This window comes from Marmota monax, unplaced genomic scaffold (genome assembly GCF_021218885.2).
Source record: "Marmota monax isolate L192 unplaced genomic scaffold, Marmota_monax_Labrador192_F-V1.1 WCK01_AAM20220418_F8-fsc00105, whole genome shotgun sequence".
In the NCBI taxonomy this organism is placed as follows: Eukaryota; Metazoa; Chordata; class Mammalia; order Rodentia; family Sciuridae; genus Marmota; species Marmota monax.
Window position 1 is genome coordinate 3634238 of NW_026692947.1, and position 72089 is coordinate 3706326.

Genomic DNA, 72089 nt, shown 5'->3' on the forward strand with positions numbered 1-72089 from the left:
TTCCATAATTGCCTCCCCCTTCTTCCACCAACATTTACTACCCCAATCCTAATTTTCTGTCTGCCACAGAGCTGTTCGACTCCTACAAACACCAATGCTAAGTAGTTCAGGGGTTTTGGGGAGCCCACCTCAAGTTGTGCTAATGCCTGACATTTGGTGGTTTGTGACATGTTATAGTCGGCTACAAAAAGCCTCAATCTCTTATCCCAGGACTGGCAAATGTTGAATGTTTCAGCACACAGAGTGTATGACATTGAATTGGTAAAGGTCACCAGTAGAGACAAAATGAATCATCCCCTTGCCTTTAAGACATACTTTCCAGCTCATTATGATAAGATGTCTGTTAAATTTTCTGTCCCCCTCCACAGAGATTAAACTCATGTGTGTTAGCAGCACTAATGAACCACTTGCTCTTGTATCTTTCTTCTAGATGGTTTGTCAGTGGGGCTGTCCTGTCCTGTAAAGCCCCGGTGACAGTGAGCTGTTGACAGAGTATTAGAAAGAGCTGAGATCTTTAAAGCCAGGGATGTGACAGAGAATTTTTCAGTTTCCCAATCTCTGCAGTCTCTGTGCTCTAACACGATTCCATTAAATCATAAAGATTAGAGCTTGTCAGGCCCTTAGCATCTTCCCTCTGATTTGCAAAAAACGAGTGGGGGATTTGTTATTAATTCTTGTTGTTGCAGATACAGAGCAGGCACCATTAACTATAGCTAAGATATTAACCTGATTGGTATTAATCAGAAGTGTCCCATGAGTCATATTGGTTCGAAAGGCCTGGATGTTTTTTAGTAAAGGGGCTTTGTGGAATCAAATGAGAATTGATTGATGATCCCAGAGGGGATGTATCCAACTACAGGATGAGCCACATTCTGGGTGCCTCACTTTAATGAAAGCACGGTCCTTTCTGCATGCAAAGAATGCAAGTAGTTTTAACGGACCCATCACAAAGACAGACTCTGCTTTGAGGTACTTCTCCAGCAGTGGAACTGGACTACATGTGAACTGCATGGGGTGATTTGTAGTTTCATCCAGTTCTTCCTGAGGCCAATCTTGTGCATTTTGGAGGTGGATAAACAGGACATGGAGCTTATCAAATATTGTATATATACATGAACATATATGTAAGTGTGAGTGTGTATATGTATATGTGTGTATATATACATATATATGCCTGTGTATATATTATATATGTGTATATATGTTTGCATAAGACTATACTATATATCTATACATATACACACTCCCATATACATGTACGTACACATATACATAGTAACAGAGAGAGAGAGACAGAATATGAACTAGCTCATAGATGGAGGATAAGTGATAATCTTAGCATCCTGTTCACTTTAAAGGGTATTTTCTGGAAGACTTTGCCCAGAGATGCTATTAAGCTCTATTCCTTTCAGAGATACTCCAATGGCTCCCACAGAGCACACCGTCCACATGTTTGAACATAGTCATCAGCCAAGGCACAGAAGCAAAGTCAAGGAGTCACGAGGGGATTAAGCCCATGACCTTGGTGTTATGGCACTATGCTCTAATTAACTGAGCTAACCAGACACAGATGCTGTGGACAGCTGAGCTAACTCTCTATAGAAAATGCCAAAACAAAAAAGCATTCCTCACAGTTTTCAAATTCTATTATTTCCAAGGCAACCTTCTTAATCACTTTTGCTGAATGGTTGCCATCAGAAACTATTATCATGTCCCTAACACCAAAAGAACACAGATATCTGGGCAACTACCTAGATTATTAAACCACATTTCTACTGACAAGCATAACACAAAAATTTATTTTGTATAAGTGTTATTTTTCAGTTGGAAAAATGGAATTATATTAGCAAAGGAGTTTCTAGTAACTTAATCCCAATTAATTTGTCCTTTTCCATATTGCCCAAATACAAATGCTAAAAAATGAAAGGGATCAAGGCAAAACATGGTTATAAAGCCTCTTCTGGCTCTGTTTCTTAGAACTCCACAAGAACAGAGTTTAGGGCTTTTTTGTTTGTTTTTTTGTTTGTTTTTGGTTTTGGTTGGTTATAACCTGTTTCAGAAAAGGACTTGAGAAAATATACAGAAATATACAGTACATAGAAATATTATGCACTGACATTACATCATAAAAACTTGAATAACTATGGAAACGTAGTGGCATAATAAATAAATAATACACGAGGAGTAGAGTTATGTGTATGATACAAACCAGGAGGTCCTGGTTTTAAAGTTATTTTCAGAATTTGGTTGTTCATTAAAATTAATAATCACAATATTCCATAAAATAAAAATACCCATGATTATGAAGCTGCATAGTGGATACAGGCTAAAAAGTCGGGTTCTATAATTAACCGCCCCTGTGCCAGGCAAAGAGAGTCATCAGCGATTCCCAGTGTTGTACTCTGAAGCATGTATAAGCAAACCAGCAAGTTACTACCTAAATGCTTACTTCCCCTTGACTGCTTTTGGGGACCAGCTGGGTTCTTGTCAAGCCTGAGTGATTGACCCCAGGTCATTCATTTGACTCTCCTCCAGGATGCAAAGTCCCTCTTGCCTTATCCAAAGACATTAAAGAAAGCTGCTTGACTCTGGACATCAAATTGATTTCTTGCCAAGTTTTCACTCAACCACGGGTGACAACCATTGACGTGTCAAAGCCCTACAAGAAAAATAAACACGTTCTGATGCAAAGAGTCCTTTGTTTCAGATGCCATGTTGCATTATACACCTCTTCTCAGATCTGACACTGGCTGTGACTATTTGCTCGGACACAGAGTGGAGGCATGTAGGGTCTCACAGTGGAATGGCAGAGAAAGTCAAAGAATGGTGGATTCAGAGGTGACTGCTAATTTCGAGCTGGGGGAGAATTCTCCGTAGCTCTTGTCTTCCTTTGCTTATTCAGTCTTCTGGAACTCAACTCATCTCTGGCTCCTTTTTTGAAGACTTGAAGCCTCTGATTTGTCTATCTTCCCCAGGGAGCCAGCCTGCTGCTTAGGAATGGCTTCACACTGCCTGCACTACTCCTCTCTCAGTTGTGTCTGTTCAAGGTGACATATGTCTTAGGACAAGCATTCTTAGCAGGCATCCCAGCTGTTTTGGCTTGGCTACAAGTAGGAGCTGCCCACAGTTAAGACCTCCTCTGTGGCTATTTCCTCTCCTCCCACGCAGCCTGAGGGCTGCATAATCACTTCTCTGATGAGTTTCCTAGCTTCTGGATTCCCTGAAATCTTTTCATCCAGCTGTGTTTACTCTTTTTTTTTTTTTTTTTTTTTTTTGTATTCCGTCTGAAGAAGACGAAGAATTTGCATAATTAAGAATGACCTGAGCAATCTCTGCTAATGCTTCCACTAAAACCTCTGACTATCCCTGTTAACTAATTACATCTATCATTGTGTCAGACAGGTAAAAGACTCCTTCAGTCTGTTGAGACAACATTATTCACCTGGGATTATCAAAGGTTTCAATTCTGGCCATTAGCTGAAATTGCTCAGGTCATTCATTATGGCAAATTCTGCATTCTTTCCAGACAGAGCAGAGTAAATGCAGAATCAGGAATACATTAAATAGCCATGCATCAGATGCCTAATTCAGAACTTCAGCCCCTTCTTTTCGTTGGAGCTTAAGGATGAAACATGAACAGAAAAATCTTGTGGTTTCCTCTTCTTCAAGCAGTAAATATTTGAGTTTTTCCCTCAAGAAGTTGGAGGTGACTCGCCTTTCCCCAATTTCAATCAGCTTTTTAAATATCCATATTAACAACTCAATAACGAAAACTAAATCCTTAGATTTGAAATTAAATCCCAAAGTGGGCTGACTCCCAATTCTCAGACTGCCCCCCATTAACCACAGAATGTAGACAGGGACTTGCATCAATATTGGGGCAGGGAAGTATGTGTTGTAGGCAGTCTTACTGGTCAAATTACTTGATCTGCACTGAAAATAGAACAAAGAGAGGTAGATTAAAGTTTAGATTTAGACATAAACAATGAGTAGGAGATGCCGAGACCCTCTCTGAAGGACTTGAAATATAGACATGATTATTATTGGGTTGAGTAGCTGTAACAAGGCCAGGCAATGTAATCAATTCCTTCTGTGTATACCTTTCATTTTCCAGGCACATGGTTTCATCTGTCCTGCTCTCTATAGAATTCAGCATCCTTGTCACAAGTCAATGAATATGTCTTTTTATTGATCAGAGTCCATTATGTATGGAAAGTCTTATGGGCTTGGTAAAAGGATGTCAAATACTACATTAAAATATAAATAGTTTATGTTCAAATTGGAAAGATGAGTCATATAAAAATAAATATTGCTAGCAATTAAATAATATTGTTCACTAATAGTGTGATACTATTTCTTGAAAGAAAGCTATCCAATCATATTCTCTAATTTATCTTTTTTAGACAGGTTTTCATGGGGGGATGCACATAGGTATTGTACTCATTAAATGTATGCTTGCCCTGCAGAAAGAGCAAGTTGAGAGATCATAGACCAAATCATTAGAGAACCCAAAACATGGGCTGGAATGAAACATCTGTATAAGTGACTAAAGTCTATTTTTCCCTTCAGTTTTTGAAAATCTAAGAGTTTACTTTTGTTTGTTTGTTTTTTCTATTGCTCCAAGAAGTCACCAGTCAGAAGGAGAAGAGAAGACAGAAATTTGTAATGAGTAGGATGCTTCCTTAAAATCATTCATGTGACAAATCTGCATTGAATTCCTATTATGAGTCATGTAGCAAACATCATGCTCAGGATATATCAGAGAAGAAAGCATGCAACAATCCCTACTCTTGGGGAACTTGTTTTTCTATTGTGAAAAGACAGACATCAAACCCTCGACATGATAAATTAAGAAACTGAGGTAGTTCATGGGAAGGTGAATGGTCCTCTGGAAGCAATAGAATAGAGTCTAGGCCCTTGAGAGGACCTGGAGGTACAAACACCGTCATGAAGAACAGTCTCGCCGATGTGATAGCACTCAATCAGACATGAATGAAAACTAGAAATTGGGGCATGTGGCTATTTGGAGGAAGAGTTCCCCATGACAAAATTCCTCAGGTAGCAGTGTGTCAGCCTGTTAGAGAACTACCAAGTAGGCCTATGATGTCCCAGATGAGGAAGGGCGAGGGAGGGCTGTGGTCAGACATGAAGTCAAGAGGCAGCTGGAAGAGGCAGATCATAGGATCCCTTTAAGGCATTGTAAGAACTCTGGATTTTAAGTAAGATGGGAAGACATTGAGAATGCTGGAGCAAAAGAGTAAAATGCTCTGTTTATTCTTTTTAAAGGCTTACTCTGGCTACTGTCAATGAGAGTGTCCTGCATGGAGTCTACGAGGAGATAAGAAGAAAAGGGAAGTGACTGCTTTGGGCAGGAGAGAGAAGACTGGTCTGAATGGAGGTGGGAGCTGTAGCAGTGGGAAGAAATGGTTGGATCATGGATACCCATATGTCTCCAATAGGGCTTGCTTTTATATTGGATGAGGAGTATGAAAGAAAGGAGAAAGAAGTGTAATTGATGACTCTAAAATGTATTTCTTGAGCAGCTGGGAGTAGGGAGATGTCATCCATTAATGGAGGCAGGGAAAACATTGTTTGCAGCTAATTTGAAGAGGAGAATAAGAAGTTAATTTGGGGATCTGTTAAATGAGATTCTAGGAGATACCAAAGTAAAGATGTTCAGTAGGCACTTGGATATTTTAGTCTGAACTCCTACCTGAAAATATATAAAGTTGGGAACTGTCAGTAGACAGATGCTATTTAAAGTCATTGTGCTGGATGGAATCACCAAGGAAGTAGGTGGCAATAGAGAAGAGAAGGGGCCTAGAACTGAGGCATTGGGTAGTCCAACTTCACACAGTAACAAAAAAGAAAGCAAATCCAACATGGAGACTAAGAAAGCCAATGAGTAGGGTATTGCACTTGTCTAGTGAGCAAAGTGGTTTAAGCAGGAGGAACTAGGCAAATAACATGAGGCTTGAGACTTGACTACAGTTTTAGTAATTGGAAGCAGTTGGTGATTTTGATGAGAGAAATTTCAGTGCAGTGATGAGGGAAAATGCCTGGTTGGATTTACTTTAACAGAGAAGAGGCATTGTGAAATTAGAGACAGGACAGAAGTCTTCTTACTATAAAATAAAAGAGACATAAAGAAATCCCACAAAACAAACCCATAATCTAATGGGTTCTTATAAGGTGAATGCCACATTAGCCACAACCCAGAACAAGAAATAGAACTCTGCCAGCCACCCCAGAAACCCCTCCATGTGTCACATTCCTCTTCTAATCTCTGTCCTATATACAGTATCCTGATTTTTATAGCATTCACCCCTTGTGTTTCTTTATGATTTTATCAGTTAATTGTGCACCACTAGACACCATAGGTCAGCCTTGTCTACTTAAATATATTTGTGTCTTTCAAATCTCTTCTAATCTATAGTGTTTTCCTCCATCTCTGTGCTAACAAATTCATGCATCCGGACTTTAAAAATCAGTAGTTGCTAACATCATCAAAAACAATGCAAATACACATTATGTGGCTCTTGTGAAAGAATACACCACCATCTATAGTCCTGCTCAAGGGATCAGACATAAACTAGATCAAGCTGTCAATTTGCAAGGAAAAGCAAAGAACAAAGATAATGTTAAATTTCACTGTAAATGTGCTGTCGACCAAATCCAGCCTGTTGGAAAACTGCAAGTCAAATGCCCTGGATTTTTTAACAAGATATATTGCACAGAAAAAAAGGAAGTTTCATTTTATTAGGAAGAGATAGTAATAGCTTGTTTGTAAGCTGATAGCCGTGATCAAGTACAGAGAGAAAAACTAATGATGCAGGTGGAATAGGGAAATTGCTGAGCCTTGTTCTTATGTATGCAAGAGAAAGAATCAGAAGGTGGTACTGGATTAGCAATGAGGATAGATACACAAATAGAGAAAGCATATACATGGAGGCAGATGGGCTTAGGAGATGGGAAGTGGTGGTGGGAGTCTGGGATGTTCAGAATGCTTCAATTTCCTCAGTGAAGTAGGAAACACCCTGCAGTTGATGATGGGCAGGAGACCTACAGGAGAATCAATGAAATGAGCTTCCTAGAAAGTGGAGGAGAAAATAGACTAGGGAAATACTGCATAATTTTTAAAATAATTATTTCTCTTATTTTCACTGTATTTTATTTTTAAAATATTTTTATTAAAGTTTCTTGTTTCTAGATAATTCTGGATATCTTATGATCTTTACTGAAATAAAAGTTCTTTCAGCCTAAATTCTCCCAGCAGTTCTCAAGGATTGGATCCTCATGAGGTGCCACCTCTCATCTGCCCTTTATTTGTACAACAGAGATCACCCCTGGCATCAAGTCACCCAAATTAATGTGCATTACTTAGGACTGGCTGTGTGTCTCTGTGCTGTGTCAAATTAGCTACACTGGGTCATTTCCCAGAATTCCCATCTCTGGATGGCTCTTGGCTAGTGTTAGCCATTGAGAATTTTGAGATGGGAAGGCAGAAATGAAGGGGTGACTGTGTTTGCTCTAGAAAGTTCAATGTTGGGCCTCAGCACTGGGGCAGCTCCTCAGCATTGCTGCTGATCAGTTGACATCTTAGAGTGTGGCAGCACCTGGTCCTCAGCTCTTTGAGAGGCAGCTGATCACCTTCTTCAGTTTCTCTAAGTCTCAGGCAAATGTATACACACCTCCATGGCAAAGGGCCTAGCCATCTTTGCTGGTCATCTGGCATCAAGATTAGAGGTAGTAAGAAACAGAGAGGGATTCCAGTTTGTGCTGATACATTCCAGTTGGTCTGGGCTCTCGGGCATATATATCCAGCTTTTCATACTGACTGCTGGTCTGGCTGCCGTATAGCAACTTCAGGTAGAATATAAGATATAGCACAGCAACGTGCTTCACCAGCTCCAATGATGGCATATAGTCTAATCATTATAAACACTCTTATTCTCTTTCCCTCATGCCAGTTTTGCATCTCTGCTCAAACCCTGACACATACCTGGATGTTGCCTACCATAAGGCAGCTATCTTTGTAGTATAACAGCTCAGCTGGAATCCAATGAGATAGCCACAGTCCGAATGTGGAGGGTTCTCTACTGCAGTCAGCAAAACGTGAGAGACAGCTGGTCTTGCTAATGCTCTCATCCTGTGACAGCAAGAAGCGAGGGCCTTTGTCCCTGCGGATGTCTCTTTCCTCAAGTGAATCAAACTTGCAATTCCTAATATCAGAACAATGTGCTTGCTTGCCATGCCTGGGCCTGAGATGAAATGCTTTTTATAAGAGCTAATCAGATTCTACATTAATGAGAGAAATATGAAGCTAATCAACACCACAGAAGGTCTCTAGGCTCAGGCCTATTAAACTTCATAAAAAATTAATGACTGAAAGAGCAGACTCTTTTGTAAGGGGTCTCTTGAGGTTGGGGCCTGAAGTCCCATTCACCTCTCATTACATTGAATTAGCCTCACTTTCCAACCCAAAATATAATCCATCAAGTGGCGTTTTCCACTGGGTGTTAGAGGGCCAGTGTTTGAAAACACTTGTAAAATATTTATTACTTTTTCTCTTTTGCTTTCTTCCCTCCATTCCCCCTCCCTCCCACTCTCACTCAGCCTCCTCTCGCCTTGTTCACTCTGGCTTTTCCCATTTTAATTAAAGAGATTTGTACTCCTAAAGCCTTCTGGGAAATGTCTTCAATGATTGTGGTTTGCAGATGCCTCTGGAGCTGCTTGGCAGGAAACCCCTAGCCCTTTGCTCAGAGCATGTACAGCATCTGCTTGCAGTAGCCAGGGAGCGGGAAGCGAGGATTTAGACCAACAGGGTTGAGAAATAATCCCAGCACTCCCCTTTCTGAACCCAGGTGCACTTTTCTTTGTGCGAACCTTGACTGTAATTATTGAATAGATTCAGAATTAAAAAAAAAAAACAAAAAAAACCCATTTATCTACAAAACTGGTGGCCTCAACTCCAATTAAATCCAAATGCCCACCACCCTCTCCTACTACCTTTGCCCCAAGCTATAACTTACCTTCATTGTGTGGTGGTCCTGGATTAGAGACTCTCAACTCCATTATTCACCCAGTAGGATATAACAGGTGGCACTTTGTTGGGGGAAAGAACTGAATGGCTCCATAGAGTGGGGTGAGGAGGGGGGTTTCTATGTGAATTCTAAGCAGAACACTAGCCATTAAAGTTAACGCCTTTAAATACTGAAATCCTGACCATGTTTAAGGGGCTCCGCATCTCACCCTAAGAGTTATTGGGTTCTAGCACCCTGGGCTGCTACCGGAGGGCTAACTGAGGACAGAGCCCCAGGGAAACAATCTGGAAATTCTGGAGAGAAGCATGTTGGCCAGAGAAACTGGAAAAGGTAGAAGAGAAATAAAGGGAAATTGGAAGCAAATCAAATGAAATCTTCTCACACATGTTGGCAGGAAAACCAAACTTGGATCTATAACTTCCTAAAGCTTCCTGCATTTGTCTGCCTTATTCCTAACTCAAGGACTTTCAGGACATACACAGCCACGCTGCCCAGAACCCCTATACATGTTTAAATCTTGTTTCTTCTTCTGTAGATTCTAAACTTGGACACAACCCAGGGGATTCTTGTAATACAAGCTATTAACAGGTCCCTGCGGCATGTGCCGCCGGAAGAGGTGTGAAAAGGGAGGTCAGGCTACCCTGGCAGAAGTTTTGTGTGGGGGTGTGTGTTTCCCTGATTGCAATGTCAGCTCATATTTCTGATTCTCTGCTGACATGTACAGGAGGTCACAAGCAAGGGTAGTTCAACACATGAGTTCAAACCCATGACTGAGGAAGTGCTGGCTTATACTGGCGTTCAGTGTGTCTCTTAAATGGCTCTGGGAAGAAGCTGAACACAGATGGCCTGCTATGACAGTCCCTAACACAATGCTTAGATTTCTGTTTGCCATGTGAGTAGTTTGATAATCATCGTTACTTGTGAAGTACAAAAATTTCCTATTTACCTAATGATCAGCCTTCTAACAATGAAAATCCACCAAAATATATCTGCTAACCTGGTCACAATGGAAAACACACCAGAGTATCATAAGTCCATGCATTTTGTGGAAGAGACAGGAGGCTACCTCCAGGAGGGTTTTCAGAATCATGACAAGCTTTTAAAATCTGATTTCCTCCAAAAATGTTTAACTTCTTTTAAGCTGTAATCTATGACAAATGTAAAGTAGTTACGTATAGAGAAGGGAAGACTCCTAGAAGCCAATATATGATGAACTACTATCTGAAAATAGGAAGGTGGATTCTGGAAGAATTTCTAAGAACTACTGAATGTACAAGTGAATGGAAGGGATTGGTGAAGATGATAAATGATGCTCTCTGTCACTAAAACATTCCCAAGAGATCTCCATACCAAAGCACCATACATTAACTTGTGCATGTTTATGAAAAGTTCAAATTATTTTTTGCCTACTTTGCTCAGTAAGCCAAAGGACTTTGGTAGAGCTGTCCATAAATTGTGTCCACGCACACACAATAGCACTTTGAAATTACAGTCATATACATAAACACTACTGGAACCCAGGTGCAGGTTATTCTTTTTCAACCCTAGTTTTTGTCCACTATTTTCTGATACATTCTCCAACCTAACCTTACCTCCACACAGTCTTTGCATGAAGACTTTACCATTTTGGGGTATAAAGTTAAATTACATTTAAGCATTTTACAAAATCATGATGACTTAACCAAACTTTATGTCATCTTTTGGGGTCTCCCTTCTCCAGTCTCTCGGAGAGTTCACTGGGCAGTGGTGATGTTGTAGGGACGAATGAGGCAAGGCACCGAAGACAGCAGGAAACAGTTTAATTTGGCTGCAGCCAGGTTCAGAGGGCACAACTTTTGCTGTAATCAATCAATCCCCTGAGCCCCAAGTTCAGGGAATTTCAGAGTTTTATACCTAGCATCTAAGGGGAGGGGCTCAGAAGTTCACAGTCTGCAGAAGTTCACATAAAATCAGCTTTTTCTTTCACTGTTTTGGGCAAGTTAACTCTTCAAGGACAACACCTGAGAAGGGGAGAGGTTCTTCTCCCCTTCTTTCCTCCCCCTGCCAGTTGTTACCATGGAGCCCAGTTAGTAACTTATCTTAAAAATGTAGACATCTCTGTGAAGCCCAGCTCAAGGCCAGAGGCCTTGTTTGCACATTTCTACAAACTACTATACTAGATACATTTGTGAAAAACTAGTAAGGGGGTGTCCAGCACCTGAAGTGCTGATATCTTCCCGGCCAGTGGCCAAGTAAAAGAGGGCAACATGAAAATAGGAAGTTTATCTACATGGAACTCTTTTGCAGAGACTCTTTTGCTGACAGTCCCAGAATCAGCCATGGTGAAGATTTCTGGAGAAGTCCAGTTAAGACTTTTCTGTGGAGAAAGGGGGTACCACTACAGTGACTCACACCCACCACCGCATCAATGACACTGTCTCTGCCATGGCCAGGGGGGGTTCAGTGTGGAGACCACTGTTCTTACAAGAGTGTGCCTGTCATGAAGCAGGAGAAGGGTGGAGTGCTGAACCCTAGGAGAGCAGCAGAGATATTGCCCTCAAGTCCCACAGCAAAGCAAAGCTTGAGCTATCCCTTTAACATTTCTAAAGACTTGGGAGGTGATGGAAGAAAATCACTGCGTGATGTAGAGTGACAGACTGGCTATTTGACTGACTACTGGACTTGAAGAAATGCAGACCTGCTCACAGGTTGCTCATGTTCCTGGATGCTTCCAACCAGTGCAAGATTTTCTTCCTCCTCTGCTAATTGGATTGCCCTTGTACCAAGATGATGGTCTAACCTTCCTTTAAGAGAAGTTCTAGTCTTTGCCCAGATAAATAAGTTCATCTGCTTCAGAACACCATGGTCTAATAACTGCACTTCTCCAAACCTATGTTATTTGGCCTCATACACACACACACACACACACACACAATAATACATATGTAATATATATAATTTATCTATTTATTTGGTATCAGGTATATATATATATATATATATATATATATATATATATATATATATATATAATTTATCTATCTATTTATTTATTTATTTGGTATCAGGGATTGAACTCAGGTATACTTTATTACTGAGCTACATCCTGGCCCTTTTTATTTTTTTATTTTGAAACAGGGTCTTGTTAAGCTGCTTGCAACCTCACTACATTGCTGAGGCATGTGATCCTCCTAGTGATCCTCCTGTCTCAGCCTCCCAAACAGGTGCATGCCTGGGATTATAGGCATGTACCACCGTGCCTGACTGGCCTCTGCTTTATATTTACTATGAATGCCACACTGAATCTGAGCACAGAGCTTCAGTCCATTTCTGAAATCCTCCTATCTCAGCCTATGTCTTGTAAACAGTATTTTTTTTATTAAAGTACCATTTGTAGAACCTGGACAAAATGACCTTCTCTGGGCTAAAAATTTGTCATACATCAGCTTACTTCATCCTCACGATAACCACATGAACCATATAGTATATATTCTCTTTACATTGATTAGGATAACAATGCCTCAAGGGACTAAGTGACTTATTAAAGGTCCCACTTTTAAAAGTAGTATAATTTAAGAGAAACTCAGATTTTTCACTTCTCAAAATTGAGCAATTAGCCTCAATAACATTTTGATGTTTTTAGGCCAGTAAAGATAGAAATTCATATATATATATATATATATATATATATATATATATATATATATATATAGTTTTTTCCTCTCTTGTTCTTAAAGTAGCAATAGACACATATATGTCTGAGTATGCTGTGAGAGACAGTTTATATCACTGTCATAGCTTTTCTCTAAGATGCCCAATGAATCAGCCTCATATTTAAGCTCTCATTTATCTTTTTTCTTACTGAATCAGTGATGGCTGTTTAACTCACTGTAATCAATAGAAGGCAGAACCAAGTGCCATGGATCCACTCCCATGGAGCAAGATAACACTCTGATCAAGGAACTAGCAATGTATCCAGCCGTAGATCTGGCACTATCATGTGCTGACTGCCCTTCTCTACTTTTTGATAGGAAATATCTATTACACCTGTCCCATCCTTTGTCACCACTGGATATGGGCTAGAGGTGAGAGTAGGGAGTAGGGAGCAGGGAACAGATAAGTTGTCTCTTTAGCTTTTGCATCATGATGTTGGCAGAAGCTTATTGAGAAGTTTGCATCCTTTTTAGTACCTGGACCTGGTCAAGTGGATGAGATTCTAGCCCTCAGGTCTGAGCCTGGTGCCATGACAGGATGAGACTGTAGAGGTATTTGAGGAATGTAAACCCTTGAAGGTCAGGTATTTCTAAAGTTGACCCCCAGTGAGCTACCAGGGCCTATTTTCTAGACAATAATAAACTCAAATTCTTGTCTCTTCAGAACTGCTCTGTTTTGCTTTTCAGGGGTTTTGATGACACGTTATAGCAATGCAACCTTATAGAGCTTCAAACATTAAGGAGTGACTTGAGGAACCTGGCTAATTAGCCGAGACTCCACAAATATCCAATTTGGTCACAATATCTCTAAGTAATCACTAGAGGCTCTGCAGGATTCTCTGTCCCCCAGCAGGGGTTTCATGCCTGGGACAAAATTGATTACTTAGCCATTTTCATATTCAACAAATACCCCACAGAAAAAAAAAGAGTAGCAGATAATCAATTCACTTTTCTGTGGTTTTCCCTTCTCTGGACATTCAGCCACTTTATCTTCATTGTGCTGTTACACATAGGGTTTTTGTTTCTTTGTTGTTTGGGGCAACTTTCTTTTTACCTCAGAGCACCAATGCCTTGAGTGGATGGAGCCCAGTCTACTCAAAACTCATTCTTCCTACCAGAACCTGTAGCATCTTGACCACCCAACCTAAAGTGGTGGATTCTATAATTCTCTATAAACTACTATCTCCTTAAAACTTACGGCTCACTTAAATAATGTTACCTGATGTCTTTTCTTATTTTGTTTCTATGTTTTGCCATCATATAAGGTAACTCTTCCTATTTCTTCTAACAAAAGGCATCTTTTAAAAAAATTTTTTTGTTTTGTTAACTCCTGAATATTCAGTTAGAAAGAGAATCTGGCACGAAGAAAGTTCCTAATAAATAATAAATTGAATAATGAATGTTGAATAAATTGAATAAGTAAATGTGACAGAAAGACATAGACCTCAAATCAACAGCTCTACTTTTGCATGGGTTTGGATTCTACTGATATCCTGAAATGAAGTTCTGCCCTCATACAAGTATAAAATACATTTCAAATAATTTGTGTCTTCAGAAATTATAAACTAGGGTAATTATTTCTGACAAGAACACATTTTTCTTCACTAGATAACCAATTTATCTAGCAATTTGTTTTAGAGTCTGATAGCAATGTTTCATATCTTCTTTATCAGATTTTTCTTTTGTTGTTGTTTGTGATATTATGGCCTCTAACAACAACAATAACAAAATCTATTACCAAAAAAGCAGCCTTATCTACATCCAGTTCAGACTACTTCGAGCTCAGTTCTATTTTCATCCAACAAGGCTTGAAATCTAATGATTGTGGACCTCTTCTATCTGCCTAACTTCTCGTTCTATGTCACCTGTATATACAGAATTCTCTGCTAGCCTTTTCTGGCTTCATCCATCATGGGTAATACCACCAACTGATCATCAATAATATGATAAGGAGAAAGTAGAATCACCAGTATGATGGATGAAACAATCTCTGCAAACTGAAGTCACTATTAGTCAGCCCTCTGTCATTTTTCTGGTGACCAAGGAGCTGCGAGGGTAGAGGATGATTTGCAAGACTTATGGAACCCTGATGGCCACGACTTTCTTTCTTCATTTAAAGATCAATAATTGACTTGCAATGAATTCAGTTTCAATTTCACATGGCATTTAAGTTCAAAATTATAATTTGCTATTTTTGAAAATAAGAGGGCTTACTTCAGACAGCTGGGGACATTTCCCAGCCATAACACAATGACAATAAAACTACACCAGACATGATATCACAGTGATTCTGCTGAGAAATGTTTAATCTTTGCATCATCTACTCTGGCTTCTCCAAGAACAATCTCTTGGGGAAATTCCATAGACCTAAGTCTGGCTCATTTCATATTCCATTGAGCCAAGAACTGCAAAGTGTATACAGTATTTCACTTGTAACTCTTCTTTAAAAACTAATTTCATTAGTTGCTAAACAGTAGAGGCCAATAAACAGTCTTTGCCTCCAACTAGGCCCATATCATTTGAATTGAGAAACAGTCTTTTATTTCTGTGAATCTCCATAATCACGCACTAGGAGCCACCCAGGGTCAAACATGTCAAAACAGGGATCAGGGAACAGCTGAAAAGGTATCAGTTGGAGATATAGTCTCACTCCAGCTTCAGAAACAGTCTCTGCTTTCAACAGATGCCTTTAATTTTCTCACCCTCAGGTGAGCTCAGGTCTGAGCTCAGAAGGCCCTGGGAAACAACTCCATTTCACTGTGAGATGCTTATCTTGACAGAAATGCCAGGATGAGTTTTGGCATCAAAAATATGGAGTGCCAGCTTCCTGTGGTGAGGTCATCCCTAAAATGAAAAACATAGGACTTTGCCAACCAAATGTCAGGATTTTAAAAACCAATGCATAGCATGTGTCTCACATTTCAAAGAAGTTGGAATCTTACCAACGAGATTGAAAGAGGCTGTTGATGATCTGCCATCTCTTAACAGAGCACCAGTGCCTTCAGAAAGTAATGTTAGCATGGGTACCAGTGACCTAAACTAGGAATCTGCATCCAAAAGCAGCAATATTTACACTTACCTCCTGGTATTCATGAGGAATCTAGTGAAAGGTCATTGTGAATCCACAATCTAGCAAATACAATGCATAGAGATATGTGATTAGTGATGGTTCATAGCAGACACTAGGCCTTGGTGATGGGTGGGAGAGTCAGCAGGGCCTGGCCATTGGCTGAGTGATTCCATCCTGCTCACTAGTCAAGTTACATGATATCTACTGAGGACAGAGCAAAATTAAAAATGACTTCCTAAAATGGAACTTGGAGATCATTTGCAAATATCAAAACAGATTTAAAATTAGGGAAAGGAAATGATTTGTTGCAACTTTGAGTTGAGTATGCTAAGAAAAACTAAGATGATAATAGATACTTTATTTAAAAGAGAGGTGGGGAATTCTGAATTAAACAAGTGTGAAGACTTCTTTATTCTAAGGCATATTGTGTCTTTAATCTACTGAAATGTCTTATGAACTTTTAACTTTATACTGAAATGAGTGCAAATAAATACACATTACACACACACACACACACACACACACAGCTCCAAGCAAACTTTAGTGAATTATGAATACAGCATTTGTCATGGAAGAGCTATTCAGCATTTTACTCAGTTTGGAATCCTAAAGGAAAACCATTTGTTAGAACTTTTAAAAGCCACCTTTGAAAGTTCCCCATTTCTTTTTCTTATGTATTTTTTAAAAATACCCTGAAGTTAAATGATTTATCTAAAGACTTCCTCCTAGGTACTTAGTAGTACATCTGGGACTCTCATTTTTCCATGTCATATTGATTTTTAAGTTGTATTCAGAATTCAATTTGGTTTAGTGAGTATTTACTAAGCAGCTGATATGTGCCCCACAAGATATAAGAGAAGTCTGTGTTGTGGTCCTTACATGAAAAGTGTTTATAATCTCACTTTTAAGAAAGGACTTAGTATACAGAAACAATGAGGCCTAGAGAGTTCAAAATACTTACCTATATAAATTTAAAACAATGAGGAAATGTCAAAGTCAAAATTCAAATCCAGTCTACTTTAGTCCCAAAGCTCACCCTCACTCCACTGTCCTCATGCAGACGTGCAAGGTGTCAGGAATCTCTCTTATTCATCTCTGTATTTGGAAATTTCAGACTAGTATCTCATTGAAGTTCAGTTAATATTTGAAGAAATTAATGATGTAATGCATCTCAGACAGAGATAATGGGTCTGTAGTGGAGGAAGATTCCACACTGGGGATCTTGGTTGGGGATCACTGAGGCATCCAAAAAGGAAAAGGAGCACAGAAATTAGCTCCAGTTGAACTCCCAACTCCATGATTCTCTCCAGCAATTACGAGCTTCTGTGATCTGCAAAGCCTCCTTCCCAGACCTGCCTGCGGGGCTTCCCAACAACATAGGATGCTTGTGGATGAAGAAGGAGAATAGGATGATATGTTCATCTTCCAAATCCTCCCTTAGAGTATGACCCAACAGCGAGTTGGGTGAGGATGTGCTGCAGAAGGGTGGGTGAACAAGAAGTTAAAGGTGATGGTGAGCACAGAAGGGTTGAGGCAACTTTAAGAAGACAGTTTGACTCACTGCTCCTAATGCATCGTTTGCTCTTTCTTTTCACAAAGCTTGTCCCTGTGGCAAAGGGCACCAAAATATTTTCAAGAAATGAAAAAGAGAGGAGATGAAGCATGTATTATCTAAAGATTGCCTGATAACCTGATAAATGTTTAGGTTTATGTAGAAAACACACACACACACACATACACACTCACACAATGCCACATACGCTCAGGCAGACAATTCAATTGAGCCATGAAAATAACAGTGACCCTGAATCTGGAAGAAATCAGGTATCAAGCCTAAAAGAAATTGAATGGTCCTTGCATTTCCTTCCCATTCGATTTGTGTTTGGTTTCCATGGGAAAGGAAAACTGGAAGGAGGAGAAAACACCTCTTAGGTAACACACCATTCAGCTGAATTGACTGCAAAACTTTTATTTTAGTATTATATAAAAGAAAGTCACTGCCATTTGTCTGAGTGACAGCAGCAACATCTATGGAATTGTTTCCAATAAAAGTAGATGTTCAGAGCTTTATATGCAACCGTGATTAACATGCATACAAATCATCTGAAAATCTTGTTAAGATGCAGATTCTGATTCCTGAGGTGTGGGGTGGTCTGAGATTTCTGCATTTCTAACAAACTCCTAATTGAGACTGAGGAGGCTGATTTTTGGACCACACTTGGAATAAGAGAATACACTAGCCTTCCTGTAGGCAAACATGTTGAGATTTGAAGAGAGAGAGATGCAAGGATCATACCCACCAAATAATTGCCCACATCTCCTAAAAATATGGTTGAATAGAAATCCATCAACAGATTCAGGAATGGACCTTTTCACTGCTTGGGGAGTTCACTTCCTCTCAAGCTGTGAGCAAATCCTCCTGAGAGGATTTCTCCACCCCTATTTTTCCTCTTCCTCAGGTGACACAGATGCATCTAATGGCAGCTTGTGCTCCATTGCCCATTACTGACAGGGCTGTGAGCTTGTCACTGCCCAGAGTGACAACTGATTGGTCCCTCCGTTCAACCCTGCTATGAACAACCAGATTAAATTTATATACTCCTTCACCCTGTAGAGGGGTGTCCTGACATCCAGGGAAAATTGAGGGTAAGGAGGTCACTGATGCTTTATTTGAGGCCTGAAGACTATTCTCAATGCTGTTTGACATTATCCCAGATACATTTTTAAACCTGTAACAGGAGTGAAGAGTTGTAATTGGTTTAAAGTGCCCAGAGACTTCTAGCAGGTCGGATCTGAGTCGTTGCCCTGAAAATTACCAACAGCCGAAGTACAGAGACTAGAAAATGAAGCTTCCTACTGACGCTCACCAGTGGAAACAACTTCTCCTGTTGAGGGAAACTCAAAGCCCCAGATCCAGGGATCCCCTGAAACAAACTAATCCTTGTCTTGTATGCAGACCAAGTTTGCCAACGTCCTAGGGAACCCATCTCTTTTATCAATCTATCTTGTGCCCCCTGCCCTGCTGAAGGGAATAATCTGTAAAATTATACACACCATCTCCCCATCCTTTACTTGACTCTGCTAAGGAAGTGAAAGATACTATAAAGATGCCAAGGATGATTTGAACTTGCTGTCAGGAGAATTATAAAAGCCCCCTCCCTCAGTTCTTCCTCTAAAGAGTTTCTCCTTTACAACAGAGTGTGGAGCCCAAGATTGCTAAAATCAGCAGGTTGGAAGAAGACCACGCTGCATGTAAATCTCAGCTCCTTCTCAGCCTGAAAAGCTTATTTTCTCTTCTTAGCCCCATTGATCACCCAGAGGCTAGCTACCTCTTTTTCTCAGCATCTCTTTCTTTTGTGGAAAATAAGATCTTTGGGGAACTGTTTCTTTGGAACCAAACATCAAGCTATTCAAAATCATCCAAAGGATATTTTTTCCTCATGTTGACCCTGAAATCTCCAGAACCTGTTTCCACATTGCAATGATTTTCTTTTTCCAGACCCTGCCTTTGCCTTCCAATACTAATTTCTTTCAGTGCATATGTGTTTTTTCCTTCTCTCTCTCATTTGCCCTCTCTATTCCTCCCCTACACACACATACACACACAGACACACACACACACACCATTTGCCAAATAATCATCCATACACACACACCATCTCCCCATCCTTTACTTGACTCTGCTAAGGAAGTAAAAGATACTATAAAGATGCCAAGGATGATTTGAACTTGCCGTCAGGAGAATGGACATGTGCTATCTGAAACTCAGGAAGTATATGAGCCGTATAATCAATAAAATGCATTAAATGAATTGCTTTTGGTTTTCTTCCTCCTATGAGAAAGTCTTAATTCCTCATCTGCATGCAGCATGGGCCCAGCTGTTGGTCTTCCAGCAAAGAGTTGAGAAAAGACAGAAAAACAGAGTTTGTTTCTAAAAAGTTGCAATCTCTGGGGATCTCCATCATGGTCCTCCCACCTATTCCAGTCCTTCTTTGTTTGAATCTGGTTTATGAAGAGCTAGTTCTTCCAAGTGTCTAAAGTCACCCTTAATATACACATAAGAATTCTTTTCTGAAAATAGAAAGAATTAAATTCATATCAAAGACACTCCCAAGCCACATAGCTGAGCACATGAAAGTGCATCTTGGTCACTTTGTCACTATATGTAACACTTGGTTTAAGCCACTTGCTTCACTGATATCCATCTCCTTCCTCATCTGTATTATTCTTTTTTTTTATTTTTTATTTATTTTTTTTAATTTTTTTATTGGTTGTTCACAACATTATAAAGCTCTTGACATATCATATTTCATACATTAGATTCAAGTTGGTTATGAACTCCCAATTTTACCCCAAATACAGATTGCAGAATCACATCGGTTACACATCCACATTTTTACATAATGCCCTATTAGTAACTGTTGTATTCTGCTACCTTTCCTATCCTCTACCATCCCCCCTCCCTCCCCTCCCATCTTCTCTCTCTACCCCATCCACTGTAATTCATATCTCTCCTTGTTTATTTTCCCATTCCCCTCACAACCTCTTATATGTAATTTTGTATAACAATGAGGGTCTCCCTCCATTACCATGCAATTTCCCTTTTCTCTCCCTTTCCATCCCACCTCATGTATCTGTTTAATGTTAATCTTTTCTTCCTGCTCTTCCTCCCTGCTCTGTTCTTAGTTGCTCTCATTATATCAAAGAAGACATTTGGTATTTGTGTTTCAGGGATTGGCTAGCTTCACTAAGCATAATCTGCTCTAGTGCCATCCATTTCCCTGCAAATTCCATGATTTTGTCATTTTTTAGTGCTGCGTAATACTCCATGTGTATAAATGCCACATTTTTTTTATCCATTCATCTATTGAAGGGCATCTGGGTTGGTTCCACAGTCTAGCAATTGTGAATTGTGCTGCTATGAACATCGATGTAGCAGTATCCCTGTAGTATGCTCTTTTAAGGTCTTCAGGGAAAAGTCCAAGAAGGGCAATAGCTGGGTCAAATGGTGGTTCCATTCCCAGCTTTCCCAGGAATCTCCATACTGCTTTCCAGATTGGCCGCACCAGTTTGCAGTCCCACCAGCAATGTACAAGAGTACCCTTTTCCCCACATCCTCTCCAGCAATTGTTGTTGTTTGACTTCATAATGGCTGCCAATCTTACTGGAGTGAGATGGTATCTTAGGGTGGTTTATACCTAGAAGACCCAAAAGGGTCTACAAAAAAACTACTAGAACTAATAAATGAATTCAGCAAAGTGGCAGGATATAAAATCAACACGCATAAATCAAAGGCATTTCTGTATATCAGCGACAAAACTTCTGAAACGGAAATGAGGAAAAACACTCCATTCACAATATCCTCAAAAAAAATAAAATACTTGGGAATCAACCTAACAAAAGAGGTGAAAGATTTATATAATGAAAACTACAAAACCCTAAAAAGAGAAGTAGAAGAAGATCTTAGAAGATGGAAAAATATACCCTGTTCATGGATAGGCAGAACTAACATCATCAAAATGGCGATATTACCAAAAGTTCTCTATAGGTTTAATGCAATGCCAATCAAAATCCCAACGGCATTTCTTGTAGAAATGGATAAAGCAATCATGAAATTCATATGGAAAAATAAAAGACCCAGAATAGCAAAAGCAATTCTAAGCAGGAAGTGTGAATCAGGCGGTATAGCGATACCAGACTTAAAACTATATTACAGAGCAATAGTAACAAAAACAGCATGGTACTGGTACCAAAACAGGCGGGTGGACCAATGGTACAGAATAGAGGACACAGAGACTAATCCACAAAGCTACAACTATCTTATATTTGATAAAGGAGCTAAAAGCATGCAATGGAGGGAGGATAGCATCTTCAACAAATGGTGCTGGGAAAACTGGAAATCCATATGCAACAAAATGAAACTGAATCCCCTCCTCTCGCCATGCACAAAAGTTAACTCAAAGTGGATCATTCACACCTTGCTCCAGTCCGCCCAGAGGAGGGGCTCAGAGGGCCCTGCCTGTCCCCGGACCACAGGACCATGCTGGGTCTGTGCTGGGTCCCCAGGTCCCTGCAGGGCTTCCTGCCCATCCAAGGAGCAGAGTGGAAGCCCCCAGACCCTGGCTCTGCAGCGCACCCGTCCGATCCCGACCCCCTGAGGCCACAGAGGGAGGAAAGACAGAAACAATAAAACACAAGGAAGGATCCCCGCCTTGGGAGCACAGAGCCCCGTCCTCCACCACCAGGCGCTGCAGCTTAAAAATAAAAAACCAAAGTGGCAAAATAAAAGGAACAAATTATTCAAGCCCCAGGGGGACCCAGGCATTCAAATCAGATTTCAAATGACTCTCCTTCTCCTAAAGCTTCCGCTGCAAGGAGCTAGATATCAAATCAGAGACTCTGCGTCTGATAGAAGAAAAAGTTGGCTCCGATCTACATATTGTAGGGTCGGGCTCCAAATTCCTTAATAGGACACCCATAGCACAAAAGTTGATAACAAAAATCAACAAATGGGACTTACTTAAACTGAAAAGTTTTCTCTCAGCAAGAGAAACAATAAAAGAGGTAAATAGGGAGCCTACATCATGGGAACAAATTTTTACTCCTCGCACTTCAGATAGAGCCCTAATATCCAGAGTATACAAAGAACTCAAAAAAATAAACAATAAGAAAACAAATAACCCAATCATCTGTATTATTCTTAGAGTGGACACCCAGTTACAAATTTCTAGATACAACTCAGCTTCTCACCTCCACTGTGATTTACTTTTCTCCTCCAAATCCCTGGCCCACAGGGCCATTTACAGATAACAAGTTTGGGCAGGTTCCCACAAAGTGGCTGCCATCATGCTCATCCTGCCCCCATGAGTGGAAATGAGACATGTAGTGCTTACTTAATTCAAGTGTTGTTAGACACATGTTTTTATCTTTACAAATACAGGCAGCTTCATAGACAGAATAGTTTGGTTTTATAAATGGTTATTTACATACTCATGTTGATACAATTGCAATATATGGCCTCTCCTGTAATTTAGTTCTGTGATCTGGACATTTTACTGCCTCTTACCAAAGCTGGCCTTCCAAGAGCTGCAGTGGAAAAGCCCAAGGGAGATTTCTTCAAGGACAATGATCTGAAAGATGATAGAGATGAGAGAGGGGGAGGAATAAAAAGCAGAATCCCCCATGAGGAGCCAATGCTTTTTAGCTGATGGCCTCATAGTCATATTTCCATTTAATTTTGAGTTTCCGTAAAGATGCCATAAGTGATTTGGACTTGCCTTCAAGAGAGTGGACACGTGGTGTCTTGAACCCATGGAGTAAATGTGCCGTACAATCGATAAAACACATTAAACGAATTGCTTCTATCCCCCCCCCCCATGGGAAAGTCTTCTTTCCTTTGGCTGCATGCTGCCTGGTCCCAGCTGTTGATATTAAAGAAAGAGAATAGGGAGTGAAGAAAATGGGAGTTGGTTACTGAACGATTAACACAGCCTAGACCTCTATTCAGCAAGTGGTATAAGTGAAGGGTATTTCTCCCCCCCTTTGGAATGAGATGCTTTCAGTGTGTTCGGATGTGTATCTTATGCGTACTGAGGGCACATCACAAGCTGTGATTAAAGCTATGCTATTTTTAGGTTAAGTGTCTTCTGTCTTGCAAAGGTAATTGTAAACTGCTAGGTGATTCAGGTCAGGGGTGTAGAGCATCCCAGGTTGGTGAGCCAGTGTTGATAGGAGGATTCCCAGTAGAAAATCCCTTTGCCAAATAGTCATCCAAGAAAAGCAGAATGTTACAGGACCACGACAAAATCGCCCAGAGGACCAAGGCCCCAAGAGGTTGGGTAGGGATGAATTGCTATGAATTGCTACCAAACTGCTAAAAAGAAACCGGTTTGAACAGTTGAAGGGGGACATAGAAAATGTCGGCTAGCCAAAAATGAAATCAAAGATTATAATGTTAATATTAAAAGCCTTCCTGTGTTAAACACTGCACTAATAAACATGCATTGTTTCATTTAACCTCGTGAAGTGGGTATTTTATTTACAGCCCCATTACACAGATATGGAAAGAGAGGCAGAGTAGATTTCCATCTGCCTCGTGGCTGGTTCAGTAGCAAATAAAGATTCAAACCAAGGCAGTTGTCTTGCAGAGTCTATGGTGCGACTCTACACGATATTGAAAGTAGCAGGAAAGAGCACCTTCCTTTCTTTTCCTTCTCGGACTCCAATATTTCTGGCATGTGGTTACAGGCTGTCCTGATAGAGCCACATTTGACATAATGTAGATGGTCATTCTCTTTGGTGAAATTTCTCAAATGAGCCTACATCTTGAGGACACAAGAACAGAAGATAATATATTCAGGATAGACTTTTTCGATATCAGAGGAAAGTCAGAACGTGAGGTGCATTCCCCTCCTATCCACAGAGGAGAATTAGGAGAGTTCTAGGCAAAGAGACTCCTTTGACTTCCCTCTACATTGATGGACAGATGCCAATTAGTTGGAGGCTGACATGTTCTAAGCAAAAGGCTCTGAAAAATGCCATTAACGCAGGCAGGCAGTGGATAGGGAGCACGGCAGGAGTCGATTGCTCGAATTCCATAGTTAATTGTGGGGCATTTGAAGTATTTTGACACAAGGCTTCTCCTTACTTCACTCTCTATGGAGATGTCATTGCTAAGAATTCATAGGACCCAGGGTTGAAGGTGCTGAAGGTCATCTAATTCAGACCCCCCAATTAACAAGTGAAGAAACAGAGACCTAAAGCAGGCACAAGACAAGCCCAAGGCCATAGATCTAGTTAGCGGCAGAGCTAGGCTAGACTCCAGATTGCCTGACTTTTTTTTTTAATTAGTTCTTCTTAGTTATACATGACAGTAAAATCCATTTTGATAAAATTATACAAGCATGGAAAACATTTTACTCTAATTAGGACTCCATTCTTGTGGGTGGGTAAGATGGTGGGATTCACTTAGATATTTTCATGTGTGTACATAGGAAAATTATGTTAGATTTATTCTACTGTCTTTCTTATCCCTTTACCCCTCCCTTCCTTTCATTGTCCAATTTACTGAACTTCTCTTCTTCTCCACCTCCCCTTTACTGTGGTTTAGCTTCCATGTCAGTGAAAACATTCAACCTTTGGTTCTATGGGATTGACTTATTTCACTTAGAATGGTAGTCTCCAGATCTATCCATTTACTGGAAAATGTCATAAAGTCACTCTTCTTAATGGCTGAGTAATATCCCATTGTGTGTGTGTGTGTGTGTGTGTGTGTGTGTGTGTGTGTGTGTATATATATATATATATATATATAGCACAATTTTTTATTCAGTCTTCTATTGAAGGGCACCTAGATTGGTTGCATAGCTTAGTTATTGTGAATTGTCCTGCTATAAATATTGATGTGGCTGTGTCACTAGAATATGTTGATTTAAAATCTTCTGGATATATGCCAATGAGTGGGATAACTGGGTAAAATGGTGGTTCCATTCCGAGTTTTTTGAGGAATCTCAATAGTACTTTCCAGAGGAGTTGCACCAAATTGCAGTCCCACCAATAATGTACGAGCATTCCCTTTTCACCACGTTCTTGCCAACATTTATTGTTACTTGTATTCTTGAAAATTGTCATTCTGACTGGAGTGAGATGAATTCTCAGTGTAGTTTTAATTTGCATTTCTCTAATTACCCGTAATGTTGAACAGTTTTTCATATGTTTGTTGATCATTTACCTTTCTTATTTTGCCTGACTTGTATTCCAGGGCACTTTCTATTTGACCTCTATGTTGCCAGTTCACATAACAGAACTACCATACACCCAGTCACCAAATAGCCATGCAAAGTTCCATGATATGAGTGAGAGCAGAGAAGTCAAAAGAATAGAAACAACACCCCACTCCATTATTTCAATGACAAAAATTTTCTAAACAACAGGGGTAGGGACCTTGTCTGTTCAACTAATGTTAGAAGAATAGTCGTTAATTGGATTGTCCATTTTGGTATTCCACAGATATGGAAACTCCTACCATATTAAGACAATTGTTAGAGTTGGAAGTTGCATTTGGGCATCATAGAACCCAACCCTCTTGTGCATAGATGATGAGCCTGAGAAAAAGCAATATAATTAAATAAGTCAGTTATCAATTGCAGAGTGAGCGGGGAGATTCAGACTTTGCACTCCCACTCAGGTGTGCCCTTACCTACCTCACCATTTCTCCACAAGAGCTGAGGCGAATGTGGAGAGAGAGACACATGAAAGTCACTCAGCCCAACCCCATATCTTTTCTTTAAAGAATGACGATTCATCCCTTTCTCCCACAAGTAGTTTGTGAAGGGCCAAGTGCAAGGTGAAATTTCCAAGTGCAAACTTCCAGGAAGGAAAGGACTTCCTAACTGTTGCCTGAAAACCAGGGCAGGAGGAGTTTTCTGAGAAAAGCCCTCAGCAGCATTTCCCTTTCAGAGGGTAACCTAGACATTTTCCTAAGAGGACCAGAGATGCATACAATCTTATTGTGCACCTATGAGTTTGGGATTGTGTTAGGACTATTGATATAAAGAGGCCCCAAAAAAGGCATTTCCAAAGAAGCACACACAGTCCATTTAGCCAAAGTCAGTAAACCTTTAAGGATGGATTAATGAACTTGACATAGAAGATGACGACTGAGCAGGAGTTTGTTTCACAGCTATGGGAAAAGGGGCATTCCAGGCATGAGCAACACGCATACGCCTGAGAGGGTCCTATGTTCACGTCATGTTCAAAATTGTCTACGAGTTCTCTGCCTTGGAGACACAAGATACAAATCACCACTCCACATTTGGACTAAGAAAACAACATTTCACCTGGGCCCATGAAACAGGTATCTGCAATTGGCTTGATAACTTAAGTCGATGACTTCTTTGCCTGACAATTCAACCTCCTTTCTCTAGAATCCTTTATTGGTTGTTTTGCTGTGGATTGCTACTGCAGCATTTTCTTACATGTCTCCTTATGTTATTTGTATGATGTTGAAACAATCATCAACATAATTTTCCCCCAGAGGACACATGGGGACTTGGAGGAAAAATCACATGAGAGCCACACCTCCCCTCACAACCAAGTGTGTGGCAAGGGGAAAAGTCAGGTGAGGTAATGAAGAAGATCCTTCCTGAAGGCCAGTGGCCACAGCTGTGCTTTGGCTTCCTCCCACTACCTGGATCTTATCTCCAGTTCCTTTGTGGTTGATTTACTGGGATTCCCAGAAAGGTTATTATTTGTGGGTCCTTAATGTTTTCTTAGTATGAAGGGTTTCCTAGTGATTGCATAGAAGAAAGAAAACCATAAGCTAGGGTGTAAAAACTAAATTGAGGGGCCTGAAGAGGAAAGGGAATCCAAGTTAGTGTGTGTTTCAGCCCCCCTGATTCTGTCACTGTAGCCTGATCCTTCAGGCTACTTTTTGTTTGTTTTTTTTCACTTCTATTTACCCAGAATGGGTTTCTAGGTATCCTCTATATCCCTGGGGTATTTGTGAGACCAAAGAAAGATCTAAGAGAAAGCTGTGGAAATGCCAATTGAATCCTTACATTTTTGCATCAAATGAATAGCCTGGGGGAAATCTGGAATAGCTCATGCCAGCTTTGGAAAAGGCAAGCAAAAATATGTTCAGGGTCAATTTCATGGGTCATGCTTTCTGATCCAATGGGTGAAATATTTGATAGGAGAATAAAATGCTGCTGCTGATAAAAGATACAGTGATTTATTCATGAAAAGCATGTTTCTTGGACATGAAAATGGACACAGACCAGGAAGTGTTAGGATCATTTGGGTAAAAAGTCCCCATCCAGCATCTGCAAGATGGCTGTATTATGTTTCTTAAGATCTATGGGAAATAGTGACAAAGTCCAAATTACATTTAGCTGGTTTCGTGGATGAGAAGAAATGGAAAGTGTTATTCAGTATCTGATTTTCATAAAGGACAAAGAAATGAGAAGAAAGCTCCACTTGAATCCCCAGAAACATTTCCTTAGTTTATTGATTCCTTCTGATGGAATAAAGATCATTAGAAAGGGAGAAAAATGCACAAAGACAAGTATATGCACAATATTTTCAAGTGTTATCCCTTGGCCCAGAGTGGATGCCCAAGTACCTGTTTCCTCTTCCCTTTTTCTTTCTATATTTTCCTATCCCCTATTTCTCCCATAAAATATGTTCACCTAGTGGAAATAAAACAAAGGAATAGTTTGCATAAAATACCATTACTTATAAAATGAACATAACACATGAACTCCACCAAACCTAACATGGAGGAAAATAATAGAACCTGGGTGTAAACTCAAACTCTCTCTCCCTCTCTCTCTCTCTCTCTCTCTCTCTCTCTCTCTCTCTCTCCTCTCTCTTAACACAACCTCATTCTGACCCATGTATTCTACATGACTTATTAAAAGAAAAAAAAACTGCTCTTATAGTAACTCTGCACACACTCAGGTGTTCTAAAGATTAGGTTACTGAGTAAACAACTCCAAAATTTATGAAATTCTAGCCAACTCTTTCAAAGACTATAATATGGCTAATCCTAACTCCCCACTCAATCTTCAAGAATCCTTTCTTAACTGCCCCGTTTTCAGATACCACAGTTCCCCAGTGGGACTCATCCTTTGTTACAACAAGCTAATGAATGGAACTTTGACTGCAGGTGCAGTTCTAGCTCATTGGCTGGGGGACTTGAGCAATAAGGCTCTGGAAACTGATTTAAGGGCTGCTTGTAAGGGGTGATGAATGGTTCCAATCTATTCCCTCTTCCTTTTCTCACATTGTCTCAGGTTGGCTTTGGAGCTGGCCTATGTCCTAGCAAGAGAAGTTCTGGGCTTAATTTTCTTTGGCCTAACCAAGTTCTCCTGACAATTTTTCCTTAGCTGAAGTCATAAAGCCTATATCTACTTATTTCTCAACTGAGGGCACAGTGCTTATCTCATTTTTAATTGCATCTATTGTTCTCTCCAGGAAGAATTTATATTTTCAAATGAGAAACAAAAAACACAAAAATTGTCTTTGACACCTCTGAATTCTGACAGAAGTGTAACATCTAGATTGGCCCCTGATTTTCTGATTTCAGAAATGTGTTTGAGGAGCAGGCCAAGCCACGTGGATTTACTCTTCAGAATTATTGGATGCTGCTGCTTTTGTTGACTGACATCTGGAAACTCTGACTCACACCCTGATTTCCCACTTGTTACCAGTGAAATTTGCTCAAACACTACATTTATTCAACTTCATAAAAAAAACTAAGATGAAGCTATTTTCAAAGTAACTTTTATTATTTTATTTTTATAATATATGCTAATGAATATTCAGAACATACAGATATTAATATTTGTACTTTGTATAAGAAGATATTAAAATAACTGCATTTATGTAAATTAAGAGAAGAAAATCCTATTATTGGATAAAACCAAAATTTTTATTTTGGTGTATTAAGCTTCCAGAGATTTTTAAAAAATATAGCTATACATAGAGTTAATTTTTGAATAAAATACTTGTCTATAAGAGATATTTAAATAAATATATGTAGGTTTGACTATGTATATATGTATATATGTATATATATTTTTTCAAGACAGTATGGCTTTAATAAACTTCTGACTCCCCATTTACCTAAATTAGGTCTTATCATTATTAATAAAAAAAAACCTCACTTTACACACTATTTTAACATTTAAAATTACTTCCCCATGTGTTATCACATTTGATTTTCATACTACCTGAAAAGGACAGATAATGATACTGATAATGTCCTCATTCACACTGTGGAACAATATCTGCCAAGCAGTAAGATAGGGGCTGAATGGTGTTTAAAGATGTGGATAGATAAATGTCAGAGGAACAGGAGGGGGTCCCGTGTCCTGCACAAAGGGGTCATTTGTTTTGACCAAACTTCACTGTCCCAAATTCACATTTTAAATCTAGCCTTCTCAGTGTTCTGTGCTGGATTTATCTGACACAGGGACACTAGATCTTCAAAGTCCACTTAGAATGATGTTAGCCTTGGGTTTAGCATAGATAGCTTTTACAATATTCAGGTATGTTCCTAGTATCCCTAGTTTTTCTAGTGTGTTGAACATGAAAGGGTGCTGTATTTTGTCAAATGCTTACTCTGCATCAATTGATATAATCATATGATTTTGATCTTTAAGTCTATTGATGTGACGGATTATATTTATTGATTTCCAAATGATGAACCAAACTTGCAACCCTGGAATGAACCCTGCTTGATCATGGTGCACTATTTTTTTAATATGTTTTTGTATGTGATTTGCCAGAATTTTATTGAGAATTTTGCATCAATGTTCATCAGGGATATTGGTCCAGATTTTTCTTTCCTTGATGTGTCTCTGCCTGGTTTTGGAATCAGGATGATACTAGCTTCGTAGAATGAGTTTGGAAGGGTTCCTTCCTATTCTATTTCATGGAATAATTTGAAGAGTATTGGTATTAATTCTTCTTTGTAGGTCTTGTAGAACTCAGCTGTGAATCCGTCTGGTCCCTGGCTTTTGGAAGCCTTCCCTCTAAAAACTGGAACAAACAGGGATGCCCTCTTTCACCACTTCTATTCAACACAGTTCTTAAAAATCTAGTCAGAGTAATTAGACAGATGAAAGAAATTAAAGGGATACAAATTGGAAAAGAAGAACTCAAACTATCACTATTTGCTGATGACATGATCCAAAAGACCCCACCAGAAAACTTCTAGAACTAATGTACAAATTCAGCAAAGTAGCAGGATACCATAAATCAAATGCATTTCTATACATCAGTGATAAATCCTTTGAAAGAAAAATTAGGAAAGCTACTCCATTCGCAATAGCCTCAAAAAATTAAAACACTTGGGAATCAACTTAACCAAAGGTGAAAGACCTCTGTAATGAAAATTACAGAACACAAAAGAAAAAAATTAAAGAAGACCTTAGAAGATGGAAAGATCTTCCATGCTCTTGGATAGGCAAAATTAATATTGTCAAAATGGCCATACTACCCAAAGCACTATACAGGTTCAATGCAATTCCAATTAAAATCCCAAAGTTATTTCTTATAGAAATAGAAAAAGCAATCATGAAATTCATTTAGAAAAATAAGAGATCTAGACCAGCCAAAGCAATCCTTCACAAGAAAAGTGAAGCAGTAGGCATAGTATTGGCACCAAAATAGACATGTAGACCAATGGTACAGAATAGAAGACACAGTGACAAACCCACATAAATACAGTTATCTCACTCTAGACAAAGATGCCAAAATCATACATTGGAGAAAAGGTAGCTTCTTCAACAAATGGTGCTGGGAGAACTGGAAATCCATATGCAGCAAAATGAAAATAAACCCTATCTCTCACTATGTACAAAACTCAACTCAAAGTGGATCAAGGACCTAAGGAATTAGTCCAGAGACTCTGTGCTTAATAGAGGAAAAAGTAGGCCCAAATCTTCATCATGTCAGATTAGGCCCCCGACTTCCTTAACAAGACTCCTAAAGCACAAGAAATAAAATCAAGAATTAATAAATGGGATGGACACAAACTGAAAAGCTTCTTCTCAGCAAAAGAAATAATCAATGAGGTGAACAGATAGCCTAGATTTTGGGAGCAAATTTTTGCCACACGCGTGTCAGAGCACTAATCTCTAGGACATATAAAGAACTCAAAAAACTTGATACCAAAAAAATCTCAAACAACCCAATCAGTAGACACTTCTCAGAAGAAGATATACATTTGATCAACAAATATATGGAAAAAAATGTTCAACATCTCTAGTAATTAGAGAAATACAAGTCAAAACTATTCCAAGATTTCATCTCACACCAGTCAGAATGGCAGTTATCAAGAATACAGACAACAATAAATGTTGGCAAGGATATGGGGGAAAAGGCACACTCATACGTTGCTGATGGGACTACAAATTGGTGCAACTACTCTGAAAAGCAGTATGGAGACTCCTTAGAAAACTGGGAATGGAACCACCATTTGACCCAGCTATCCCACTCCTTGGCCTATACCCAAAGGACTTAAAATCAGCGTACTATAGGAATGCAGCTACATCAACGTTTATAGCAGCTCAATTCACAATAGCTAAACTGTGGAAGCAACCTAAGTGCCCTTCAATAGATGAATGGATAAAGAAACTGTGGTATATATACACAATGGAATATTATTCAGCATTAAAAGAGAATAAAATTATGGCATTTGCAGGTAAATGGATGGAGTTGGAGAATACCATGTTAAGCTAAAGAAGCCAATCCCAAAAAGCCAAAGGCCAAATGTTCTTTCTCATAAGTGGATGCTGATCCATAACAGGTTGGGGGTTGGGATAGGAAAAAATGGAAGAACTTTGATTGGGCAAAGGGGAGGGTGGGGTAGGGAGGGGATAGAAGGGCAGGAAAGATGGTGGAATGAGATGGGCATCATTACCCTAGGTACATGTATGGCTGCACATATGGTGCAGTGCTACATAGTGGACAACCAGAGAAATGAAAAGCTGTGCTGCAATTGTGTACAATGAATCAAAATGCATTCTGCTGTCACAAATACCTAATTAAAATAAATAAATTAATTAAAAAATCTCACTTAGACTGATATCTGGAATCTTGATTGCAACTCCTTAGTTTATCATAAGAAATAGCACGCAAATGGGCATGTGCATTACATGGCTTGTCCACACCACCATTCTCTACAAACCAGATGGATTAGAAGCCTAACTTTTCAAAAAGTTAGCTTGGAAAATATCAAATGAGAATAATGGTTATCACTTATGTATTCAAATGTTTGACCCATGCTTGTCATTACATCTCATGTTCCACAGGCACCTCTTTTCCCCTCCCTAATTCCTGTCAATGCACAGAGGGCCACACACACCATTGCTTCCTTTGCCTTCCTTATTTTTGTTCCCTGGACTGACTCATCTCCTATTCCAACCTCCTTTTTACGAAGTGACTAACCTGGAATTTATTCTCTATCATCTCACTAAACCACTATGCCTACTTCCTTAAGATGGTAGCCACCTTGCTTTGGTTTGGCTCAGAATATTCTCAAATTTATTAATCACACAAGTGCACATAGTGTCTCGGTTTTACGCTTGCATCTTATACCTAGACTGTGGACTTTGTTTATTTACACCAATCATTTAGACTCTACTCTAGCTCCTGCTTTTCCTGGAATTGGCATAGCCCTACTTCAAGAACTTGGCATTTGCTGTTCCCTCTGCCCAGCAACTCTTCCCCCAACTCCTTCAGGCCTTGATGCAAATGTCACTTTCTCATGAGGCCTCCCCTGAATACCCTGCTAGGTTGTAATACTTTTACTTCCTTGTTTTATTTTTTTCCTTAGCACTTATCATCAGCTTATGTATTCTGACTACTGACGTATTAATCTTGTTTGTTGTCCGTCAAAATTCACTAATATAAAAGCTCTGTGAAGGCAGTGATTTTTGTCTGAATTGTTTGCTGTGTCTTCAGTATCTAGAACAGTGCCTAGAGCATAATAGTTGGTGGGCATATTTATAAAACCAATAAATATTTGATTCTCAACCCTGAATGGCACTAAAATCAACTAGGAAACTTAGCAGATATCTCCACTGCTCCCTGCTGGCTCCCCCTGCCACCAGTGATGCTAATTAAATAGTCTAAAGTGGGGCCCAAGCATTGGCATTAGAAAACAAGAAACAAACAAAGACCTCACTAGGTGAATCTAATGTGTAACAGAATTAGAAACTGTCAAGTTAAACTCTCAGAATACTTCCATTTGTCTCCAATTTTTGTCCGGAGTCCCCACTGTTTCCTGTGTACCAATAACCCTGAGTGACACCCTTTATCTTCTGACTTCTCTGTGAGTCTAATCAGGCAAAGAACATAGCTCAACATTTTTAGAAGAGATGTACCCACTCATAGGATATAAGGGGCAAAATGACATTACAGAAAAGATAGACGTTTTCTAGAAATTTTGGAAACTGCTAATAATGTAACACATAGAGAATTTCAAAGAGAAAACGGCAAAATTCTCCAGATTTGGAAATATATCAGAAGCTTTGCATGGAGATCCATGTTCATAAAAAAAAGAAAAAAAAAGATAATAAAGCTGTATTTGTAGCCTGGGTAAACAAATGGAATTTTAGAACCTCTTTGTATCTGAAATGTAGGCCTCCCACTGCTCCCCCCAGAGTACCCTTCTAGCCATCCTAATTGATGCAAAACTCATTAAGCCATAATTGCTGTGTAGCCTGGTGCTCGAGAAGGTGCTTGAATATGCACCAAGAAGTCATTCTGATCCTCACCAGTGCTCCCCTCTGGATGGAGAAAATCATTTCTTGGCCACCCCATGCTGAGCAAAATCCATGAGCTAAAATTAGGGTTCAAGTCGCCAACATACAGCAACCTTCTTTCATTCATCAGTAATTTGCTCTCGGAGATCTGACAATGTCATCTGAGTAATTTTGTTCTTGGCACATTTAAGAGGCAAAAGGGGGCACGGGGGATTCCACCAAGGTAGTAATTTTCTAGGTAATCATCCTAATATCTTCATCCTGTGTGCATTTGTACAACTAAGTTAATTAGGGGAGTTAATTTTCACAAATGGCACAAAAATGCCCATTTGCCGGTACATACTGCCTCGTGCCAATGCCTGGCTCAAGGTAACCAGGAAAGATAAGCTGATGCTCTGCATCCATTACTGATGCCCAGCTTGGACCAGGGAGAACCACATCTGCCAGCTTGGCAGATGTGACCAGGGTTTGGAGTTTTCTAAAGGTTATGGGAGAGAAATTCTAATGCTGCCACCAGCAACTGAACAGCACCAGGAGTGACTTCTGTTCATCCTGGAGTTCAGAAAGGACAGAGAAGCGCCTGCATGTGGGTGACAGAGAAGGTCTGCACATTGCTAGGCCAAGTCACTTATGGCCTCCAGCTGCCAAGATGCTTCTTGAACTGCATTTTCTCTTTTTCTCTGAGCACTTCTGTGGCTATGGTAGGAGCTACACAGGAGAGTAAATGGAATCCTGGGGAGCTCAAACTTTTCATGCCTGCAATCTGGTGACTCAGGAATAGGACCAGATGGTGACAAAGTTCTCTCTCCTCTCCAGGAGAAAACACATTTTTCTCCTGTGGAGATAGAAGAGAAAAAGGAGAAAGGGAATAAGTTCACTGTTGGTGAATGGGGCGGCAGCTGAGCTTTCAGGAAAGAGCAGAAAGAGGCCAATGAGGACATGTGCATTCTCGGGGATGGCAAGATGCCAGTCAGCGACGGGCGTGAGAGAAAGCTGGAGCTCAGGGGCACTCACACCTAATTTTAAATATCTGTTTGGGTAATTCTTTGTGGAGTTTCTGGTCCATACCTCCCTAAAAGGAAAAGAGCATAATGAAAGAAGAGCCTTCTGAGTTTGTCTGGACCCCTAATGAGTTCTATTACATTACATAAATTTCCATCTTTCTGAACCAATTTCTTTATCATGGAAATAAGAATATTAACATCTTCCTCAGAGGACCCAAGGGCAGATTTCATCAAAGAGTTTATGTGGATTGCCTTGCACATAGTAGGCATTGATAAACATCACTTCCCTGTGATTGCATCTGGAGCCCAAAGATGGTTTTACTCCTCCCCAAGGGAATGCTCTGTTTTCATCCTAAATGAATTATCTGAAACAAGACTCCCCAGCCTCTCCCTAAATTTTGATGGACTTCACTGGTATGAACTAACATTTCATTTCTGCCACATCTAAAAATTTAATTGTCTTGACTTTAAGATTAAAAAATAATAATAATAAGGTGGCTAAATGTAATAGGAATTAGCATTAGCCAGTGGAGTTCTGGCAGGATAGATTTTTCCTGAGACTGCCAAAGAGTTTTAGGAAGGGAGAATAAGCTATTCCATCTCCGTGCAGGGAAAATTGTGTACCACCCCAACACACCATTGGCAACAGTCTGAAAACATGTTGGAGGACAGGAGGAATACTGCCGGGCAGAGTTAATTGCAAGCCAGATGTATCTTGTCAAACACAAGTTTTCCAGCCACTCCAGCACTCTCAGAAGTGTCTCAGATAGCAGGTCCCTACAACTCCAGCGCCTACACTCCAATCATCTTTCTGGTGTGAAGTTTTTCTTTCTTCTTCCAGCATTTGGGGACTCATCAACTTCAACAACAACAACAACAACAAAAAAAAAACAGAAAAGTTCTGCTTAAAATGGATGCCCTGGAAACACTCTTCTTATACCCTGTGATAGTGTAAACTTTGAAAATTCGAGTAACAAAGGAAGGAAGCAAACGTTTACCTGTTCATGCCAAACATTACTGAGAGAGTTTCAAGAAAGATAGGAGAATGGGTTTTGTGTTTTCTTTCTTGCTTTTATTTAACTGTGTTTTGTTTTTCCTTACTTCTACTCTCTGAGCAACAGTCCCCAAGTCTTTTCTCCTTTGAGAATTGAAGCTATGAAAAATGATTCTGTACTTGTGGGTGCTTGAACATGAAATGTTTTACAAACCTTCAGATTTTCTTGACAAAAAAAATCATGAAATGTCACACCAGGGGAGTTTTCTTTTGAGTGCAGCATTGCTTTCTCTAGCTTGCGTGTTCTCTCTCTCTCTCTCTCTCTCTCTCTCTCTCTCTCTCTCTCTCTCTCTCTCTCTCTCTCTCTCTCCATAATTTTTAAATGCTCAGGTTCTTAGAAAAATGCAAAAAAAAAAAAAAATCTTAAGAAAGAAGACATACAAAAAAGGATCCATTCTGCATCTTTTCTTTTCTAAGGACATTATCTATGTTATGTATTTAACCATTATGACAACCTTATGCAAGTTGGTATCTCTTCTTGGGGAAGAGAAGGTTTTCTTCATTTTACACAGGCTAATGTTCATGTTAAGAAAGATTTGCTACCTTGTCCAATGTTGCCCAGTCCATAAACCCAGCTCCATTCAAATCAAGAAATTTTACCTAGTCTCGTTATTCAATGGAGGTGCACGAGAGAATTCAAGTACCTGATCTTTGGGGAAAAGACTCGGAAGAGAATCCAGCAGGAAGGCAATCAAGGCAGGGTTTGCCTGGAGCAGTTTGGTAGAAGCTTTCTGGCTCCTTGATATGACTATTCCCCAGACAGGAACTTCAGAGGAACATTTGTAATGCAGCAGGATAATTCACACTGGAGTCTTAGGGCACATGAAGTTTCAGTTAAGAAGTGTACTTGCTTCATTCTCTGTAAACTTTCTGAATGACAGTGAAATAGGGGACTTTGAAATAGGAACAAGAATTGATGCAACCTCTATAGAGTGTTTTCACATACTTGTTCAATCTTTATTGAACACATTTGCTTTTCTAGGAACTGGGTTAGGCGGTAGGAGTTAGTCCAAGGTGAATAAGAAATGAATCCAAACTTCAAATATACAACACAGGGAATGACAAATTAGCAAGAAGACCCTCCTGCTGAAGGGTCATACATGGAGAATGGCAATTCTGGGTATTAAGTGAATAATCACCATAAGAAAATAATGGATCAAATGTTACATAGTTCAGACAATGGAGAGGTTATTATTGGTTAGCAGGGATGGCTTTATGAAGAAGATGGCATTTTATCAGGGTATTGAAATATAGGTAAAAGTCATATATACCTAATGATGAGGTATAGGGAAACAGTACAGAGGCCAATAGTTCATTTTAATCACTCTGTTCTCTGCCTGGATTCATTCTATGGTCTGTATTGAGGACCACTAGTTCTGACTCAAAAACTTCCTCCCAGTAGCCTTCCTTCTTTGCCTTTAAAATAAATGGGGGAACAACTTGGATTTAAGTGGATAAAAATACCAGATGTCAACACACACACACACACAAACACACACACACACACACACACACGGCAGATACATAAATTCTGCCTTCAAAGAATGCAGAGCACCTGTTAACTCAAAATCAGAATATGTGAAACAAGAAGCCGGTGAAAACTGATGAGTTTGAAAATCAGCTGCAGGGACAGGGATACCACAAACAGACAAGGCACCTCATCCATGGGAAACCCAGAAAATCTCAGAAGGGCAGACAGCAGGTAGACTGGAACAAGGTGTAGGGTGTGAGTCAAGGGGATTTGTCAGGACTGTTTCACGCTAGGTCCCAATAGCAACCCTGCCCAGCTAATGAACTGCATGTGTTCCTTCCATGCCAGATCAGAAGATCTTCCATGGGGATAAAATACCCAGATAAAGACCTGCAGATGCTAACACTAAATGTGCCTTCATAGTGAAGCCTATGGCCAGTGTATAGCAAATTCTTCAGTAGTCTTATTTGAAAGCACGTTATTCTAAAATAAGCTTTTTGGTGCTTCAATCACAATTGGACTAGACAGCCAGGTATCATCTAACATGAAAGACATGACTGAGCAGGAAAAAGGAGATGAATGAGAAACAGAAGAAAAACTTAAAGTACAACTAATATTCCCAGAGCAACAAAGAAATATACTGTCTCTAAGAAGCCAGAACAGATGCTATAACAAAGAAGAATGAAGAGGAGTGGTTGGTGGGGGAAGGATATGGAAGGAGAAGAAAAGAAAAAGGAAATATGAAAAACCATCAGTTAGACTAATCCACAAAGTTACAACTATCTTATATTTGATAAAGGGGCTAAAAGCATGCAATGGAGGAAGGATAGCATCTTCAACAAATGGTGCTGGGAAAACTGGAAATCCATATGCAACAAAATGAAACTGAATCCCCTTCTCTCGCCATGCACAAAAGTTAACTCAAAATAGATCAAGGAGCTTGATATCAAATCAGAGACTCTGTGTCTGATAGAAAAAAAAGTTGGCTCCGATCTACATATTGTGGGGTCGGGCTCCAAATTCCTTAATAGGACACCCATAGCACAAGAGGTAATAACAAGAATCAACAAATTTGACTTACTTAAACTAAAAAGTTTTTTCTCAGCAAGAGAAACAATAAGAGACGTAAATAGGGAGTCTACATCCTGGGAACAGATCTTTACTCCTCACACTTCAGATAGAGCCCTAATATCCAGAGTATACAAAGAACTCAAAAAATTAAACAATAAGGTAACAAATAACCGAATCAACAAATGGGCCAAGGACCTGAACAGACACTTCTCAGAGGAGGACATACAATCAATCAACAAGTACATGAAAAAATGCTCACCATCTCTAGCAGTCAGAGAAATGTAAATCAAAACCACCCTAAGATACCATCGCACTCCAGTAAGATTGGCAGCCATTATGAAGTCAAACAACAAGTGCTGGCGAGGATGTGGGGAAAAGGGTACACTTGTACATTGCTGGTGGGACTGCAAATTGGTGCGGCCAATTTGGAAAGCAGTATGGAGATTCCTTGGAAAGCTGGGAATGGAACCACCATTTGACCCAGCTATTCCCCTTCTTGGACTATTCCCTAAAGACCTTAAAAGAGCATGCTATAGGGATACTGCTACAACGATGTTCATAGCAGCACAATTCTCACAATAGCTAGACTGTGGAACCAACCTAGATGCCCTTCAATAGATGAATGGATAAAAATATGTGGTATTTATACACAGTGGAGTACTACTCAGCACTAAAAAATGACAAAATCATGGCATTTGCAGGGAAATGGTTGGCACTAGAGCAGATTATGCTAAGTGAAGCTAGCCAATCCCTAAAAAACAAATGCCAAATGTCACCTTTGATATAAGGAAAGCAACTAAGAACAGAACAGGGAGGAAGAGCATGAGAAGAAGATCACCATTAAACAGGGACGAGAGGGGGGAGGGAAAGAGAGAGAGAAGGGAAATTGCATGGTAAAGGAAGGAGACCCTCATTGTTATACAAAATTACATATAAGAGGAAGTGAGGGGAAAGGGGAAAAAACAAGAGAGAGAAATGAATTACAGTAGATGGGGTAGAGAGAGAAGATGGGAGGGGAGGGGAGGGGAGGGGGGATAGTAGAGGATGGGAAAGGCAGCAGAATACAACACATACACTAGTATGGCAGTATGTAAAAAAGTGGATGTGTAACCAATGTGAATCTGCAATATGTATACAGGGTAAAAATGGGAGTTCATAATCCGCTTGAATCATATGTATGAAATATGATATGTCAAGAGCTTTGTAATGTTTTGAACAACTAATAATAAAAAATTTTAAAAAATAAATAAATAAATAAATAAAAGAGGAGGACTAAGCCCTGAATCAAGACCAATGTTCGCTGTACCTATTGGTTTCAAACAGGACCTAAGAGTGATACCTTCCCTTGGTCTGTTGACTATTCAGTATCTGAGAGGGAATGGCCAATTCATTTGGAAGAAACATGGTTTAGAATATGTCGTTTTCTGTTGTTTATTCTGTGGTATTTGGGATTGAACCTAGGGCCTTAAGCATGCTAGGAAAGAGCTATACCAGTGAGCTATACCTCCAGTTCTTTTTTTATTTTTGTTTTGAGATGGGGTATTGGTAAGTTTCCAAGTTTGGCCTTGAACTTGGGATCTTTTCTTTTTGTGTGTGTGGTGCTGGGGATTGAATGCAGGGCCTTGTGCATGCAAGGCAAGCACTCTATCAGATGAGCTATACCCCCAGCCCAAACTTGGGATCCTTTTGCCTCAACCTCCCAAGTTGTTGGGATTACAGGTGTGCATCACCATGCCTAGCAGTATCTTTTTTTTAACAGAAAGATTGAACTGTGTTAGATTTAAAAATGAATTATTCTGTGAGGATAGGGATTTAACCAAAATAATATTTCAGAGGAACTTTTGAGTTTTCTGTTCTATCTACTTTCCTACTCTCCCTTTTCCTCTCACTCTCTTGCATGCATTGTGACTTTTGGGGCATTCATCAAACAATCTCATCTTGCCCAAAGTTTTAAAGCAATATTTAATTTTAATTTACATTTCTGCTGATTATCATTAGATTCATCACTAGTGAACTTAGATGTTGACTGCAGTAAACTTGAAATATGTTTTTTTTTTAAAAAAATACTGTTTACTGTGGTAAAATATATATAACAAAGTTTACTTTAACTGTTTTTAAGTGTACAGTGATAATTAACAATGTTCAGTGTGTTGTGCAACCACTCCTACTGGACTTTTCTAGAACTTTTCCATCAATCCCGGCATAAACTCTGTACCTTTTAAATATTAACTCTCCTCTTCCCCTTTCCCTCAGCCCCTGGTAACCACTGTTCTACCTTCCAGATTGTTATATTCCATTCTAAAAATATTTTTAGAATGAATTTTCCTAGAAAAAAATAATAATAATTTTTTTAAAAGAACGAGGAGCTAAGAGTTGCTGCCTCTTGAGAGCAGAATAGGGTAGTGAGGACACATCAGCCCCCCCTCCCACCAAACCCTTCTAGTAATATTTAATTTTAACTATGTCTACATATAATTTCAATAAAATATATCAAAATTTCCCAAAGACTAAGATTTAGAATTAGGCTTACAACAGTTCAAATATTTATAGTTCTTCCAAAAACTTCATCCCCCTCCCAACTCCTATAAATAAACACACAAAACAGGATCTTTAAAAATACACAATGAAGTGCTACCTGATCACAGGGAACAACAATTTCTGGCTTATACAACTAAATAGGGGCTTTTTAATTTCTGAAATTTAGGACACATATTTAAGCATATTACTGTCCGTTTTATACTAGCTCATTTCTGTGTACTTGTAGCAGAGAAGCGCCTATTAGCATTGGGAAACTTAAAATTTGATTGAATGCTAAGCAAATACACATAATTGAACATTATGTGAAACCAAGTACTTATTCAGTGAATAAAATCAACAGTTACAATGTTAGACTGAGCAGACTGAGATTCCTGTATACTTTTCTTCTTAGATTGTTAAGTCCTGAATATAATTCCCCAAGTAAGGATATACTCAAAGATTTAGGTTCAAGAATGTTCATCTCAGCACTGTTTGTAATAATTAAAGATTAAAAACTACCTAGAATCCTTTCAATGAAATTGGAGTTGCATAATATGATGCTTTTAGAATGGAATATAACCATCTGAGACCTACAAACATTAGTTACTAAAATGGAAAGATGTTCATGATATTTTTGAGAGAAATAAGCAATATCCTAAACTCTATTCAGTGTGATCTCCTATTTGATTTCTTTTGTTTTATTTATATGGTTATATTTTACCTCAATTAGAATCCTGTTCTACCATTTACTAGTTTTGTGTTTGAAAGCAATTTGTACCCTTCAGCCTTCAATTTATCACATGCAAAATAAAAAGACTTCTAATACCTCTACCATAATTTTGTTGTGCATAGTAAATGAATTTATGAAAGTTAAATTCTTTGAACATTTCCTGGCATGTGGTGATCGCGGTATGTCCATTGATAATGCCATTAAAGTAGAAAAAGCAGGAGATTAAGCACTAATATATGGGCCATCAATATTATCTCTGGAATGGGGAATGCTGGGGACCTTTGTTCATTTTCTAGGCTTATAAATGATCTTTAAATTTTCTATGAGTATGTTGCTTTCTAATAAGAAATAAAATAGATTTCAGTAATAATCTTAAAAGAATAGAATTAGCAATAGAAAAAAATAAGATGATACATCTCTATCCAACAGTCTCTCATGGAAAGGGAAGGAAGACAATTCCATTTTTTCTGTGCTTTAAATATTTCTTCTATTACTGTGTTGACAGTGTTATTCATTAAGGGACTAGACAGATTCTTGATGATCAAAAGTTTTCTCAGAGTAAATTTTAATCTGATTTTATAATTCCAATGATAAATCTAAACTACTAATATAAGCTCCATTAAATATTCTGGATAACCACATAAACCCAAACTCTGCCATGTGATTTCAGCACACAGTGATTTTGTCTATGATAAAAACAGGAAAGACTTAATAATGATGATGCCATTTGCTAAATAAGGTCGTATTGTCCTAATGCCACCCTGCTAGAATTAAGGTTTTACTTTGTACTGTCCACTGAAAAGAAAAAAAATGGTATAAGAAATTTTGCTACCAAGTTCAAAACTCAAAAAAATCTGGACTGTAGCAGTTACAAATACAAGACGTGGTTTGGTTATGGCAAACATCATACATCACAATAAACTTATACTGTTAATTTGAATTTTATACTATTATTTATATTTAATTTTATAGGTTCATTTGGGATTTATAGTAGTTTAAGAACCTTAAGCTTTTATTAGGAGTTTATACTTAGTTTTATGTTTATATGCTTAAGTGACAATAAAAATAAAGTAAACATTGGATGTTTATGAGAATTTTTTTCTCTAAAGGGAGTTCATGCATTCAAGATTGATAACTAATATACTGTGTAAGCTTTGATTAGAATGGGATTTTAATTTAATTTAATTTGAATATTTAAAATCCTTATTATATTGCTACTCTGGATTAACATTCTGGGTACTACAGAAAGCATTTACTCTGTGGTCTTGGTACTTGATGGTCTTCCAATTTTTAAAAGATATTATTTGTGGAACTATTAAATAGCAAAGTAAAATAGTATGTGGCTAAGAACCAGGAGTTTTCTGGGTAGTTAGTGCCTAGCAGTTTAGCTCAGGGGAAAAGCCCAGAGGACAGTCATGGTGAGCGGAAGCTGCCACGGGAGAGGGGACTTGACCCTTGGTCTTGAAAGAGGAGCAGGGAGGGATTCCAACCAGAGAAGCCCCGTGAGAATGATGATGAGGTAGCCCTGGAGGTGCTAATCTTACCTGGGTTGGTGATGGGGTTCAGTGAGGGCCACGTATATGGCCTTAGGGCAGGAGGCAGGGAGCCATTATGAGTTTATCAAGGGAGTGAAGTAAGAAAAATGGTATATTAAAAAGATTCTTTTGAAAGAAACATTTAGTAAGCTCTTACTACATGCTAAGCACTATGCTGACCACAAACGCATTACATTACCCCAAGGAAAAATAGAATGCAGCCTCAATTGTGACAATCATCCACATTTAATAATATGGACCAGGTCTGATGGCCTACTTTGGTTGACTTCCAAAACAAAAAAAGTGTAACAACCAAAATCATACCTGCTGACTGAATACTTGGGTCCTTTTGTTGCAATAGTGACTGGTGCCTTATACATCCTAAGAGGAGAAGGGTGACAGAGGGGCAATGAATATATATGCATGTGAGTCTGGATGCTTGGGTAATTTTCTTAGCAAGGGAAAGTCTGAAATATAGACAGAGCTGTGTGTGTGTGTGTGTGTGTGTGTGTATCTCCTCTAGGGGAACTGGCCAATATTTGTCCAGCTTGTATTTAGAGGATAGCCAACATGCTATATGATCTGATCCTTCTCTTAGCTGGCTTCTGCAGATCACACATTGTGGTGGCAAAGCCCTGCAGTTAGAGCTTGGTGAGTCTTTGAATTCTGACTCTGACTCTGGCCAGCTCTGTGACCTTACAGAAAGCCCCATCTCTCTTTCTCCCTCAGCTTCCTGGACTGTAAAATGCAAGTCATAATACATGATGAGAGAAGGAAGCTAAGAGTATTTTGTGGATGTATTACTTACACATCTTTTATCCTTGCTCTGATAGCTGTCTCTGTCACAATTCTTGAGTATGATGGGGAGAGCAACAGGCCATGGCATGGGCTTGGGGCAAGGATGGAGAGAGGCAGGTCCCTCATCAGTGTGCATAGTGGAGGCTCTGAAGCCAGGAGTGAGACGGCTGCTGCAAGAGCACTGTTCTCACTCCCAGAGAGCAAAGCATTGGGTTAAGTGAGAGCCCCTGGAGTAAACAATTGGGCTGTAAAACAGGGCCCAGCAGCTACGACTCCTGGCTCCTTTCAGAGTCACAGTACAGAGGTGAAGGCTACAGAGACTACTCAGATTCACTTAGAAGATGGCAAGGGATTGAGACAGGGATGTGAGTGGGGCATAGACTTGGTGCAGCCACACAGAACAGCTACTCTCACCTCTTACCCTTGGCAGTTGCTCCTCTGTTCTCTCCAGCCTTTCTCACAAGTTACTGGACTGGGAAAAGCACAGGCAAGACAGTGTGAGGTCTGAGGTGAGGTACCAAGGCCACATCTTGCAATATTTGCCCAGAGTGGAGTTAACTCTGAAGCAAGAGCTACCAGGGGCCCAGAGAAATGAGCTCCTGTGCAGGTCCCCAGCCCAGACCTCTGAGGCTGTGCATAGAACTGCTGGGATGTGGGGAAGCGCTTTCCTCTACATCCACCCCGTAAGCAGCAACTTAGGGATGCCTTCCCTTCACCCAGTTCACAGCCTCTCATCTTACTGACTTTGTCTGTCTACAAAAGGTCATTGACTGTATATTCCACAGTCCTTCATCTGGCCCTTGAATTAGTCTGATAAAAGACTAATTTTCTAGTACCAATGATAGAGCTTAGAGCAGGTTTTTCTATTTAGAGATAAATGGACTTTCACACACATACACTTGGACCCACAGAATATAATTAAAACATGAGAGATCTTTAATGGCCACTCTGGCTCTCCCGCAATCCCAGTGATTAAAAAAAAAAAAAAATTGGTGGAAATTCCAACCATGAATGTGGGTAGAGGGTTTCTTACCACTCCAGCTGACCGGGCTTTTTTTTTTTTTAAGTTGCTTTTGTTTTTTAGCTACCCTTTCTACTTCACTCTTGTTACCAAACACAGCGTGAGGGTTCTAACCATCCTGAATGGACCAAGCATTTAGAATCAGACTCCTCAGGTAAATGAGGGGTGGCTAGACATCCAAAGCAGCCCCTCCCCAGCAAAGGTAATTCATCAGTCCTATTAATATACAAATGTACACAACTCGGAGTAAATTACACATTTAAATTTCAAGCATAGCTTTGGCATCTGAATTCAAACTATCGAATTATGAAAAGCTGCATTAGTCATCTTTGTCATAGGCCTTTAGGATTCAACCACACAGAGGCACACTGCTGACCAGATAAAAAATTAACCTCCTTATAAAGAGGGTTTAACTTAGGAAATCCTAGGTTGCAAAAGGAGATTGTTATATACAGTCTTTAATTCAAGCAACAGTAATTGGACACTGAGCTATGCGCAACTGCCCGACAGTAACTTAGTTCAGCTGTTAGTATAAGATAAGGCGGCATCCCCTCATCCAACTGAGTTTAACCAATCTACCTAAACCCTTTTTAACTCACTATTCTTATCAGTCACCAAATCCATTAAACTAGCCCTTTGTTGCACGGTAGGTATCTGTCTTAGTCAGCTTTTTCACTGCTGTGACCAAAAGACCTGACAAGAACAAATTTAGAGGAGAAAAAGTTTATTTGGTGCTCACAGTTTCAGAGGTCTTAGTCCATAGATGACCAACTCCATTTCTTTTCTGCTCAAGGTCAGGTAGAATATCATGGCGGAAAGGTGTGGAAGAGGGAAGTACTTCAGGACATGACAATCGGGAAGCAGTGAGAGAGCTCACCCATCGAGGACAAAATATAAACCCCAAAGATACGCTCCCAGTGACCCACTTCTCCAGCCATACCCTACATGCCTATAGTCACCACCCAGTTAATCCGTATCACTGATTAGGTTAAGTCTCATAACCCGTTCATTGCACCAAACTTTTTTGCGTTGTCTCACACATGAGCTCTTTGGGGGACACCTCATTTCTAAACCATAACAGTATCCCTCCTTTCTTCCGACCTAGAAGAGAGATGAATAAGTGTCCATTCCCGAATTCCTCAAGTACTATCTGGTCCTATTTCCAGGAGAATCTTCTAGACAAATGGGAATGAACTCCTCCAACATATGTACAGGTCCAAGAGGCCCCCTTCAGTCCCTCAATACCAACACGATTCGTATTTTTCCTGCCCTCCACACCATCTGGACCAGAGAGAGAAAGCATGCTTCCTTACCTCCATTTTTGTAGTATTGAATGGGCTGGCAAAATGGTAAGTGACGAATTTAAGAAAAAACGACAGTGAGTCCAGCCTCTATTCTGTCTTCATTCTGAGAGTGGCAGCTGCTGACATATGCTTTGCCTCTGCTGGATCTAGTGGCCAGGACTTCTTTAGGATTTCTGGGAGAGCCCAATCTCCATGGATGTGTTCTGTTTGTTGTGCAAGTTCCCAGAGTCAGTACTGATCCCAACCCCTTAGCTAAGCTTTCTGCTTGCCTATATTTCTTAGGGAAGTAGCTCTGGGAAACAAGGGGGGGAATGAGCATGGAGGGAGGGAAGGAAGTGCAGGTGAGCATCGTGTCCTAGAATGTATTAAGCCAGTACATTCTGCAAAGAGGTCTGAGAAGCATAAGTGATTTACTTAAAGATGGCATGGGGATGGGGTGTCACGGAAAAAAAACACCTAGGCCAGACATTCTGGAAGATCTGTACTCCCATTTAGCTAAAAGAGTTAATGGTTTTAATGATTTGTTGTGATCTCAAAACAACAGTTAAGAGATAAATCCACATCATTAAAGCTATTATGGTGTTTTGCTTCATTTAGCAAATGGTGGTGGGTTGAGGGGCTTGGGTTGAATGCTTGAGGTTGTTTTGCTGTAAAGACACCCACATTTAATAATAAAAACAAGCTCCTGGGGCCCAGGAGCAATTGGCTCTCAAATCCTTTGTAGGCAGAAATGGAAAGATGTCCTTGAAAATTTAACCCAAAAGTTTGCTCAAATTCCTTTTCTGTGTATTCTGGGCAGAAAGCAAACAAGCACAGAAAATTGAAAGTTGATTGTTTTTCATCTTGGCTTGAGACTCCAGTCCAGGGGAAAAGGTGTGGTTCCCAGTACTTGGATACTCTGGGGAAAATTCTGATCATGCTTCTAAAATGAAAAGCCAAAGACCATTCCCATTGTTATGTACAAAGGGGGGGTCTGGTGTTTGCAATGTTCTTTATGTGATAAGGACCAGAACTGTCAAGATAATAACTCAATAAACTTGACTATGTGGAGTTCTCTATTAGCTGCCATTTAAGCATACATGCCATACATTGATCATCATTGATCTTCATTTAAATGAAGATTCCAAGGCCCTAGATATATTATGGAATGTTTCTGGAGCCATCAGTAAAGGCTCTTGTTTATGAAATCTCTTCTTTGAAACTTTTTGCTTTACTTGGCAATGACTCTTTCCTGAAGAGACTGCTCTCCTTGCAGCCCTCTTGAGTAGATTGATTTAAGCCAGATGCTGTGGTGCACACCTGTAGTCCCAGTGGTCCAGAGACTGAGGCAGAAGGATTGCAAGTTTGAGGTCAGCCTAGGAAACTTAGATATTTTTTCAACATAAAAAAATTAAAAGGGCTGAAGATGTATCTCAACGATAGAGCACCCCTGGGCTTGATCCTAATACACAATACACAAACACACACACACACACACACATGCAAACAATAACAAAAAACTTGGATATCAAGTTTAGAAAGTCTAGGAAATGATAGGCTCCCACACCAATGGTAACACAGCCTAGAGGTAGCCTATCTATCTTCCATGTTTCTTACTGCTACTTCCAGACCTTTAGCCTTTATGCCTATTAACTCCAACTTTCTCCTTTCCAGGTTTGATGTTCACCTCATCAAATTGCATCATCTCCTAACCCTAGTTTTATCTTTGGATTCTGGGATGAATTAAGCCTCTTGGTTCCTTGGTGATTTTAGCCCCTGGCTTATTGATACTCTCTCCCAATCAACCAGTCACAATTCTCCCTGAATTCAATATGACTGAGGATATCTTTTCAATAACCTGGCCTCTCAGTCCAGGACTTATTCTCCTCATTGTCTCAGTCACCCCACTCCATTGTCATCTCTAGACCTTGGGCTTACTAATAATTGCATCTCCTACTTAACATCCATTATAAATATCCTATTATCTCACAAGGACTTCCTATTCCCAACTTATTATAAAGTGCTTCAACTCCAATAATTCTTCCTTCCAAACTTGTCAAACTATACCTTAAAAAATCTACCACCAACATTTCAATATCCTCCACCTCTCTACAAAGTTATTTTCTTTGCGTGGGCCTAAATTTCATGATGAATAATTATAATCATTCCCTTGCATTTAATCACAACACTCTAGGCTCCCCCATAATCACGTTGCAAAAGTCCCATCTAGCATTTATATATGACTAAAGAAAACTACACAATTTTGCTGAATATACTCATGATCTTACTTAAGACCTTGGTTGTGCCAGACAATATTTCCCAAATCTTTTTATTCTTCCACCTGAATAAGTAGCCATTTCAGTCTCTCTTTGAGCCTCCATGATCTCCTCCCCACTTATCTTTGATTGATAACCTTGGTTTCCACTTGACTAAGATACCAGAAGTCATCAGAAAAGCATTTCCAACCCCACACCAAAGTCTGTCACCGAATATGTGCCCTACCTTTATGTTTTTATGGAAGAAATCTCTTTGATCTTGCTAAATTTTCCTACCTCTTCTCATCTACTCCATTTCTCCCATTTTCCTCTAGCATTATCAAATATTTTCTCATAGACGAGGATTCCTATCATTGCACAGTCATCTCATAATTAGCAACTCAGGCCAAAATAGAGAAATCATCTTTGATTTTTCTCCCTTTCCACACCCCACATATATTCAGAATCCAGCAGTTTCACCACCTATACAGCTACCATCTTGGTGCAAGCTATACTATTTCTTCCTGGACTTGTTACAGTAGTCATTAACTAATTGCCTAACTTCCCTGCCTCTTCCTTCACAGTCTTCTGTTTATTCCCAACCCAGCATTAAAAATGATTCATTTAAAAATATAATTTAGTCCAGCCACTCAGCTGTTAAAACCTCCAATGGCTTGCCACTCTACCAACAGTAAAATATAAAGTTCTCTTAATGGGCTTCAAGTCTGTTTCCCCACTGCCTCCCCGACCTTAATCTAACACTCTTTACCTTGATCATTCCACTCTGGGCATAGTGGCTTCCTAGATTCTCCTTGGATTCAAGTAGCATATCTCTGCTTAAAGACCTTCGCATTTGTCATGCCATCTCCTTGGGACACCCTTTCCCCATTCATTCTCATTGCTTCCACCCATGTCTCCTCAGGTCTCTCTTCATATATCATCTGCAAACTTAGTACTCTCTTTAGAATAGCAATTTATCCTTTCCCAGCACCTCACTTCAATTTTCTTCTCAGCACTGATCACCATTTGACATATTACATATTCACGTATTTATTTGTTCATCATCTGCCCCTGTCATGTAAACTCCATAAGAGTAGAAATTGAATTTTTTTTTTTGGTAGCAGGGATTGAACTCAGGAGCACTCGACCACTGAGTCACATCCCCATCCCTATTTTGAATTTTATTTAGAGACAGAGTCTCACTGATTTGCTTAGTGCTTTGCCATTGCTGAAGATGGTTTTGATCTCTTTATCCTCCTGACTCAGTCTCCTGAGCCTGCTGATTCTTTCCCTGGTATGTAGGATAATGTCTGTCATATGGTATATGCACATATACTTGCTGAATGAATAAGGTCTGGAAAAAAAGAGGTAAATAAATCAAACAAGTATTTATTAAGGACTTTTAATGTGCCCAGAACTCTACTATGGGTAAAACAGAGATTTGCTCACCAGTCCTTTAGGAACTTACAATCAGAATATGAAATATTATTACCATGACACTATATATTAATACAGGAATAGGGTCAACTTTATCCTTTAGCAACCATCTGCATCATCAGCAGACAGGTACATATTTGACAAAACTATGAGACAGAATCTTTATTAGGATTAATATTTAGTAAGAAAATGACTTTTCTCACTCAAAAGATCAAAATAAAGCCATTGCCTCTCCTCCAGAGTGCAAGAGAAAATGCCCAGAATGCAAGGGGGAGAGAATATTGAAGGTTTGGCAGAAGCCCCGGTGTACAGATAAAAATGTACACAGATAACAGAGAGAGAAAAGCACACATTCCAAAGGAAATACACAAAACAGACAGCATGCACAATGCAGAGCTGCTGGGGAAATATAAAGCTTCCATAAAAATTTATGTAAATTAATTATGTAAACCAACACAAATAGGACTTTGTAATGGAGCCCTCAAAAATAGGCACCAGCCGTCACAGTCCCAGATGTAGCAGGCCTAGTCTCACGGGGACATGGAGAGAGAAAAATTTTTTAAATATAAATATGCAAACTGAGGACAGGACAAGAAGCACCATCAAATCCATCCAAATATGAGATTCTCCTCTTGAGCACAGTAGTGAAAGATTCTCAAGTTAATTTGCCTAGTGGGGAAAGGCTAGAAGTTATCGTTAAAATTACACATTATAGCTTTTAAAGGTTTTAAAAAATATATGTAAAAGGTAACTATGGAGAAAATTCCACATGATTTCTTGCTAGAGGATCGTACATTACAAGTTCAGTCATTCTCAAGTGGCCCTATTTCTTTATCCAGATTTTTCATTTCTTTCAGAATTATTGCCAGGCATGGTGGCGCACACCTGTAATCCCAGCAACCTGGGAGCCTGCAGCAGGAAGATCACAAGTTCAAGACCAGCCTCGGCAACTCAGTGAGATACTGTCTCAAAGCAAAAAGGACTGTAGGCAGAGCTGGTGGTAAAATACCTCTGGGTTCAATCTCTAGTATCACAAAACAAACAAACAAACAACAAACACTATTAATTGAGGACCTATTCCCCATAAACTGTAATTATCTGTGTTCTCCTGAAGTTTACATTCTAATGGGAGGAGATACACAGAAAATAAATAAATAATTTACACTTACTCATGGGATAGTGATCAGTGCTAAGGGTAGATGTAGGAGAAGAGGCAGTTCCAGTGAAAATTAAATGGTTTCTGGTTAAACAGCTTGGTTTGAAGAGGTCCTATTGACATAGTAATATTAGAGAAAAACGCCAAAGAGAAAAGGAAGTAGTTATTTGAAAATCTGGGACAGGGGAGTATTCCAAATAAAAGGACAAACAAAACTAAACTCTGAGTGGCAGCAGGCTTCCATCCATGGGCCACAGCAGAGATGTCAGCGTGACTAACACTTGGAGCCAGGAGAGAGCAAGAGGTAGGCCAGAAAGGTGGCCATGCACACTATCCTATGGGGCCTCAGCCATCGAAAGAACCGTGGCTTTTACTCTGAGTGACACGGGAAACCAAGAGAGACTTTTGAAGAGAGGACCTCCATGTGTCACATACATTTGAAAACATTTCGTTGTGAGGATCCTGTTGAGAAGGTGTTGTGGGAAGGAAAAGGGCTGGGGCAGGACTGGCGAGGCCAGCAGGAGGCTGTTGCAACAACCTGGGAAGAGGTGACGGCTGGCTGCCTGTCACTGGGGGAAGTGATCCTACTCTATACATAACTGAAGGTTGAGCCCAGGATCCAAGAGTGCTTTGGACAGGGGTGAGAGAATAGAAGAGGAAGAAAAGATGGGTCCAAGGCTTTCAGCCAGAGTATAGAAGGATGGAGTTGCTAATTTCTGAGATGGGAAGGCAATGTGAGGAGCAGGTCTGGGAAGTGAAACTGCCCACTTTTGGCACACTGTGCTAGGATAATATTGGACATCTTCATAGAGATATACAAGTCTGGAGTTTTGAGACGAAGAAATCCTTCTTGTGTTATTTTTATCATAATATATGACACTTGGCTGAACTGACATTTCCATCTATAATAATCAAGATACAGAATTCTAGTTGGGCAAAACTGGAGAAACTGCACTTCTTACAATCGTCTCTCTTAAGGTTTATTTCTGCCAGAGTGTGATACGTATTGCAATGATTAACTGCTAAATTGTGTGGCACTGACTGACTCTAAATGCTAAATCAGTGTAGAGGGGAGGAGAGTCAATGGGAATTAGAGTCACCAAGAGAAGCTATAAGGAAAGGTGGTACTGGGCTATTATTGTGAAGGATGTGTGGTTTGAGAAGGATCTAAGAGCTTGGTTGGGCTTTGCAAGGGGGCCAAGAGAAGAAAGTGCAAGAATGAGAGCATGATACAAGGAAGAGGCAAAGACATATTCCCAAAGTAGGCATTCCTCGAACATGCCAGTGGCTCTGCAGGCTCTGGGACGTGACTTACCCATGCTACTGAGTTCTTCAAGAAATACCCAGAGAGATGGAAACTTAAGGAGGAAAAGATAAGTGTAGCTTTTCCAGAAAGCGTGTTTAATGAGGTCATGTTTTGATGACTATTAAACTGATGCATTTCGGTGTTATCCTCAAAAGAGTTTCCCCTTGCAGGCTTTCACCTCCAGAACTACTCTGAGTAGCAGGAGAAGAGAAGAACCTGACCCTGAACAAGACAAGCTCAGAAGCCATGCATTTTGTTAAGTTACCAGTTAGCATATATCAAGGATTAAAATAGACCCATATATTGAACATAAGAGTGATCTGGGCAAAAGATCAGTGAATGTATAAGAAAGGAAGAGTTATGTATTCATGTAGTAGAATGAATATGTTCCAGCTATTTAAAGTAGAATTATTAAATATTAAAGAGTATAGGTAGTTCATGGAAGGTCTTGAAAAAAATACAGAGTATCAGTCTCAGAAGAGAAAGCTCCAGGAATAATTGGTAAATCACACCACCAGAATGCATGGAAGAATGATCCAATGACCATGGAGCAGAGGCCTGGGACACCAATGCTCAGGGCCTCTGTGAACCTACTGATTGCTGTGCCCCACCCCCACCCCAGGAAACTACATCAGGGAGCACCTCCTCTTCACACCTTTGGCTTCCAAATCCAGGTAGTGGATCCATTTCACAGGAATGGTGCATCTGGCTACTGAGTCCAGTTTATGAGCTGCTGCCCTAGATGCTGGGGAGACTGGAAAACCAAGTTCTGGCTTCTTCTATGGGGACAGAGAGTGGAAAATAGAGTATAAAGGGAAAACAACAAGCAATACTGTTCAAAGATGCTGAATGTACATAAATGATGCAAATGCCCAAAGAAGGGGGGGAAAGACAAACCCCTCAAGCTCCTGAACGAGGGGAAGGGGAAGAAGAGGGAAAACAGAATGGCCACGTGTTTCTGCTCTTTCAACTCAGGCTTAGGATGAGCAGATGCATGAGAACATGGAAACAATATAGGAAAAGGGGGTGGCAGGAACCTCTGCCCCTATTCTTTGTTCCCTTAGGGAATTACTGACTGGGTGGGAAGTCACGTGCCAGTCAGAGTCACAGATATAAGAACTGGGTGAGAAGTATGATCAGGGAGCTGCGGACATGGAGCTTTCATTTTTTATCATCATCCTCAGACTCAATAAAATTATTATTTTTTCCTATTCCGCTAGTGGAGAAGAAGATGGAATAAAGATTAATTTTTCTGAGTTGCCATAAGAAGTTGATTTTTATGACCAAGAGCAAGACCAAAGAGGAAAGTTTGCACATACCACTTTCAGAAGCCATAATAAAGAAGTCATCTCAGAGAGGACAGGGAAGTGACAGATTAGAAAGCATGCCTCTAAAAACATGGACATTTTCGTTCCCTAGGATGGGGTGGTATCCTAAAAAATGAAAAGAGTGTGGTCTGAGTCCCCAGAAACTGCAGCACAAACAGAAAGAGATGAGCAAAAATGCTACTCGGGTCAGGTAAGTAAGTGGTTTGGGGACACTGTGATAGACAAGATCCTCTGTGTGGGACCGAAGTGGACAATTACTCTGAGAAGAGAAGGGCTGTGGATTGAGCTGGGGTGGGGGCCGTCAGAGTGTAGTTGAACTGAGAAAAGGCCGGAGTGAAGGAGAAGAAGAGATCCCTAATAGCCAAGGGAAGAAAATTAGGCGTGATGCAGGAAGACATAGGAAGTAATTGGAGTTTTTACATCTGAAGATACACACACACTCACACACACACACACACACACGGAATTAAGGAAGACTATTATTATAAATTGCAGAGATAAAAATGCAGACTACAGAGTCCATTACAGAACTTCTGAAAATAACTGATGAGACCTTGTATAGGGTGAGCGTGGTGGGAGTGGAAAAGGCCATATACATGAATTTCAGAAAACCACGGGAGATGCTGTAGGAGGGTAACTGTCAAGAAACAAATGAGTAGAAAATGACTCCATGAATTTAAGTGCCCTCAATATTCTCCATGCCCTCAGTAGACTGGAAGTTGGAGAAAGAATTAATTTTTTTTTTTTTTGGTGAGGGAATTGTCTTAGAAAATGATAGTGCTGAGTTTGGAAGGATGCCTAAGAATCAAATTTTATTTAATAATGATAAACGTCTTTAGTACTAACAGATGGAGTCCAGGACAGAGTCCAATATAAATATGCAGATCTCCCTGGTCCTCAGACCTGCTGAATTACAGATTCAGTAGCATCTTTCTTCCTCCAGCCTCATTGTGTATCCTGGGGTGTCCTCCTTCCCTACTTGCAGAATTATTTGTCAACTGGAGTTTGGAAGAATTATTAAAACAACATAAAACATGAAGATCAAGCAACTGGAAAATGGTAGCTGTTTGTTCCAAATCACACAGGGAGTCTCCAGGGGAGAAAGACCATACTTAGAGTTCCTTACTCTTCCGTTATACACTTTAATAAGATTGCTTGGCCATCAATGGGATAACCTTTCTTCTCCAAACTGTAGGACTTGGAGAAGTGGGAAGTATTCTTTTGGCCCATTACTATGTGGAGAAAGTTCTGCTGACCACAAGTAGAATCCATCCCAGAATGAGAACAGAGCTAGGTCAATGAGGCATGGGTTTAATTGTCTGAATTTTGTTAATTGTGCATTTTTCCTCTATAAATGTTGTTGTTGCCTCATTTACGGGGCACGGTGCTATCTCTTGTGAATTGTTCGCTAGATGGAGTTTCTGAAGCTACTCTCTGCTCTGTCCTACGGTCATCAACCACTGCCACACAATAGGCCTCTGAGGGGTCCTAGTGGCTCAGGGTTATGTTCGTGAGCCTTTCAACTGCCATTGGACCATTAACAGAGATCCTGACTTTGTTATGAACACGAAGCAGCCTGCATGAAGTGTCAGTTGGCTCATTTGCCCAGCCTCCATGTTCTACTTGTCCCAGTTAGCCCGCAGCATGGTACGTGCTCCATAGATGTGCATCAAGCTGAAAAAGCAGATCTACGTGGCAGAGAGTAGACTGTGTGTGCTACACACATTCTCACTGGATCTTCCTAAGAGTCGCATAAGGTAAATGTTAGTCTCCAAACTTTTTAGACAAGGAGAGTAAGACCCAGGATGATTGCCTAACATGCCCATGGCCCTATTCTTAAAGAACCTGATACTTCTTTTAAGACACCATCTTTCCATCATCCCCAGGCACCTCCCAGTCTCTTGGTCACTTTGTCCAGCATTCAGATGAAAATTGATAAAAGTGTCTCTGATACATGCTTTTCTAGAATGAAGGTTAAAAATTGTGCAATTCTGTGCTCAAAAATAGCTCTGTGAACAAACAGGAAGAGAAGAAATTGTGCCTGTGAGCTTATCCGCAGTTGGCTATATGATACTTGCTTTTTGCAAACTCACATGGTTGTTTGGAGATCAACTTGGAGATGAACTACCAACCTACAGTTGGCCTAACTAAAAGGTGAGAATTGAAGCATGATCATCCCAAAATACACTGGATATTTCTTATTTAATCTAGAGGTTTCCAAGCTGAGTAGAGAAAATTGAAACTCTTCATTCATTAGCCAAATAAATTCCTGGTGTCGCTTTGAAAAAAAACAAGCTATCAGCAGGGTGCGGTGGCACATGTCTGTAATCCCAGGGGTTTAGGAGGCTGAGGCAGGAGGATTGTGAGTTCAAAGCCAGCCTTAGCAAAAGCGAGGCCCTAAACAACTCAGTGAGACGCTGTCTCTAAATAAAATATAAAATAGGGCTGGGGATGTGACTCAGTGGTAGAGTGCTCCTGAGTTCAATCCCTGATACCCCCCTGAATAAAAAAGGGGGTATCATCTTTATTCCCTTCTCAGTACCTTCCCCAGGACCCTGCTTTTAAAAAATGAATGTAGCATTAAAGCACTAAGAAAACTTACACAAAAGAAAGCTAAAAGCCACATAGAATCTAATCATTCCAGTAAATATAGCTATTTTCATTTATTCCTATTCAGAACTTATACACTCAAAAGCATAATTTTATATAATTTAAACCATGATATAGGTACAATTTCATTGTTTAACCTAAAATTATACAATAAATATTTTCTGTGTTGCAAAATAAGCCTCATCTCTCATTTTAATGGCTGCATAATATAGTATTATTTGATATTGTCATTTATTTAACCATTCCTATACTGTTCAAATTGTTTCCAATTTCTCATAATTGTAAACAATGCTACAATGAATTACCTTCCTGTATATAACTCTTTTATTCTTAAGACCATTTCTGCAGGTTAAATTCCCAGAAGTATCATTATAGAGTCAATTTAGTACAAATATTTTGGAATTTTTGATGCACTTTGATGTATTTCTTTCTAATATTATCCTACTAACATAACATTGCCGTAACTGAAACATGTGACAGTTTCACTGAGATCTCACCATTACGCCACTGTTTATGGACTGAATTGTGCCAACCCCTGAATTTTTATGTTGAGGCTCTAATCTCTGATGTGATGGTATTTTGAAATAGGACCTTTGGGAAGTAATTAGGTTTCTACGAGGACATAAGGGTAGGGTCTTCCTGATGTAATTAGTGGTTTCTCATAAAAAGAAACCACAAAGAACATGCTGCTGATTGTTTCTGTGTCATGTGAGAATACAGCAAGAAGATGGCCATTTTTTGAAGCAGAAAACAAGTCCTCACCAGGAACAACATCTGTAAGCATCTTGGACTTTCCAGCCTCTAGAACATTAATAAATAAATGTGTGTTGCCTAGGCCTCCCAAGATGACTCATCCGCATGACATTTTCTATTTTAAAAAAATCTTGGTATGAAACCTTAAAGCTTTATTTATCCTTTGACATCCATTTGGACATTGACCATGTATTTCTTCATAACTTCTGGCTTCGATCTTCTTACTTTATGAGTCCACAATTGTGTTTGAGCTTCTACAATGGGATAGACATTGTGCTTGGTGCTTAGCAATAGAACAGCAGAGCAAACAGATTTTTCTACCCTCATGAACCTTCTATTTTAGTGAGGGAATAAGATAAGTAAAACAGAAAAATTTAATATCACATTAAAAGACAATATTGGGAATAAGTACAATGAGGAGGAACCAAATCCAATAACAAAAGGGAATTCTTCTACTAAGAATTCACATCAGAAAATCGAAACTTGAAGGACAAGTTAGAGTTGGAAAGACGCAGAGGGCATGGGGTAGGAGAAGGGGTTTAATGGGGGAACTGGAGGGAGGGTTCCAAGCAGAAGCAAATGACATAAGCAGATGCAGAACAGAGCTAGCCTTAGTGCAGAAATAAAAATCTGAATATGGCTGGCCAGATCTCTCAGCCATCAGATAGTGAAATCTTTCCCAGATCCTTTGCCCCACCTCCCACCCTGCCTCTTGGATGCTATCTTTAGTGTCCAATCTGCACCACTGTTCATTTTTCTTGCCAACTTTCAATTGCACTCACAAATGGAGAAATTGAAAACCTGTGTTGCTCCTGGGTTGATATGGAGTGATAAGCCGGGCAGCGTCTGACTGGGCATGTTTTTCTTTATGTGTTGGAACAGAAAAGAATATGCATAGATAAGCAGCGCACAGCACATCATCGCAAACCCAGCAGTGACTATAAAAGCACGGCTGTCTCGTGTCTCAGCTCCAGGCAAGCCCACTCGATTCATTTCTTCAGACATCACTCAGAAATTGCCAGAGTGGTTTCCCACTGACAGACTTCATCGCGACACTGTACATCTCTTCACTACAAAGGCAGAGATGAGACAGAGACAAAGAGAGAAATGGATTTACTGTGCTGGGGAAGTTAAGCGCACACTGGGATGGAATTTCATTTCCACTGAATTAGAAGCTCTGGCTCAGCACGGAAGGCACAGGGATGCTCCTTTAATACACAAAGTAAATAAAATATGGAGAAGGCTTTCCAGTTGGCTTTGGGGGACAGTCATGCACACACGCTCTGCCTCTCTTCTTTCTAGGAATATTGGACTCTCTTTTAATGTCTCTGTGCTACCTCAAAGCTGTAAGGATTGACTTTAACCTTAAGTAGAGTCATATAATGGTTGAATCCTTTGGGAATCAACCGTTGAAGACTCTGCAAATCCACAATTTCATCAAGTCCCATCACCTGGCGTAGGCGGACAACACACCAAGCCAATGGCAACTTGGGTTGGGTGACCTCCGGGGTGACATCTGCTCTGTGAGAATAAAGATGGATCTTAGAGAGGACAGTGGGAGTCTGGTGTGGCCAGCTTCTGGAACTTTCACACAGCCCTGTCACAATGCTATGGCCTAGCATGATGCAAGTTCTCATCTTGCCCTTTGCTTGCCTCAAAAACCCAAAATTCAACATTTTCCACACAAGTGTGCACACTGTATTTACTTACTTTAAGAGTCAACTCCTTTACAATTTTTTTCCTGGCCTCCACATTTTCTCCCGATATGATTCATCAGGTATTTTTGCTATATTCAACAAATTCTTTTCAACACTATAATCCTTTTCTTGAATTGATTTGCTTACAGGTATAATTTCTCTACTAAGCTATAAGCTATTAGTGCCAGGTTGTAGTTTCCAAAGATGGACACAAATATATCTTCCATCATACATGGTCTTCTATAAGTTGACCTTGACACACTTTTCATCAAGAGATAGGATCTATTTCTACTTCCCCAACATCTAGTCAAGCTTAGGACTTGCTTACAACCAATAGAATGGAGGTGAGTTACATTGTGCCTAAGCGAAGGTCACAAAAGGTAATACAATGTCTAATGACTAGGACTTCCTTCTTTGGATTTAGATAAGGAGTTCAATGACTCCAAGCCCAGGCACATGGAAAAGCCACCTAAACACTGATCCATAGCCCTAGCTGATGTTCCAGCCCACTGACAGAATCTATCGCCAGGCAGGGGATTGCCAAACACAACTTCAGGTAATGTCAGCCCTCAGCCATCTACTTGCCCCCAGACTTGAGTTTTGTCAGATGAGGTTACAGACACTTTAGTGGAATGTCAAGCCATCTCCACCATGCCCTTCTCTGAATTCCTGATGCACAGAATCTGTGAGCAAAATCTAAAAAGCATACATCTCCTGGTTAGCTCATTATGAAGCAATAATTAACTGGAATACTACTTTATCACTCTTGTTTGTATACTCAAAGTAAATGTGGATTGTGTGAATGAATGCAGATAGTTAAACGAAAAAAGAAAAAAATAGTTAAATTATGAACCAAATGGCATATATGCTAAGTATAAGTCTCCCAACAAAGAGCGTGTCCTGAACTCCCTAAGGAGACTGAGAATAAAACTTATAATGTTATCAGAATCTATCAAACAAATTTGCCTTCAGCTGGTCCGAATTGGACCTTGCTGTAGGGTGATATGCATTTTGCAAGCCAGATAAGAATGTTAATTGTTGATATTTAATAATTGATGCATTCCTTACTTTGCAGCTTATTTTATGATTTCTTTAATTTGGGTTGGGATTGCAAAGGAGCAGAGAGAAGATCAGGAATGATACATTTCTCATCTCTCTTGGATAGGTTCCCAGAGGTTCAGAATGAAATGACTCAAGGTCTTTTCCTGTGTAAAAATTTTGAAGCAGATGGATAAATGTTTGGTATTCACCGATTAAACAATAAAAATATAGGTTTTCTTTATGATGGGTGGAGGGAAGGGAGAAAGATAGGAAGAAACAAAGAGTTCTAGTTAATGTTATTTGTTGCTGAGTACATTCCTGTGAACTGATGGACCTTGGAGCCACAGGAGAGAAAAGAAAACAGTGAACAAATCAACAACCACAAGCATTGTTAGGATTGCAGTGGTTGGGGTTTCTTTCCCGTTACCTCCCACCCCCACCAGGCTAATTAGACAGTGCATCGCATCTAGTGGGAATAGCCGAGAAGACAGCGTTGTACTTGGGATTCTGAGTTGGATGGTTGTTCTTACATAAACCTCTGTAACTGGGGCTGTCAGTTCTGTGATGTTGGGGAATTTTCCCTCTAGGTAGAACAAATGTTGTTTAATTTGCTGTATGGCAGTTTCGTTAAATAAATCATACATTCATGGAGGCAAAGGAAATTAACAAGATACTCTGCCTGGGAGGTTAGACATATTGTACAGGACTTCAAATAAGCTGAAGTGCACTTTGCAATTCAGAAGATGTATATAGACTGGAATGTACCAAGGCAACTCTGCTTTATTCATACACACACACACACACACACACACACACACAGTAGTAGCTCTATACAGATATTTGTGAGTATATATGGATGAATACAGATTTAATCCTTAAGTGTATATACACTTTTCTTTTTCCTCAAAGATAAGCCATAAATAAATAAGTATGTACTTTAAAAAAATAGTTATAGCACACCCCATAACTCTGAATCATCTTTATTCATTTAACAATCATGTGAGTAACCATGGGAGTTATGCTTGATGCTAGGAAAGCAAGAAAACAAAACATGATATCTGTTATTGAGCCAGTCAATTCTAACTGAAAAATGGAGACAACTCAAGCTGGCCTTAGGACAACTTGAATCTGTGCAACGTTTCCAGTGGTCTCAGGGTTGCCTTCAACTCACCAAGTTTTTATTGGGCACTTGTAATGTTCCAGCTACTGTGCTGAGTGTTGCAGTTAGAAAAAGGAGTAAAATGCACTCCCTTTCTTCTGGCAAGTTATAATATAGAAGAGAGATAGAAATCCAAACAAGTAATTGTAATCAAGTGGGAAAGGTGCAAGAACAGAACTGAGCGGCAGCAGACAGGCAGGAGTGATTAATTTAGACTGACGTGTGAAAGAGCAAAGTGGAGGGTTGAAGGCACAGGAAAGTGTCATACAGACAGGGACAGTAAAGCTTGGTTTTTAGGAATAAATAGGAGTTTCCATGCACATGTCATTCATGAAATATTTCAGGTGGAGGGAATAAGATATGAAATGATTCAGAGATACAATTTCCAAAGCATGCTTTGTTTAGGAGATTTCAAATGATTTCTTGTTGCTAGATGGCAAAACAATGCATGAATGTGGCAAAGGGTAAAGGGAAGGAAAGAAAGGAGAATGGAAAATGGAGTGATGGGGTGGGGTGGGGAAGGCTGGAGAAGTAGGTAGGAAGGAAGCCTTGCTGTACTTCTGGTTGTACATAGCTGGTGGTTTAAGCAATGGACGAAGAGTGTTGATGGTAACAACCTTGAACAATCTCTTTCCTGCTGCTGATTGTGAGGAGCTGGGATGCATCCAGTGTGGGAGGACCAGAGGCCAACCACATAAGCCAAAAGTATGGAAACCAAGCAATTCTAAGAGAATGAGAAAAAAAAAATGGCAGTGTTTATTCTGGAGAAGAAACGAGTTAGTTCAATAGCGAGCACAGTCTTCAAATATTTGCATAAAAAGCAGTTAGACTTATTTCATGTACCTTTAAAGGGATGGACTAGGAATAATGAGTGGGAAGGCATAAGCACACACATTTTGACTCCATTAAAAAATAGAACTTTCTAAAACTCAGAGCTGTTCAAAGATTAGTGGGGCCATGTGAGTGGCAGCATCTTGTCACTGAAGTGTCCAAATAGAGGTGCATCCCACTTGTCAGGGATTGATCTAAGCAATGACTACATTGGGGGCTAATGGGAACACAGAGGACCTTCTCTGAGGCCCCTTCCAAGTGAAAGATTCTATGATGAGGATCATAATGCATAAGGTTTCAAGGTAGGAAATACCAATGGATAAAGTGCCCATGCGGACTGGGGATATAGCCCAGTTGGTAGAGTACTGCCTCACATGCACGAGGCCCTGTGTTCAATCCCCAGCCAGCACCACACAAAAAAATAAGTAAATACATAAGTAAAGTGCCCACCTAAGAGAGTCTGAGGTGTTTTGGTTAACTATACACATAGTATATAATAGTGTTCTCTTTCTTAAAAAAAGAAAAAAGAAACGAAACCATATTTATGTCAAAGAAAACCTTTTATGTGCCTAATTTGGTCTGCTTGTTTCCAGTCTGTGCTTTCTGTTTTATAAGTCTTGCTCTGTTCTATGCTCTGTCACTCACTAGCAGCATGCCATTGCTGATCTTAGTCCAGTTCTCCCATTATAGATCTCAGTTTCCTCATCTAGTCAATCACAGGCTTAGATGATCTCTGAGTCCTGTCTTTTAATCTTCTAAGTGCATGCAAATGCAGAAATTCAGGAGAATAAAATCAGCTTAGTAGGCAAGAAGCACTGTTCTTGTTTGTGTCTTTGTTGTTTAAAAGAGTACATCTCTAGCAATTAGAGAAATGCCAATCAAACTACTCTTAAGATTTCATCTCACTACAGTCAGAATGGCAATCATCAAGAATACAAGCAATAATAAATGTTGACAAGGATGTGGGGGGAAAGGTATGCTCATACATTGCTGATGGGACTGCAGATTGGTGCAACTGTTACGGAAAGCAGAATGGAGATTCCTCAGAAAACTCAGAATGGAAACACCATTTGACCCAGCCATCCTACTCCTCTGTTTATACCCAAAGGACTTAAAAATCAGCATTCTACAGTGATGCAATCACATCAATGTTTATAGCAGCTCAATTCACCAATAGCCAAACTATGGAACCAATATAGATGCCCTTTGATAGATGAATGGATAAAGAAAATGTGCTATATGTACACAATGGAATATTACTCAACCTTAAAGAAGAATTAAATTATGGCATTTGTAGGTAAATGGATGGAGCTGAAGAATATCATCCTAAGCAAAATAAGTCAACCCCCCAAAACCAAAGGTTGAATGTTTTCTCTAATATGCAGTTGCTAATTCACAATAACAGGGTGGGGGCTAGGGAAGAATGGAGGTACTTTGAGTTAGATAAAGGGGAATGAAAGGGAGGGAAGGTGATATGGGGGTAGAAAGGACAGTAGAATGGATCAGACATTATTACCCTATGTGCATATATGATTATATGACCAGTGTGATTCTACATGGTATACAACTAGAAGAGCAAGAAGTTGTGCTCTCTTGTGCACAAAGTGTCAAAATGCATTCTACTGTCATGTATAACTAATTAGAACAAATTAAAAAATAAAAAATAAAAGAGTACTGATTACTTACAGAGCTCTGTGTCAGAAAGAGATGAGAGTTTTTGTAAGGACTCTGTCTTAATCGTCTTTGTTTATTTTTTATGTTTGTTGTTGTTTTATTTTTTGGTACTGGGGATTGAACCCAGGGCACTCTACCACTGAGCCACATCCCCAGCCCTTTTTTATTTAGAGACAGGATCTCACTGACTTGCTTAGCGCCTCACTGTTGCTAAAGGTGACTTTGAACTCGTTATCCTCCTGCCTCAGCCTCCTGAGCTGCTGGGATTACAGGCATGTGCCACTGCACCCGGGTCTGATTTTATTATTTAAAATATAGTGGTACATACACAGAGTAATGAACTCATCCATATACCTACCTTCAGAATTTAAAATTGTCATATATTTGCCCTTTGTCTTTTTGAAAATAAAAAGTAAAGTTGTGATTAACTTGCATATGTAAGCCTCTGTAGTCCACGGGGCTTCCTTCCTCTCCAGAAGCCGCCACCCTCATGAAGTTAGTTCAAACCCTGCCCTTCATGAATTTATACTTTGAGTGTATGTGCATAAACAATACGTGGTATTTTCTTACACAAATGGTGTCACATTCTACATATCTAGACTGCAGAGTACTTCTTTCACTTTATAGTGCAGTCTAAGAGAACCATCCAAGTTAATACACATAAACTTAATTTATTAATTTTAATTGATAAATAACATTAGATCCTATTAATATACGACAATGTATTTTTTACAATCCCTTAAACTCTTTCCAAACTTTTGATTACATATATATATTTAAAAGTAATGAACATTCTTATACACATTTTCTTTGCAAGCCACTAGACCTGTAAGTGAAACTGCTGACTCACCAGGTAGGTACTGTGAAAATTTTGTTAGCTATTGCCAGCTTGCTCTCCAAAGTGTATATGCCAATTTACACTCCCTGCAGCAGTTCCTATTTTTTGTCAAATCTGGTCAATGTTTAGTATTTCTTAGAATTTTGAAAATTTGTCAATCTGATGGGTGAGAAACTTCACTGAGGTTTCAAATTGCATTTCCCTGATTAGTGATGTTGGATATGTTTTCATCTTTTGTTGGCAACCCTGACCTTCTTGTCCATGAATAACTTGTCCAACTCTTGACTTCTGTTCAATTGAATGATTTGGGCTTTTCAATTTGCTCTTTTTTTTTATTTATATGTTTATCCTTTGGGAACACAGTTCTGCATATTGGTTAGGAACTAATACTCTGGAGCTGGTCAGCAGGAATTCAAAATATAAAATCTGTCACTTAGAGTTGTGTGTACCTGAGTGTGTGACTAAAGCTCTCTGTGGCTCCATTTTTTTCTACTATAAAATGGAGATTAAGATAGTATCATAGTTTTATGCAGGTGGTCAAAGGAGTTAATATATATTAACCAATTAGATCCTAATACAGGTTAGCTTTTATTATCTTACAGACAGGAAAAGTATTCTTTATATATTCTGGATAGTTTGGTTTTTTTTTTTTTGGTCTATACTTTATGTTTTAAAAATGTTGTCTTTTGACTTTGCTACCTTTTGCCATGCAGGTATTTTAAATTTTAATGTGAATTTATCAATTTTACAATTTGTGCTTTTTTTCCATTGTAGTTATAGTTTTTTATCACAAAAATATAAAGTTATCCTTCTATATTACATTTTAAGACTATTTTGATCAAATTTAAGGCTTTAGTCTATGTGGAATTTATTTTTATACAGTGGCAACTCTAATTTTCATTGTTTCTATGCACATAACTAATTATTTCAATAGATTCTGATTAGTGAGGCCACTACTTTCATAAATCAAGTTTCCTAATTCCTTAGGGTCTACTTCAAAGCTCTGAAATCTGTGTAATTAATATATGTTTAACCCTGTAAAATACCACACTGTTTCAATTATGATAGATTTAAAATAATTTATTAAAGTAATTTATTTAAAATAATATTAAAGAGTAATTAGTCTTAATCCTTTCTCATAAACATTCTGGCTATTCTTGAACATTTATTCATAGACAGGAATTTTTAAATAAGTTCATAAAATTTCCTGAATAAAAAACTTTATTTGTAATTTGTCAATCAACATCGGGAGTAATTCATAGAATATGTTCCTGATGTTGCCCTTGCATATAAATAACCAAGGTTATTTTGACCTTGCATGGTTTTATAATTTTCCCATAAAAGTATTAAATACCATTTTCAAATGGTTTCCCCTAGGCACTGTGTAAATTTGAAAGTAATAGTGAACAGGAACTTTTTAAAATAATGTTTTCTAGTTTCCAATTACTGTTAAATAAAATCTAATCATTTTTGTATGTTGATCTTATTTCCAGCAAACTTCCTGAACTTTTTAATTCTAAATAGTTCGTCTGTGGGTTCTTTTGCATTTTGTATGCAAACAATGATACCATCTGCAAATAACAATCGTGTCTCTTTCTTTCCAATAATTGTATCATTTATTTCTTTTTATTGTGTTTTTTGAATTGTTGACAGCGTCCAGTAATTGCTACAGAGAAGTGATTTGAGTCAACAGTTTCTTGTCTGAACTTTAATGTGAGTGCTTCTAAAATCTGACCATAAAGTATGAATTTTTCAGTGGGTTGAGGAGATTATTGCTTATTAGGTTAAGAAAGCTTCTTTCTATGACTATTGCACTGTTTTTTCCCTTAATTTACGAATGGGTGTTGACTTTTACAAAATATTTTTCTACATCCATTGAGACACTCACATATTGTTTTCCCTTTTTTTTCTGTTAATCTGCTGAATTATATAAATAGGTTTTCAAATGCTGTTTGGGATGAACTGTTTTATCATAACTTACTCTAAGTGCAATTCTGGGTTTGCTAATGTCATAATTTGTTTATCTGTGTCATGGAGAGGACAATAAATTTTATTTCATTTGATGGGTAATTTTCTTTCTTTGTATATTCACTGAAACAGATTATATCACATAGGGACTTTGAGTTTCTGATTTTTAGTAAAAATTTCTGTATAAAATTGTGTAGGCCTTATGTTTTTTTGTGGAGATAAATGTTTTTTAATTACTGAATTTTTTTTTAAATAAAACATATGTTTGAGAAGACACAATATTATTCATTTTGTTATACTGTAGTAACACAAACTGTTCTGTTTATCAATTATTTGGAAGTTTTTGAGGTTGTTAGTAAACTAGTACACAATCAACTTTAAAAATGAGACAAAAAAATCATGTGATCCCCATACCTTGGACATTGGAATATATCTAATGTTGTATGTGGGATAGTGTTACATTATGTTGTCACCTAAAAGATGTCAACTATGCTAGTAAAATCATCGTTATCCTTATTTATTTATTTATTTATTTATTTATTTATTTATTTATTGTACCAGGTATTGAACCCAGGGGCACTTGACCACTGAGCCACTTCCCCAGCCCTATTTATTTATTTACTTATTTACTTATTTATTTTTAAATTTTGAGACAGGGTCTTGCTAAGTTGCTTAGGACTTCACTAAATTGCTGAGGCTAGCCTTGAATTTGCAATCCTTCTGCCTCAGCCTCCCAAGGTGCTGGGGACTACAGATGTGCGCCATCATGCCCAGCCTTCTTTATCCTTGCTAATTCTGACTTCTTCATCTATCAGTTTTTTAAAATGTGTTAAAATCTTTATAAGAGTATTATATAATTCCATATTTTTTATTACAGATCAGCATTTATGTTATTTTGGTATATACACACGCATTATTTTTTGATAGGTATGGTTTCAATTATATTATCAGGATAGAATGCTTGCTACAGTTTGGGTTCTCTGAGAAGCAGACACACTAGGATGATGATTAACAGGTAAGTGATAAAGACCTATGGTGACTCCAGGAAGAGCTCTGGAGCTGGCCCAGTCCTTCAGTGTTGCCCTCAGTTAAGGCCAGGTTACCAGAACCTTCTACCCCATGGCAAATCAATGTCTGCATGTGAGCTGCCCTAAAAGAAATGTGTTTGGGATCAGGCAGGTTTTCTCAGTAAAGGCAATCATCCAGAGAAGTTCAGAACTGAGGACTGTCTTCTATCAGCACCCCAATAAGCCAAAAGGAGAGTCCTTTAGTAGTGAAGAGGGATCTGGTAGCACATGAAGTATTTACCACAAACCACATTTTGAACTGCTTGGATTCACTTCTTCTTGCAGATTTTGGGAGCAACTTCTACCATTCCAGTAGGAAAACTAGGTAAAGAAAAAATTATTGTGATAAACTATAGTGCCCCCCTATTACTGGTTATCCTAAGGGCATAACTGATTTTTACTATCTCCCTCTCCACTAACCAGCATGGATTCTCCTCACTGAGGTTAGCACGTCTGGTGGTCTTCAAGACTTACGTGTTGATGTGAATTAGATCTTTATCCCTGCAGTGCCTGGATCCCTCCCTAGTTATAATGGCCTTCTAAAACCAGTTATTGTACTTGCCCGTTTATATAAATTTTAGTGTAGGAGTACTAAAATATATTCAAATATGTCATCAGCTGCTAAATATATTTCTCTGTTCTTATTGTGTAACAGTGTCTTATTCTACTCCTGCCAAAGTCATGGTACATTTTCTCATCTGTTGATCTCTTGGAATGAGTTGTTCAAAGTGCCAGAAGGATCCATAGGTGGGCTCCATTCAAATAAGGCAGACTTTTATATCACCCAGTGTATGGGTCAAACTAATATCCCCAGATATGGCTTCCAGATATGGAATATGCTGCCTGTAGAACCCAAAGAGGTCTACCAGGCATCTTGTCACTTTTTTATGCTGTGAATACAAGTTTCAATGATTTGTTCTTTACTTGGAGAAGAGAGGTGATTCTCATAATGCCATAAATGCCAGACACCTATAATTTCACTGATGTAGTAGTCCTTGAATCTTCATAACACTTTTATTTCCAACTACCTAAAGCACATGCTTCTTAAAAGACTCCAACCAGCATGTACCCTTTGTTCTTCTGGTTCTATTGATATGATGTCATCAACATAGTGAACAAATGTGATATTCTGTGCGGATGTCCAGATGGTCTACATCTCCTCATACTATATTCTAATAAAGGACAGAAGGCTTAACACAGCCCTGGAGCAAACTTGTAATATATCTTATTCTCTGTTTTAAATAAACAAAAATTCTCACATTTCCTATTATCCTAAAGATGTAAATATGCCTTTTCCAGATCAATGGTACATGCCACTTGTTGATGCCATGTCAATCTGCTATAGCAAGGATACCACATCTGCCATTGGTTCTAATACAGGCCTGGCTGTGTTTGCAGTAGTCCATGCTAATGGATATGTCTGGGTTTTGCAAGAAGCAGATTAGTGGGTCAAATAGAGACTGATCCTCTAACAGACTTTAAAAGTGGCACTAATTTCAGTATTTATATGGGACAATGATTTCTTTTTAAATGTACTATCCTGAAGCAGTGGATGGTGAGGGATGAGGTAATCTCACAGGTTTCCACTTCTCCTTTTCTACTCTATAGGCTGAGGATATGCAGAGGATGTGCCAAATAACAAGAAAGTCTATTATAACTTACAAACTAGATGGGTCTATGGATACAATGGAACAGTTGTGAGCTAGTCTTGGTTATCTCAGTTCTCTACTTTGGATAGGGACAATGATTGCCATTTTGGCATCAATATCAGCTTGAACCCTATATCCAACATTCTGCAAAATGTTTTATTCCTCTTTGTCTGAAGTACCATTATCCAATAAATAGCATGAAGTCTCCTGTGGTCTGAGGGAATCATTGTCATGCACTTACTGTGATACTGAGGGTTCCTTCAAAATGGTATCATCTTTAGTCATTGGGTTCTGAGTCTGAAAACTGAATATTGGACAAAGAGTTACAATTTATTGGAATGATTATCCTGAGACTTCTGATCAAGGAATCCTTGATTCCTTTTAATTTTATGGATCGACTGGCACTCTGGTTGTCTGACCATATTATTTGCCCCTAAGGATGCCAAGTTCTATTAACCATTCCCATAACTTTTTGAAAGTCAAGGCCCCTGACTTCCCCTTCACTGTTGCCCCTTATAATAATAATTGTGCTCATCTGGCTTTAGTAAAAAAGGCCATCACCCTGCGTCGGTTGCTTGGGGTCATGGTATCTTGGTATCCCCTTTGCTATATATTAGCGAACCTACTTCTGTAATGGCCTCTTCTACCATCAACTCGAACTTATAAAAGACATCCCCTCACTGAACTTCATAGTAATGCTGATGCTTTTTCTACCAGTACATACCTAACTATTTTGGTAAATGACATGTCCTCCTGGCCCTCCTGAGACACAGTCACCTAAAGCTTTTCTGGTCTTCTGTCCTATATCCACTCTAACATGTCCACTTCTCTGAAACTTTTAAATTTTTTTTTCATCTCATGTCCCCATTCTGGCTTTTATTCTTCACTTAATGGAGAGCATCATTTTCCTCATGTTTATAGGAACCATCCATAATACATGTTTCTCTTTCTTGCTTTCCATTTTATTCATATACTTTTAAAACCTGATACATCCCACTAATTAAGGTGACTTCTCCTAGGTCCTGGCCAGGTGTTAATACCCATATCCTAAGAATACAGTCCCATATTGATAAACTTTATTTTTATCCAATTTGGGTTCCTTTTTCCTAATGCAGCAGATTCAAAGTCCAGACCCAACTCTACTTACCCAGCTCCTACTGGTACATGCTAGTGGGTATTGGCAGTTTCACTGAGGTTTAGTCACTGTCCCCTTCGTAGGAGACCCAGGGAGATCAGAACTTAGTATGGCCAGATTATGCTGTGATTTAACCCTAGTTATTGACCTACTGACATGGTGGGGAGGTCAAGACAAAAACTAAGGGTGAAGGTGAAGTACATATGTTATCTCTGCATCGTCTTCAAGCAAGGAGGCATGAGGGTGAACTCTTCACAGGAGGAAATAAGTCACTTCTGAAGGTGTACAGGGTTTAGAGTCTGAGGATTCAAGATTTTCAGAAGTATTCACCTGAATGCCCACGTGTCACATTCCCAACAAGGGCACTGACACCTTGGCAGAGCAGACTTCCCTGAGTCAGGAGTTTAGTCTTCTTTGAGGTTTGACTACCCTTAAATGAAGTTCTGGTCCTGTTCTTACGTGCGGAAGCAAGGCAGCCTTCCAGCTCTCACACTTTGTTTTTAATTGCTAATTAATGACTCAGCTTTTTGTTATCTTTTTCCAGAGGAACCAATGGAGCATAACGATAGCTACTGAATTCTTCTTTCCTTACAATTGTATTTTTTCCCATATTTTTAAAACCTGATACATCCCACTAATTAAGGTGTCAAACATTACTGATTTTGATTAGTATTTGTCTGGGTCTGGTATGTCTCTTCCTGACTTTTAAAGCTTTTTTTTTTCTTAAATTTCATATAGTATGAATGCTTGCATAGAGCAGGAATTTTTTATTTCCAACCTCCCTTTTAACAGGTGAATATAATGCATTCAATTCTCCTGCAATTTCTAATGTGTTTGTACTTGTGGCTCTCATATTGACAGTCTCCATTTACTCATGTTTTTTTTTTAATTTGTTTTTTATTGGAATTGGTCACATATTTTTTTGTTTTGTTTTTCTTTCTCCACCCCTGCTTTTTAACTCAGAAGTTAAGCATTCCATTTCTTTTTTTTTCTTTTTGTAGCTATAATTTAAATACAAAATGCAAAGTTTAAACAAATCTAAGGCTAATCAATGTCTCTATCATACTACTGACAAGAGGTATTTACAAAGATTTAATTCTCAATTCTCCCCTCATCTCGCCCATTATATCATCACATCATAGTTTGATGCAACTTTGGTTTGCTACAGATCCCCACCCGTAGGTTTATGTTTGGCTTATATATCCTTACAAACATTTTCTTTTTTTTTAAATTTTTATTGTTGGTTGTCCAAAACATTACATAGTTCTTGATATATCATATTTCACATTTTGATTCAAGTGGGTTATGAACTCCTATTTTTACCCCGTATACAGATTGCAGAATCACATCAGTTACACATCCACTGATTTACATATTGCCATACTAGTGTCTGTTCTATTCTGCTGCCTTTCCTATCCTCTACTATCCCCCCTCCCCTCCCCTCCCCTCTTCTCTCTCTGCCCCCTCTACTGTCATTCATTTCTTCCCCTTGTTATTTTTTTCCCTTTCCCCTCACTTCCTCTTGTATGTAATTTTGTATAACCCTGAGGGTCTCCTTCCATTTCCATGCAATTTCCTTTCTCTCTCCCTTTCCGTCCCGCCTCTCATCCCTGTTTAACG

The 72089-nt window shown here is 39.2% G+C and overlaps 1 non-coding gene across 1 annotated transcript; it reads left to right on the forward strand.

Moving 5' to 3' along the window:
- Positions 1-39954: 39954 nt before the first annotated feature.
- On the forward strand, positions 39955-40087 carry LOC124097725 (small nucleolar RNA SNORA2/SNORA34 family). Its single transcript, XR_006853345.1, has one exon. It is a non-coding gene; the product is annotated as a small nucleolar RNA SNORA2/SNORA34 family (small nucleolar RNA).
- The last annotated feature ends 32002 nt before the right edge of the window (positions 40088-72089 follow it).